Source organism: Myotis nattereri (assembly GCF_964212035.1).
Source record: "Myotis nattereri genome assembly, chromosome: 18".
Taxonomy (NCBI): Eukaryota; Metazoa; Chordata; class Mammalia; order Chiroptera; family Vespertilionidae; genus Myotis; species Myotis nattereri.
In genome coordinates, this window is record NC_138093.1 from 2,115,788 (window position 1) to 2,186,889 (window position 71,102).

At 53.4% G+C, this 71,102-nt stretch overlaps 1 protein-coding gene across 2 annotated transcripts; it reads right to left on the minus strand.

The window, feature by feature from the left end:
- Positions 1-3,575: 3,575 nt before the first annotated feature.
- Positions 3,576-41,530, minus strand: PLPPR5 (phospholipid phosphatase related 5). Of its 2 annotated transcripts, XM_081111992.1 has the most exons (7): positions 41,225-41,530; positions 24,050-24,182; positions 22,628-22,878; positions 16,950-17,126; positions 14,454-14,573; positions 9,824-9,957; positions 3,576-4,340 (listed from the first exon to the last, which is right to left on the minus strand). In XM_081111992.1, exons 1-6 carry the CDS (start codon positions 41,426-41,428, stop codon positions 9,826-9,828), a joined length of 1,017 nt encoding a protein of 338 aa, XP_080968118.1. In that variant the 5' UTR covers positions 41,429-41,530; the 3' UTR covers positions 3,576-4,340; positions 9,824-9,825. The 2 variants fall into 2 exon arrangements, with proteins under 2 accessions (XP_080968118.1, XP_080968119.1); XM_081111993.1 differs by lacking the exon at positions 9,824-9,957.
- Between the last annotated feature and the right edge of the window lie 29,572 nt (positions 41,531-71,102).

Here is a 71,102-nt window from a genome sequence, read left to right on the forward strand (position 1 = left end):
GCTCAGCTGCACGTTCCCCTCACCCCGGGGAGGTGTCGGGGGTGTGGAGACAGACGCCGGAAGGCGGGGCGAGGGCAGCCAGTCTCTCCCCGGCTATTTCCAGATGCCAGGTTTGTCCTGTCATTAAGAGCTCAGTTGGGCCCTAGCCGGTTTGGCTCAGTGAATAGAGCATCGGCCTGCGGACCGAAGGGTCCTGGGTTCGACTCTGGCCAAGGGCACATGCCTGGATTGCGGGCTCAGTCTGGGGGGGGGCATGCAGGAGGCAGCTGATCCATGATTCTCTCTCATCATTGATGTTTCTCTCTCTCCCTCCCCCTTCCTCTCTGAAATGAATAAAAATATATTTTTTAAAAAGAACTAAATGGAGCCCAGATTCCCTGGGGAGGACAGTCTTTTTGGGAGCCCCCTTTGGGGTGGCCATGGTCCCCGGCACGTTCCTGTTCAGCAAGGACCCCATTTCCTTCCGCCGCTCTGGACGCCCCTGGAGGAGGAGGTCTCTGTCCACGCTGCTGCTCTCCCGTCTTCTCTGAATTCCCTGGGCCCGGCTTTCCCCCACCACCCTCGCCTCCTCCGCCCCCTCCACCTCCTACAGGTCACCAGCGACTCACATGTTCTAAACCCAAGGTCAAGTCGCCGTTGGCCCGCAGGTGGAAGGTGACAGATGGGGAACCCTCTCCTCCTGAAACTCTCTCCTGGGGAGCGGCAGCTCTGGCCGCCCTGCTGCCTCGGTCCGCCCTCGGCCTCCTGGGCAGGTCCCTTCTCCCGCGTCTCCCTGGCCGCGTGGTGCTGGTTCCGCGGGATCCGTCTCCCTCGGTGAGGGAGGTCCGCAGGAAGGTGCACCGCATTGGGCTTATTTCAGGTCTACATTCTACATGTCAATATAGGGTGTCCCCCAAAAGGCACCCACACACTTTGAATAATTATAAAGGCCGTGTTCATTAAAACACATTTCAATTTCAAAACTGAGCTCTCGGCTGTTACAGTGCATGTACATTTTGGGGGGGACAGCCTGGGTATATAAAAATTGCATATATATTATATAATGTGTCTCCCAGCCCCAAGCTCTCCCCTGCATCGCAGACTCATGTCCTCGTGCGGGGCGGCTCCTACATGGACCATAGGCCTCTGTGACCAACACTCAGCGTATGCTATTCCTCTCCCCAAATCTGTTTCCCCCTCCACCTTCCTCATTTCAGCTCATCACAGCTCCATCTTTGTGCAAGCTCAGGCCCAAATCTCAAGGTAACCCTTGACCTTTCTCTTTCTCTCAAACGCATCGTTATCCTACTGCCTAGACCTCCAGTCCGTATTCAGAACCCGATCAGACCTCGCCCAGCTACCCCCTCACCCACGCCCTCGCCTCTCACCTGGGGAAGTGGGACACCACCTCGCTGGTCTCCGGCTCTGCCCTGGCCTCTCCCCCTTGTCTGCTCTTACCCAGAACTCGGAGGGCGTCAACCTGTTTTCTAATTCCCGCGCCAAGAATCCTGAGCCCGTCTGTAGCTAACGACCAGGGTCCAATGAGAGTGGAGGAATTCAGGGCCGGGCCCGGCAGTGGGTTAAGGCAGCCGAATCATTTTATCTGGAAAAGATCAGTGAGGTGGTGATATTTTGTTATGGCTTTCATTAGGATTCTGCAGGGAAACATGAAAACAATTTCCAATGTCAAAAGCAATTCCTCACGGCGATTTAGCACTCCCACCTCATTCTCCATCATCCGCTCGAAGAGGTGTTTCAGACCCATGGGCCGGCCACGTGTAGATGCCGCGTTTTGGAACATCAAGCCCAATCCTCCTATTTAACCTCAGGCCCATCCCAGAGGGGGAGCACCAGCATTTACCTTCTGTTTTACAAATAAGTAAATTGGGACCTAGGACGAAGTGGCTTGCTCAGAGCCCTGCTTTCAGCAGCGGAAATAAACTCCAAAGCTGGGTTTTTTCACCAGGTTTCTCGTCCTGGGCACGACTGGAGCGGGTATGTGTGCACGTCAGGTGTTTAGCCACATCCCTGGCCTCCGCCACGGCTGGCAGTCACACACTCTCCTCCCCCACGTTGTGACAATGTCTCCAGTCATCACCAATGTCCCTTGGGGGACCAAACCGAGCCCCTGTTACAGAACCACTGGCCCTCGCCCACAATCTGTTTTTAAGCAAGGAAGGCCCGGATCCGTCCCTCCCCTCCCCCCAAACTTCAGCAGTGCAGACACCACATCCTATATAATAAAAGGGTAATATGCAAACTGACCCCAACAGCAGAACGACTGGGAAGGACTGGTCACTATGACACACACTGACCACGAGGGGCAGATGCTCAATGCAGGAGCTGCCCCTGGTGGTCAGTGCACTCCCACAGGGGGAGCTCTGCTCAGCCACAAGCCAGGCTGATGGCTGCCAGTACAGCGGTGGTGGTGGGAGCCTCTCCCGCCTCCTCAGCAGCGCTAAGGATGTCCAACTGCAGCTTAGGCCTGCTCCCTGCTGGCAAGTAGACATTCCCCAAGGGCTGCCGGGCTGCCAGAGGGATGTCTGACTGCCAGCTTGGGCCCGATCCCCCAGGAGCAGGCCTAAGCCAGCAGGTGGTCATCTCCTGAGGGGTCCCAGACTGCAAGAGGGCACAGGCCGGGCTGAGGACCCCCGCCCCCCCAGTGCACAAATTTTTGTGCACCGGGCCTTAGTATCATATAATTTAAAATCCACATTTCATTGCAATGCATTAGAAGTAAGCGCCAGCTGATTACACGCCATTCACTAAATGTCAGGATTTATTTGTTCAAGATAAACTCAATAAAGAAAGAGCCATTTACTCAATCAGGAAAGTGTTAAGTTGGGGTTTATAAATTAGGACGGGCTAAGGTTCAGCCGGATTGCAGAACAAAGACAGCAGGATTTCGGTCAAGACCAAGCCCATGGAGGGGAAAGGCCTTGCCCTCCATGGTCTTTTGAATTATAAACATCTGCAAAGGGCCATGGCACCACTGAGCTATATCTTTCACGACTGCACATGCCCACGTTCTGGAAGCCACGTCTCCGCGCTGTCTTTGAACCGTGCGCGTTCACCTGTGGGGTGGTTGCATCCTAGCAATTACAGGGTGTCATTTGCACCCCTTTCAACTTGGAATCACAGCAGACACGTTTGCCTGTTGCTACACAATGTGCATAGCCATCATCTGAACGACCAAGTGCTAGTAATAAATATTCCGTGGGCTCGCACCGTGAGCCCAGCCCCTGCTGCCATGGCTTCTGAGGTCACACGGACCACGGCTGCCACCACCACCTTTGAGATATTCGGTCCCGTTGCTTTTGGAGGCAGCCGATCCATGATTCTCATCACTGATGTGTCTGTCTCTCTCTCTCCTCTCCTTTCCTCTCTGAAGTCAATGAAAATATATTTTTAAAAGTTATGTGGGAACTTGATTAGTAAAAAGCCTAAGAACGGAGCCTCTGACCTGTCTCGAAGTGCAGCCATCAACGGGAACGCGCTCAGGACGTCGGGCCATCGCCGGACTCAGCCCCCCAGCCGCCTGGCCCGCTGCCCCGGAGAAGCTACACGGCCACAGCCACACCACAGCTGTCAGGAACCAGAGTCCAAATAAATAGCTTTTAATTATGATACATTACTTATTACAGTACAAATTGGCATTTCCCCCTTCAAAAGCAGAAGCACCAGTCTTAGAAGGTACAGAATGAATGGTGTTTTCAGGGAAATAGAGCGGAATACTGTGTGCAAACAGGATTTTCGTAGAGAACAAGACTTTCTAAAAGTAAAGTCGTGTCGCACGCGGAGCTCCGCCAGGGTGGCCATCGTGTCGTGCGGACGAATAAAGTAAAAACCCCCGGGACGTTCGAAGTCCACTTCACAGGAAAGATGGCGAACTGCGGAAGGGGGGCCTCCTCTTCAGCTTTTTAGTTAAAAAGCGTAACTAGCCCCGAACGGAGGGATTTCTCAGACAGATCTGACTTGTGTGTGTAGCGGTTTCTTTTCCCTCAGCCCCAGGGATTCTGTGAGAACTCAGGTGGGTATTTTATTTCAGAATGAAGGGGCTCGCCCGGGCCTCCCGCGTTAACTGAACACCTACTGTGTGCGAGGCTGTGTTGTAGGTGCCGGGGACCCGGAGAAGAGAGACACGGCCCTGCCTTTGAGGAGCTCACAGTCTAGTGGGGGAAACGGACACGTTGACACTGACTTTAAACTTATAGAAATCATTAGACAACTTGAGAAACTCCTTCTGCAGTCGGACAAACTTTGGGTGTTAGGAATGGACGGTGAAAAGGGACGACGTCCAGTGCAGGGAAACCCCGGCGGCTTCTGTATCATGTAACTTCCGCGAAGGCGGTGATGTGGTTCTGCAACGAGAAAGGAACCACAAGGTCAAGGTCTGGGCAAGACTGGCTTCGTCCAGGCCTCAGTGCTTCTGCAAACCATCGCTAGCCTCGCAGACAGCCACAGCCCGCAGGGGTTTAGGTTGCAAAAACACAGCATTTTAAGTTCTATGGACGGTGGCATAAACTCAGCTGCTAATCAGATGTTGTAGTCAACATTCCTTTTGAAAATATATTTTTTTATTGATTTCAGAGAGGAAGGGAGAGGGAGAGATAGAAACATCAATGATGAGAGAGAGTCATGGATCGGCTGCCTCCTGCACGCCCTCTACTGGGCATGGAGCCCACAACCCGGGCCTGTGCCCTGACCAGAAACCGAACTGATGGCCTCCTGGTGCAAGGGGCGATGCTCAACCGCTGAGCCACACCGGCCAGGGCTGTCGTCAAGATTCTTAATTCACCAAATAAGTGGAAATGCTGTACTTGGTCTCTTCAACATGAACACTGACATGTGGAGAGAAATGGCGGAGCCGGACACATTACTATTCCGCTCGGTGCAGACGGGATGCGGGGTTCGGCGTTGCTGCTCCCGGGAGACAGACGGCGCAGACGAGGTGGGCACGTGCTGGCAGACAGAGACCTGCTTACACGCCTCGTTTCTGCTGTGGGAGGCCGGCCCCGGACGGCCCTGTCTGCCGTTTACCTCCACCGCCGAATCCTCCCCGCAGCCTTTTGGCTTGTCTGTATTTTTACTTTTTCCAAGCCCCAGAACTGGGTACAAGGAAACCCTGCGGAACGACTAATATTTAAATGGATTCAGACATGCAACAGGCCCTCGGTGGCTGCTGAAACATTGCAGCACAAAACAGCTCTGACGTAATAATCAGGCCACCTCCAGGGGGCGTCTAGATCCAAGGGGAGTGACAGCCTGGGCACCAGCAGCCGCAGGGAAACGGGTGTGACCCCCACATCGCCCGTTTGGAATGCTGGTCAGAGTGGCTACGTACTGACTGTAAGTCACAGGCACCCTACAAGGAATCCTGTGTGATGAACGCACGCCAGGAGGTGCCTCCTGTGGGTGGAGCTTTTTTCAAATTCAGGTGTAAACTGTTTACTCAGAACATTTTTTAAAAAGGTGTGTGAAGAGCCCGGCCAGCGTGGCTCCGTGGCTGAGTGTCGACCTAGGAACCAGGAGGTCAGGGTTCAATTCCCGGTCAGGGCACAGGCCCGGGTTGCGGGCTCGATCCCCAGTGTGGGTGTGCAGGAGGCAGCCGGTCCATGACTCTCTCTCACCATGGATGTTTCTCTCTCTCCCTCTCCCTTCCTCTCTCTCAAATTAAAAACAAAAAGCATAATAAAGAATGTTGGCCCGGCTGGCGTGCTCAGTGGCTGAACATCGACCTATGAACCAGGTCATGGTTAGTTCGATTCCCGGCAGGACACAGGCCCGGGTTGCGGGCTCCATCCCCAGTGGGGGCGTGCAGGAGGCAGCCGATCCGTGATTCTCTCTCATCATGGATGTTTCTGTCTCTCTCGCCCTCTCCCTTCCTCTCTGGAATCAATAAAAATATATTTTAAAGAGTGTGTGTGAAGAAGCGGAAACCCCTTTCCACTGGCTGTGGGCCTGTCAAGTCACGACAAGGAGGCTATGCTGACGGCTGCCCAGGGCATAATCCCCGGGTTGGACCCTGGAGAAAAACTGTCCGTGAAAACCAGCCGCCAGCCCGCATGTCGCTCCAGACAGAGCCGTGGGAACACGGTGTCCCGTGAGAAAGGCCCGATGGGAACGTGGGGACTCCGCGGCCTCTCTCTGCGTGTCCCCGCGTTTCCTCTACAAAAGCGTGGGCTGACGCGAGGACAGGAGACCTGGCCCCGGTGTCTACGGCATGAGGATGGAACGAAGCCCCGAGCAGGGCAGACAGTCCGTCACAGGCTCACTCCGCTGGCCTCAGAGGCCCCGACCCCCGTGGGCCGAGACCGGGCATCGGATACGGGGTTTCCGGACGAAGCTGGCCGGGGCATCACCATCTGGGCAGGACCCCGCAGACAAGACCTGCTGGAAAGAGGTTAAGGAATAAACTGGAGATCCATCCATCTGCGGCAAGGTGGGAGGTGAAGGGCGAGGCAGGGGCAGTTAAAAAGGAAGGAAAGGAGTTAGAAGCAGAAGATAAGAAAGGAAATGGGCAGCATTCGGAAGCCTGGGTGTCGTGTCCCCTGGGCCTCGGTATGAAGGGCCTGCGAGGCTCATTACATTTGCCGAAGGCGATTCTGAGCGCAGGGGACAGCCACGACCTGGGAAGGAGGAGCAGAATTAGCAAAGGAGCGGAATGAGGCAGGAAACGTATCAGAAACGCAGGGCAGGGCGGGTGCAGAGGCGAGGGCAAGGAAGAAGCAATGCGCTCTGGCTGGTGTGGCTCAGTGGAGAGAGCATCTGGCCGCGGAAGGCAGGGTCCCAGGTTCCATTCCGGTCGAGGGCCTGGACCTCGGATGCAGGCTCCATCCCTGACCCCGAGGCGTGTGCAGGAGGCAAACAGCGGATGTGTCTCTCTCACATTGATGTTTCTCTCTCTGTGTGTCTCCCTCTCCCTTCCACGCTCTCTAAAAATCAATGGGAAAGTATCCTCGGGTGAGAATGAACAACAACGACCAAGAAGAATGTGCACTGTGACCGTGTAAACGATCATCTGAACCCGGACCCGCTGAGGGCGGAAGCCGATGCTAATAACACAGAGACAACAGGCCTCAGGGAGACCGTCCCAGACAGGGACATGACGCCACCTGAGAAACAAGGCCTGGAACGTGTAGCTGAGCTCTGGAGTGCTGACCTCAGCCTGGCCTTTCAAACCATGTTTCAGACCCTAGTTGGTGTGGCTCAGTGGGTAGAGCGTTGGCCTGTGGACTGAAAGGTCCCGGGTTCGATTCCGGTCAAGGGTACATGCCGGGGTTGTGGGCTCGATCCCCAGTAGGGGGCGTGCAGGAGGCAGCTGATCAATGACTCACTCTCATCATTAATGTTTCTCTCTCCCTCTTTTTTCTTCTCCCTTCCTCTCTGAAACTGATAAAAAATATATTAACAAAATAATAAACTAAAACCATGTTTCGGTGACCGCTCGAGCTTCCTCTCACTGCCCCAAACCCTGTGCTTCTGCTGAGTCATTACCAGGTTAAACTGCAGGTCACTGACCACATTGTCAGGCCCAGCGCCCTGGGAAAACGCCTGCTTTTTTGCGAACAGCGCTATTTCCTTTTCACATCACACTTAGGTGCTTTAATTGTTGTTGTTTTTATTTTACTTTTTAGAGAGAGAGGAAAAGAGAGAGAGAAAAAAACAATGATGCGAGAGAGAAACATTGATCAGTTGCCTCCTGCACGCCCCCTACTGGGGATCAAGCCTGCAACCTGGGCAAGTGCCCTGACGGGAATGGAACTGGGGGCCTTTCGGTGCCTGGGACGATGTCCAACCCACTGAGCCACACCGGCCAGGGCCACACTGAAGCTTTAACCTCTGGGACGACACTTCCAAATTGTCCGGGACGGGAGGGATCCCGCTCCCCGGGCTTGTCTGTTAAAGGTGGTCGTTCGCAGAGAGATAAACAGATGAAAACACAATATGGAGGCGACAGTGCCCAGGGAAGAGCAATTACGGGGGAATTGAATCACGCGTCCTAAGTACATGGCAGGGATGTGCAGGTCGCACGGGGGCATCTGTCCATGAATCTCACCGTCCAGCGCCAACGCAGCCCCCACGGCATGCAGGGGGTGGGCTGTTTCTCTCAGTCGCCTTTACAGAACGAGATGGATTCCCCTCCGGCCGGGGGCAGCTCTCCCTGACCAGATCGGAGGAGGGACAAGCCACTGACTCCGGTCCTCCTGGTCCATGAGGCCATGACTGCCGCACGGCAGTCACATCGGCGAGGAGCGCAGGCGCCTGCCCTGACCGGCCCGGACAGAGGCCTCACTCCCGGGCAGGCAGGTGCGCCCGCTCGGTCCCCACCAGCATCTTCTCGGCAACGTAAGAGACAGGACTGCATGCGGCGCTCCCAGGTCACCCGTGTCGGGAGCGGACTCCCGGGCACACAGGGTGCCGAGGGGTCTTTCCTTCTAACCTGGCTGAACCCGTATTTTGCAACCATCGATCTTATTGGTAGAGAACAGTGCAAACACGCAGTGGGCCACGCAAACACTCATGCAGGGAAGCGTGTAGTTCAGAGCCACGAGAAGAAGTGGTCAGCGATGGGGTGTCCCCCCAAAATGCACGCCCACTTTACGGCGGATAGCTCCATCGATGTTTCTTTTCAGATCAAACGCATTGGAATGAGAAAGTATTCCAAGTGTGCAGACATTTTTGGGGGGACACCCTGCGTATCATTCATCAGTTCGATGACTGCTTCTGCTGTCACACAGTCAGAGGCTCGGGGTGCAGGTGGCAGGCGGGAGCCAGAGCTGAAGATGGGAAAGCACTGCCCCCTCAGAAAGCACCGCCCAAGTTCACAGCAAGTCCACGAGCCAAATACCGAACCCGGTCCCTGAGGGCAGAGCACAGGCAGGGCCACCACCTGCCTTGAAAGCAGCCCCCAGAGCCTTCCGTGTGGCAAGTGCCGAGGGCTAGACAGCACGCCAACTTCTGAAGCTCTACACTCTACGTGAAATCTGTATCTCAGCCCTGCTTGTGTGGCTCAGTGGATAGAGCATCGGCCTGCGGACCAAAGGGTCCCAGGTTCGATTCCAGTCAAAGGCACAGGCCCGGGTTGCCGACTCGATACCCAGTAGGGGGCGTGCAGGAGGCAGCCATTCAATGATTCTCTCTCATCATTGATGTTTCTCTCTCTCCCTTCCTCTCTGAAATCAATAAACATATATTTTAAAAAATAATCTGTATTTCACTCTTTGGTGATTTCAGACAACACTGCCATTTACTTATAACACACAACGTGGAGGGTGACTTGCCACCAGACAAGGCAAGCCACTGGCAGTTTATTTATTTGCCTTTGGAAAAATAGGGGGAAATGTGGGGGGAAAAAAAGAGCAATTCATGTAGGAAAACAAGTAAAGGCCATTCTAGCCCAGCCAGCGTTGCTCAGTGGTTGAGCATAGACCTATGAACCAGGAGGTCATGGTTCGATTCCCGGTCAGGGCCCAGGCCCAGGTTGCAGGCTCAATCCCCAGTGGGGGGCGTGCAGGAGGCAGCCGATCAATGATTCTCTCTCATCATGGATGTTTCTATCTCTCTCTCCCCTCCCTTCCTCTCTGAAATCAATAATATATATATCTCACACACAAAACAAGAAGAGCAATTCTAGCAAGGGCTGTTGGGTGGAGGGATGCTAAGCTCCGGTCATGCGTGCAAACGCAGTGGAAAAATGAAGCCTGTTTGGAAGATAAACGAGAACAGTGACCGAGGACCCAGACCCCTTTGGGAGCCGTGGCCCTGCCCAGAGGGACGCGTTTTCTGTATTTGTCGGAGGTTTGCAGCTCAGCTCCAACACCAGTGCGCTCGGCGCACCTACGTTTATTGCCTTAATTGGAGGTGTTCGCGGTGGCTCATCCCCAGCACCCAGCCGAAGAGCCGAGCGAGGCAGTCCTTCAGGGGCCGCCCCTGCGCGTGCTCTTCGCCGCCCTCGGCAGGTTGGTCTCGGGACACCTAGGAAAGGTACCACAGCCGTTACTTCAGTGCCCGTCGGTGTCGGCTCACTCAGCCGGGCAGAGGCCGCGTCTGCTGCTCCCGGCTGATCCCGTGTTAGGCCCAAGGCTGAGGTTAGATACGGCCCCAGGTTCCTTCCCTGCCAGAGGCCCAGGAGCAGCCTTTGCGTTGGAACGGGAGGCTGTCAGCCCGTCGGCGTAGGTTTGGGGCCTAAACAGAAGCCGGGATCTGTGTGTCAATGTCTTCCATTCAAGGACTCAGTCCTCAGCTGGGTGGCAGGTGGGCTTCAGCGTGTTTGCATGTGGGCCCCTAACCACAGAGTGTTCACAAGCAACGCAGCCCCTCAGAGACCTGGCTCTCACATCCGGGCAATGGGAAGACCATTTACACGGATTTTTAAAATTAAGAGCAAATGAGATTATATATATATATATATACACAACAAAGGTCCTGGTCTTCGCAAACATCTCATTATAGTTGTCAGTCAAAGCCACAGAAACAGCCTGACCACTGGGACTCAGGGGTTGAGCATTGATCTAGGAACCAAGAGGTCCCGGTTCCATTCCCTGTCAGGGCACATGCCCCGGTTGTGGTCTTGACTCCCCAGTGTGGGGCGTGCAGGAGGCAGCCGATCCATGATTCTCTCTCATCATTGATGTTTCTATCTCTCTCTTCCTCTCTGAAATCGAATATATATATGTATATGGCCAAAGAAACAAAATATTAGATAATAAACAGATAAAACCATGGAGATTTTTAAAAAAATAATTGGTTGGAATGTTACAATTCTGCAAGTTTACAGATCTAGTGGACACACTTTCACACCCAAGTATGTCTTATACGGTTGCTACAAACCCATCTGGGGGCAGAACGGAGCTGGGTGGATGGAAGGCCATGGGACTGCCTGCCTGTCTGTCTGCTCTGATGCCCAGCGCTGCTTCCCGTCCTGCTCCTCACAGAACACACAGCATTCGCCTCGAACTATAGAGCGTCTGAGTCCTGAGGAGTGTCTGGCCCCAGGGTTTGGGATGAGGAGTCGCGGTCCCGTCATTAAATGAATGAGTTACCGCTGGGCCTTGACCTCGGACCCCCGTTCCCTGGGGAAAGGAGCCCTGGGCCCCCAACCTGGCTGCTCGCCGACCCACCGGGAGCTTTACCAAGACACGGACGCTTCTCCTGGGACTTGGACTTAATTGGTGTGAAGGCGGCCGGGCCCTGGGATTCACAAAGACTCCCCAGGCGGCTGTAACGCGCAGCCGACGTTCAGACCCCCTGTCTCAGCTCTGCAGGCCCTGGGCCCTGGCGGCAGTTGGCTCTGAACCCAAATCACCAGTGCTGCCTGGTGCCAACCAGACCCCCAGGCCCACTGGGTCAGAACCGTTCAGGGCGCCGTGGCAGCCGGACCGACAGGGAAGCGTCCCTGGGACCGTCCGCCGGGAGCAGAGGGAGCGAGGAGGGCGGGGGGAGTCTCCACGTGTCCCTGGCGGGTGTGCACAGCCAGTGACTTCTTCCTCCCGCATCCTTTGGTCGCCTCGCTGACCGATGGCTGCAGGGGCCCGAGAACCCGAAGGTGCAGTCAGCAACCCGGTATTTATTCCCTCCAAGGAGATGAGAAAGATGGTTTGTGCTCAAAGGTAACGTACTGAAAAGACGCTTTCATAAAGGCCTGTTAGATAACGTTGGAAAAAGCCTGGCTTTTCGTGTTTTGCAGAGCGTATTGTAATGTATAGACAGGGCGGAGAAATACTGACCAGGGGCGAGCACACACAGGGAAAACGACACGGCGGACAACAGCCATGGGTGCGTCCTCCTAACCTGAGTGCTGACGCCCGTTGGGATGTTTAACTCCCCTTTTCAATGGACTCTTTAAAGCGCAATGAAATGAGACAAGTGAGAGCCGAGCCCAGCACGCGAGTGTTGATGGCCTGTGAACACCTTTCGTAAGTGCTCGAAGCTCAGGCTGAGGAAAGAGACTTAGCTCCACCAACTATTCCAACATCTGATCCCTAATAAAGTTGTTTTGACAAGCTCCTATGGAACGTTTACATACCATCGGCAGCTCTGTAAAACAAAGATTTGCATCCTAGAAAAGCAAACACATCTTAAGTGGATTCCCACACGTGTTCGTGCCAACATGCTGAAAGCTCAAAGGGACTTATCCCAGAGAGCAAAGTCATGGGTAATCATGTCTGTCTTGGCAAGAAACCACAGGGTTGTTTTGCTGTTGCTATGACACTAATCTAGGCGGCAATTTTTGCTATAAGATTTCCTGCCATATGCTCTATGTATGGCATAGACAATCTGCATAAACCTTCAAGTCCATGAAATAGCTCTATGGGGTATCCTAGTCCGAAATACAATGAAAATCCTATTAAGGGAATCATTAGTTTTACAGGAGGGAGCTACCTTGATTTAAGCACCAACTGTGTGCCAAGAAGTTTATTTATGATCAGTCATTTCAAACAATCTATATATATAAAAGGCTAATGTGCAAAGGAGTTCAACCGGGAGACCAGGAGTTTGATTTCTCGCTATGATGTGCGCTGACCACCAGGGGGTGGCGCGGAATGAAGGAAGGCCCTGACCGGCAGCTGGAAGGCCCCGATCAGCCCTGATCGCTGGTCAGGCCTAGGGACCCTACCCACACAAATTTCATGCACCGGGCCTCTAGTTACCCTATAAAGGAACCATAATTGTATCCATTTTTTCAGGTAAGGAGAAAAGAAGGAATTCGTCTGATTCTACTTAGTCATTATGTAGCCAAGCCAACCTTCCAACCCAGGACTGCTGGCACCTATGAAAGCCTGGCTCTCCACGCCCCACTCCCTCACTCTGCCTAACCTTCAGCTCAGGTTTCACCTTGACCCTTGTGATGTTCTAACCTTCAAAACAGTCCATGCGTTTGCTTCTCTGGGTCAGTGTGAGTCCCCTTAGAATGTTCCTAGCTCTGTCATTTCCCTCCACGGTGGCCGTGGGAACGAAACATGGTAATTTCCACCCGTGACTACACGCACTCATGGCATCTCCAGCTTTGGGGAGCCGTCCTCACTGCTCACCGCCTGCATTCAGGTGGCGCCGCTCTCAGTCACAGGGTGCTCTTACACGCACAGCATCTTGGGTAGTCAGGTTGGTACAGAGCCCCTGACCAGAACTACAAGGCTGCAATTTGCAAATCATTCCTAGCATTAGCTCCCCTGTCTTGTCATTGGCAAGGGGGACTTCCCTTTGTTTCAGGTTGATCACCTAAACCCAAGAAAAAAATTGTTTTCTCAAAAAGTGGTATTTCCTATACCACTAATTTACCTCTCAGCGTTATCCCAAAGTAGCCAGACGTGGCTACAGTAGCCTGTTCTAATTGCCCAATAAAACTCTGTAGATATTAATTCTCTTCATGGATTGGAACTATTTCATGTTCTATCAAATCCCATCCATGACTTATATTTATTTTTAAATATTTTTGGGACGAGAGAATGTCCCTTCCCGTAGATTTTCTGTGCGGCATCCATTGAAATCAATGAGGCACACGCCTGCGTTCTTGACAGGTGCTCGCCTGTGCAGAACTGAAAGCCACCTTAAAGGGAGGACGAGTGGGGGCCAGAGAGAAAGGCCACGCGTGCCCAGCGCTTTGCTGCTGCCGTGACCGCAGCCTGACCCACGAGGGTCCTGGGCGAATGTCAGGTACCCCTTGCCATTAGTTCTGGGCAAGAGCACCCTCTGAAGGGAAGACAGGAAAATGCAGTGGGTGGGAGGGCAGAGGGTGAAAGGGCAGTAGGTGAAAGGGCAGCATGATTCTTGGGGGGCGGTGGGGTAGTTTTCTCAGTGCCCCTGCCTCACAGCTGGTCCTTTTCCACGGCGAGCCACTGAGCTGGTTCAGGTGACCCTGCCGTGGCTGCCCCGAAACGCACCTCCCGCCCGCCTGCTGCTGCCCGCGGCCTTGCCGACCACCTAAGGGCGACGAACATGTTTCTATGTTGTGCAGCACACGCTGTCCTCTTACCGCACAGTGAGCTGGAGAAGAGGAAGTGCTACTGGGAAAACCCCAGAAAGAGAAAACACACTTCCTGCATTGACTGAGAAAACCGGCACGCGAGTGGAGGTCGAACCCGCCTTGTTCACGGGCCGCCTGCCCGCGGAGCGTGGGAGAGGGGACCATGCTTTAGGAGAAGAGCGCGCCTTCCCAGCACAGCCATCCCATCACTTGCCTTCGCGGAGGCCCAGCGCCCAGCGTCCCCCTCCCAGGAGCTCTGGCACAGCCCGAGCCCTCCGAGCTTCTCAGCTGGTGGCATGGGTCAGGGTCCAGGACATTTGAGGCGGGACCTCCCTCCCCACAGGGCGTCGCCAGGGACTGAATCTTGGCTAAATGCCACTGAGGCGCGGGGAGCCCCTTTCAGTAAACGGGAAGCGACCGCGGTGATGCTGGGGACTAGTCGCTCATTCGCTCCAGGTAATGATCACATCTCAGAATTTAAACTTCGCATCCCCAGAACAGCCCTTACCTTTTCCAGCGGACTCTCCACCCGCGGGATGCTGATCATCGGCGCGTGCGCCAGGTCGGCCGCGCGGGCGTGCTCGCTCTCGGGGTGTCTTCCCCTGAAGTTACTCACCACGCACACCACCTGGCATTTCAGAAAAAACTGCGGTTAAAGCCAAGCCAGACCCCTTGACAAGGACCCTTGAGTAGCTCCATAAACCTGATCCTAATAATAACGTATTAAAGTTACTTAAATATTAAGTGTATATGACTTCACACCAGACTTATCTTGTATAAATTTGAAATAGTTACTCTGGTGTGTGTGTGTTCAAGAAAATCCACCAATTAATATTAGCTTGGGCCTGGGGTACAGGTCAGTGGTTGAGCATCGACCTATGAACCAGGAGGTCACGGTTCGATTCCTGCTCAGGGCACAGGCCTGGGTTGCGGGCTCCATCCCCAGGGTGGGGCGTGCGGGAAGCAGCCGATCGATGATTCTCTCTCATCATGGATGTTTCTATCTCTCTCCCTCTCCCTTCCTCTCTGAAATCAATAAAAAGATATTTTTAAAAAATACGTAGCTCAGTTAATCATGACAATTTTCTGATTCCAAAATGTTCATTAAATTAGTTAACAGTCCATGAGCAAATGAATCCAAAAATAACATTGTAACCTAATAAAAATGCATAGCAAGCTGACCTTTCCCAGCGTGGCTAACCTACAACTTAATTTAAATGCTAATTACGTCCCCTTGCTTCAAGGTCACAGAGCGCTCCTCAGAAACCCCCTCCAATGGCCCGCGCGCTTCCGCAGCGGCCTCTCAGGGAGCCAGGCTGTTGTCTCTGATCCTGTCCCCTGTGTTCTCGGTGTTTCCGCAGCAGCTCCGGGGGCTGCTCCTGAGGGAGACCTTTATCCCCCGAGGGGAGCTGGTCCTGTGCTGGGGGGGTTGGGGTGTAGCCCAGAGACGACAGGGCCTCACGCTGAGGGTCAGGCTTCCGGCTCTGGCTGGCCTGGGTGATGTCCTGGGATCTCTGGGAGATGCCTCTTGTCTTATTTTGTTTTGTTCACTGTGAATCGGCTTCCACTGTGGAGAGTGAAGCCGGACCCCAGCTTCCATGAGGCTGCTGGGTCTCTCGGGGGGACACGAGGGATCCGTCTCCCCGGGACTTGGGGACCCCAGCTTCCATGAGGCTGCTGGGTCTCTCGGGAGGGGGGGGGGGGGCAGGAGGGACCCGTCTCTCCGGGGCTGGAAAGTCAGAGGGGTGACATGGGGAGGAACAGCAGCGCAGGGTGCAGGCCAGGGACGGGGACAGGGCCACCCCTTTACACAGGGCGCCCCAGAGGGCAGCCTCTTTAACGTGCCTGGCACGTCAGTCCGCTGGGCTCAGGCAGCCGGGCTGGCTGGCATGCGGGGTGCTCCCTGGCGAAGGCGGGAGGGAGCAGAGGTGACTGAGGGGCAAGTGAACGGAAACCGAACGGGAACGAAAGGGCGCCTTACAGTGCAGCGCCGCGGAAATAGGTTGTGATTGACAGTCGGCCCCGCTTTCCATCTGAGTGAAATGTCAGCTACTCCTACTTCCGATGACCAGTCAACCCCGAAGCCGGGCAAGTCCATTTCCCAACAGCTGGAAGCTACGAAGCGCTCCAGGGAGATTCCCAATGAGGAGCGATGCTCAGGCCATGGCCAGTCCCCGCGGGTGCTCTCCAGCTGCCCCCCCCCCCGAAAGCTGCTGGGGGGCACCTGGCCTTGGGAACATGGGGTTTTGGTTACCCCAGGCCCTGTCACCAGGGAGGGTCACCGGGTGGGGAGACTGTGGCTGTGACAGGTGCCCGTGGAGGCTGCTACGCTGAGGCACAGGGGCACCTACCCTAGTGGCAGCTCCATCCCCAGCCCTGGTCAGGGTACGTGAGGGAGGCAACATCGATGTTTCTCTCTGTCTCTCCCTCTCCCTCCACTCTCTCTAAAAAATCAATGGGCCCTAACTGGGTTGGCTCAGTGGATAGAGCATTGGCCTGCGGACTCAAGGGTCCCAGGTTCGATTCCTGTCAAGGGCATGTACCTTGGTTGTGGGCACATACCCAGTAGGGAGTGTGCAGGAGGCAGCTAATCGATATTTCTCTCTCATCAATGTTTCTAACTCTCTATCACTCTCCATTGCTCTCTGTAAAAAATCAATAAAATATATTTTTTTCCCTAACCAGTTTGGCTCAGTGGATAGAGCATCAGCCTGTGGACTGAAGGGTCCCAGGTTCCATTCCGGCCAAGGGCACATGACCAGGTTTCGGGCTGGATCCCCAGTAGGGGGCGTGCAGGAGGCAGCCAATCAATGATTCTCTCTCATCATTGATGTTTCTATCTCTCTCTCCCTCTTCCTTCCTCTCTGAAATCAATAAAGAAATATATATTTTTAAAAAATAATAAAAATAAAAAATCAATGGGAAAACATCCTCAAGGGAGGATTAACAACAATCAGACAAACCCCCGCGCTCTCTCGGTAACTCTGCACCTATCTGTACTCACCAGGAACACGGCTATCGACGTCCCCACCAGGAAGCCGGCTATGACGTCCGACCAGTGGTTCCGGTGCTCGGCTACTCTGTTGAGGCCGGTGAGGAAGGCCAAGCACAGGAGGCCCAGGCACAGGACGGGCTTCGCGAGGCGCGTGCCCTTGGCTTTGACGGTGCTGGTGATGTACATCTGAAACACAACGGAGACCGGTCCGTGAACACGCCTCACACGTGTGTGTGTGTGTGTCTACAGCCTACGGGGCTCAACACTTCACGACGCTTCAGTAATCTTTTGAAGGCTGTTTCTTAAAAAAGTAGAATTTAAGGGCAGTGGTTATTTAATTTTACTCGTCCGAAATCTACTAATAGCTAATTCTTATGTAATACATTCGTCATTTAGGAACCCCGAGCTCAGGTATTCCAGTGACCTGGTGTCTAAGCATTCAATGCTCTTGTTTTATCTGAATTTACTTTTTAGATCAATATTGTTAGCAGGGGGACACTGAGGAAGACGTGTTCTTTTTTATTTTTATTTTATTTGAGAGAGAGAGAGAGAGAGAGAGAGAGAGACATCGATGTGAGAGAAACAAAATCAAAACTTGTGAATATAGTCATAAAAAAGTAAAATGGAGCAAATTGTTACTACGTAGTTAGTACTTTAAAGAAGGAATTTAAGGTTCAACACAGTGCCAATATGTGTTTTATGTTGCTATCTGAAATTGTGAAATGACTTTAAATTTTATTGGCCACAATTAGGACAACATAGGAACTTAAATACAAACAGAAAATGTCAGCTAAAAACAGAACAAAACAGTGAGCAGATGCATACATCTTTGGTACGTTCACGTATGCTGAATAATGAGCAGATGTGTACATCTTTGGTGTGTTCACGTATGCAAAACAGTAAGCAGGCGTGTACATCTCTGGTGTGTTCACGTATGCAAAACAGTGAGCAGGCGTGTACATCTCTGGTGTGTTCACGTATGCAAAACAGTAAGCAGGCGTGTACATCTCTGGTGTGTTCACGTATGCAAAACAGTGAGCAGGCGTGTACATCTCTGGTGTGTTCACGTATGCAAAACAATGAGCAGGCGTGTACATCTCTGGTGTGTTCACGTATACAAAACAATGAGCAGGCGTGTACATCTCTGGTGTGTTCACGTATGCAAAACAGTGAGCAGGCGTGTACATCTCTGGTGTGTTCACGTATGCAAAACAGTGAGCAGGCGTGTACATCTCTGGTGTGTTCACATATGCAAAACAGTGAGCAGGCGTGTACATCTCTGGTGTGTTCACGTATGCAAAACAATGAGCAGGCGTGGACATCTCTAGTGTGTTCACGTATGCAAAACAGTGAGCAGGCGTGTACATCTCTGGTGTGTCACATGTGCAAGAAGAACGTGTCAGCTGATTGTAGTGAGTGGCATGTCCTCCAGTGGCCAACACGACGCTCAGGAAAAACTCGGTCCTTCCCCTAATCGGATGGATTCTGTAGCGCAAGTGCTCATCCTTTAATTCGTGTTACTATGGAAACCAATCCGCTGGCTGCAAGGGGAGGGGTCAGTTATTATTCAAGTCATGGTGAGGTGATTATAAAAGAGGTGCTCTGACATTTCAATATGTTTTTAGGGTGTTGATGTCAGTAGTGGCTGATACTGATCATACAGACTCAGAAACACACTTGCCTATGGTCCTGAGTTAAATGAAAAACATGTTTGCCGGCCCTGGCCGGTGGCTCAGTTGGTTAGAGCGTCATCCCGATATGTCAAGGTTGCGGGTTCGATCCCCGGTCAGGCCACATACAAGAATCAACCGATGAGTGCATAGATAAGTGAAACAACAAATCAGTATCCCTCTCTCTTTCCCTCTCTAAAAATAAAAACATTTGCCCAAGAGAGGAAACGAAAGTCAACGCTTAACTTTTCTGTTCCTAGCAGCCATTTTAGAAGGCTATGAAATCCAGCAATTATCTCCTCTCTTATTGTTGGTTGTTTTTGTTTTTTGTTTTTTCCTGGGCAACGTTCGCAGCCCTGTTGGCTGCCAGAAGAGGCTGTCTGAATATTAACCGCCCCTGTGACAGAAAGCTTCTATCTCGCCAATGTGCAGCCCATCGATCCCAGGTACCAATCCTCTAGGGAAAAACAAAGGCTGATGGTCTGCATCTGGGCCTGTGGCCTCTGGTGGCGGGTCCGCACTCTCAGCCAGCCCCGGGGAGAGCTGAGCCAGTCCTGGGGGCGAGGGCACGGGAGGGGGCACAGGAAGCCTTAGAGCTCTGCCCACGGGAATAGCGAGGCGAGGGCATTGCCACCTCGGTCTCAGTGACGCATCTGATGCGGCAGCTCCCTGCTCCGCTCGCGCACGTGAGCAGGAGGGAGATTGGGCTGCTTGTGGGAGTTTCTTTAACACAGTGGTGAGGCTGACCAGTGAAGTTTACAGAGAGAGGGAGGGGGAGGGAGAGAGAAACATGGATGATGAGAGAGAAACAACCACCGTCTGCCTCCTGCACACCCCCCACTGGGGGGCTGGAAGCCAGAGCATGTGCCCAGATGGGAATGGAACCGGGGACCTCCTGGTGCACAGGACCCGTTCAGCCAGCGGAGCCACAGAGCCAGGCTAACGAGTGCTTATTTTGCACTTCTTCACATCTGTCAGAACTCTAAACGCAAGAGGAAAATTCGGGATTTTTCCCTTACACTGGGCAGCTCTTTGGTGTTTATTGGGCGCCATTTAGCGGGTCTAATGCTGTTATCTTTAGAGAACGCCTGTTTAACCCTAACGAACAGAAGAGGAAATTACGGCATAGGAATGGAGTAAGTGAGTTGGACACGGGGCAGGAATTGATTATTTATGCTCTCTTGGCTTTTAATTCACTTACGAAACCATCTAGGTTAACCAGATGTCAGAATGTAGCTAAAACAAAACCCAAACAGAAGGGCCCAGAAATGCTGCACATTTAGAAAACTTTGTAAAGAAAAGGGATGCACAATGTCTCATTGATATTTTTATGCTGATGTATGTCGGCCAAGATGATAATCTTTTGGATATAATCTGTCAAAGTAAATTCTTAAAATTACTTTTGACTTTTCAAAGCATTTTTTAATGTGACTGCTAGGAAATTAAAAACCACAAATGCGGTCCGTTTTAGGTTTCTATTGGATCATGAACTTCCTAATTCTGTTGGACGATGCTGACCGAGCCAAGAGCCCTCTCACTTAAAGGAAATGAAAACTATATCTGCTGATATTCAAAAAGCATTGGGCCAGCTGGTCTACTTAATACTATATTATTATTGAAACAATTTTTAGGACACTGGTGTTTTGTCAAACAATGCTTTTCTGTATCTTTTTTTAAATATCTATCTGTTCTGTCTATTAAACATATTACTGATTCAACTAGCACAGAATGTTCATGGAGTGGTATCATGGCATTATTTCGAGTTTTCAGAGTTTATCACAGCCTGTTTTTTCATGTTCCGGTTATCGTAACAGCTGCCTTTTTCTATTTTACTTCATCGAAGGGAATCGATGGTTTGGGGGATTTTCTGTGGGCCCCCTGTAGGTGTTGAGAGAGTCCACGCCTGGTCAGGGCAGGCCAGGAGGGAAAGCCCGTTTCTCCCGATCTGGTTCCCATGTCCCCACCCCCACTGGTTAGTTCTGTGAGCTTAGACAAATCACTTCTCCGAGTCTGGGTTCATAGCATTTGCAAGTGAATATGACAAGAACTGTTTGCATGAGCTCAGGAATCACACAAGGAGTGTAACTTTTCTTACTGTCACGCGGCACCATGAAGATCTTTGCTTCATGACTACAGTAAACCTAAAGGTTTAAAATGACAGATTTGGGGCCTAGCAGGTTGCTCAGCGGTTAGAGGTTCGGCCTGAGGACTGAAGGGTCCCGGGTTTGATTCTGGTCAAGGGCATGGACCTCAGCTGCAGGCTTGATCCCAGCCCCACCAGTCTGGGGCGTGTACAGGGAATAAACTTTACCTATTTTATATGAAAAGAGACACCACGAAGCTAAACTTAAATAGTATTCTAATGCCACTCACACTGAATTACAAATTTAATGATGGAGGGTTCAATGACCTTCAGAATGTTTTCCCCTCCTGGGAAACCGACTGTATTTGCAGAAATAGGCATAGAGATTTTTTCCCCCCTAAAAGTCTCAGGAAAGTAAAAGAGAATAAACCTGCGATCAAATTATCCCCAAACCCTTCAGGAAAGCCAGGTGCTAAGGGAGAGACCCAGTTCCTTCATGTTATCCACTAAACCACAAGGAGAAACGCCAGGAGACCATCCCCCGGTCCTTACCCACACACGTCAGCACAGGGCTCATTTCTTCCTCCCGAGGCGTGTGTGTGTGTGTGTGTGTGTGTGTGCATGCGTGTGTGCCTGTGTGTGTGTGTGTACAGCGCCGCACCGCATGCAGCAGAGCCAGCGCTACCTAAACGCAGGGCACGCCTGTTCCCGCCGCCATCACGGAATCTACTAACTCCCCGCTATTTACCTACTTATCAAACTCCTGGCAAGCGTTTTCTGAGACCGTAAATGCTTGAAACACCCCAATGTGTCTATTATAAAGTTCCCCCAAGCTGTCGCTAGGGACGCTGGGAAGAAATAGATCTGCACGTAGGTTCAAATATAACAGCACAGCCGCCGGTAATGCCCACATTGGCAGCGGGAGTCGGACGGGTTGCCATGGCAGCCTCCCACACGCCCATGGCTCAGGGTGGCGGGACGAGCGAAGAGCCGTTAGCACGGAACAGGGAACAGCACCGATTGTTGAAAAGGCAGCGGTTCCCTTCAGTGTAATTACAGGCAGGAGCCCTGACATGTGGACTCCACGCTATTTAAGGTTCCTGGGTGTTGGGGCTCCTAAATGCTTCTTCTCTGAAGGTATCTGCCCTCTGAACCCTGGGCCTCCGCCTTCAGGGAGCCTGGGACCGGCGGGGGCAGGAGGAAGGTCACCTGACACCCACCCGGGGGGCTCAGGGAGGTAGTGCTCCCCTCTCTGGAACATTCTGAATCATCACTGACGTCGGGACAGTTTGTGGTTTATCCCCATCTGTAACATGGGCATGATCATAGGACACGCTTCAAGGCGCTGTTGTGAGAGCCCAGTGAGTTAGTACAGATTATTACGTAACTAATAATAATAAAGGAAGAATAGGTTGTAACAATGCCTACGTGAGAACCAGTAGCGCATAAATTAGCAACAGTGCAGCACATGGTGCCTGGCACATAGTAAAAGCTCAGTCAATGTCATGTTATCGGTACAAACACCCCCAAGAGAACGTTCTAGAAAAGGAGGGCCCCTTTCCCCGCCCCACCAGAGACCATGAGGGCGTGAGTAAGCAGCTAGGAGGCCGGCCACCTCTCTTCACGGCGCTACAGCAGGTTCCTGGGGACTGCCGCCCCCGGACACAGTGATGTCCACCCAGCCCTATGACCGCGGGACGAACACGGTCTCCAACAGCGATGCAAGCAGCTGTGTTTCCTAACACAGTCCGCTCCCCACGCACAACCTCACGGGGGTCCACCGACTATTAATTCTACTCCCGGAACCAACAGCTCTGTAAACACACAGGAAGTGGCCACGGGAGCTGCCCCTGGGGCTCCGTGCTGGCGGGGAGGCGCCCCTCCTGCCCGGCGGGGACCGGGGCGGGCCTGGCTGCGGTCAGGCCCACACTTACCGTCAGGTACACGGCCGCGTAGACGCTGAGCGCCGCCTCCTTGGACGGGAAGGTCTTCCTGGCCCGGAGGACGAGCTCGGGGTCGCCCGTGCAGGCCTCCTCCCCGCTGATGAACTGTGTGAGCTGCTGGCAGCCCAGCGCCGTGTAGTTGGGCCGGCACAGGGCCAGGAAGTGGGGCGCCAGGTTCCCCGTCACCACCTGCCCGGCGTTCACGAAGATGTCCGTGGCGAACAGGCCGAACGTGTAGATGCCTGGAAGCAAGCGCAGCCCGTGAGCGCCCCGGGGTCTGTGCCTCGGTTCCCAGGGAGCCGACAAGGGAAGATCCTGGGGACCAGCACACAGGCATCCACCCCTGCCCGCCCCCCGCTCCCTGGAGGTGGGGGTGCTGCACTGGCTCACAGCCCCGCTGGCCACCTCGGGCACATACGTGTGGCGAGCCTATCAGACAAGAAGACGCCGCCTAGGCCTGTGGCTGGGCACTGCGATTTCTATAAATGGAGCCAGGGCTCCCTTTGAGGCCTCAGTCTATCACCTCAGTGTTTGTTTGTCCCCATTTTGAAAATATTTTTTAAACATATTTTTATTGATTTCAGAGAGGAAGGGAGAGGGAGAGAGAGAGAAACATCCATGATGAGAGAGAATCATGGTTCGGCTGCCTCCTGCACACCCCCTACTGGGGATCGAGCCCGCAACCCGGGCCTGTGCCCTGACCGGTAATCGAACCATGACCTCCTGGTTCACAGGTCGACACTCAACCACTGAGCCACACTGGGCAAAAATATTTTTTATCTTTTCTGACAGAAAGCAAAGCAAGTGGTCTCCCTTGGATGGTGCCCCTGAAACCCACTCAGCCTGAGGTTAACGCTGGTGGAGGGGCCAGTTAGCGGTCGAACCCAGGCCATCCGTCTCCGGTTACATACCACGCAACACACTGCTTTCGGAAACACATTTTTAAAGCCGCATAACAGCTAGGAACTTAGTCCTACCTTCTCTTTTATGAATTACATTTTAATTATCACAATTGGGGCAATTTAGTAAACAATAAAGCGATCAAAATGATAAGTTTTTCAATTATCTTCACAGGATTAAACTTTACTTTCTCTGGTTACCTAAAGGTATAAAATAAGTACATGGATTTTATTTTCTCTCCCTTGTCAGTTTACTCAAATACCAAAAACATTTTCTAAATGCAGTAACATTGGCCATTGTTGTCAAAACTTATCTTTTGCCCTGGCTGGGTGGGTCAGTTGGTTGGAGAGAGAGAAAGAGCAACACTGATCCGTTGCTTCCCGTATGGACCCTCACCAGGATTGAACCAGCCAGTTTCTGGTGCGTGGGACACCGCTCCAACCCACCGAGCCGCCAGCCAGGGCACCAGGCTTATTTTTAAAACAGAATTAAAACAATTCAGTGAACACATACCGAGAAATCGCACAGTCCTCCGCACCAGTGGGTTTATGTAGCAACAGTCTCCGGTTAAAATCGTTTTCTCCTGGTTTTCAAAATCCCTTGTGGCTAGTTGTAGGCAAAACACCGCGGTCTCTCCAACTATTATCTTGCAACAAAACAAAAGGTTAAAGAACATTAGACTCTCACCAACATAAAGCAGAAAATTTTATTTAAAAAGCAACAGAGGCGCTTCCCCGAGTAGCAACAATCTCAGTATTACACTGAGCGTGGCGGCTCAACTCAGCCCTGATATGATAACAGCATCCCTGCATGGATAACCCACATTTCTCTCAATCCAAGGGAGTCTAAAATGGGTAAGTTACGAATACGAGTGGACTAGAACAGTTTTGTCACATAAAAGACCATTAAAAATGCTGGGCCTATCATAAGAACACCAGTCAGAAAGGACGCATGCACCCCTATGTCCATAGCAGTGTTATGTACAATAGCCAAGATCTGGAAACAGCCCAAGTGCCCATCAGCAGGTGAGTGGGTAAAAAAGCTGTGGTACGTTTACACCATGGAATACTATGCAGCAGGAAAAAAGAAGGATCTCTTACCCTTTGGGACAGCACGGAGGGACCTGGAGAGTGTGATGCTGAGCGAAATAAGCCAGTCAGAGAAAGACAAGTGTCACATGACCTCACTCATATGTGGAATCTAATGGACAATATACACTGATGAACAGAGTGGAACGGGAAGCATGGGTACCTGGCACTGACTGGCCGGTGCCCGAGGGGAGGGGCTGGGATGACTGGATAAAGAAAGCAAAGGGATTCGCTAAAGATCACACATGCACACCCCACGGACACGGACAATAGTGTGGTGAGGGCCAGGAGAGGGGGGAGCAGGTGGGCAAAGGAGGGGAGAAAGGGGGCACGTGCAATAGTATCAACATTAAAATCCTATATAATAAAAGCCTAATATGCAAATTGTCCCCTTGATAGGGGGGCGGGGCCAGCCAGCCAACCTCCTGCATTCCCTCCTCCCCTTCCCCCCTCAGCTAGATCCCACCTGTGTACGAATTCGTGCACCGAGCCTCTAGTTATTTAACAAAAATAAAATAAAATATACCCAGGACCTGGGCTCTCAGGAGGTGCTCACTCATGCTTGGTGTGTGACTGCATTCCATGTTTTTTACATTATGTGTCTTGTTAAGTTTGATTCTGCTGTAGAGATGAGAGTGAGTCTCCAGAACTGCAGAATCGGAATTCAAGTTCAGGCCTGTGTTGACCACAGCCTCTGCCCGAGCTGTGAACTTGTCCTCAACTCCCAGGGTTAGCCAGGTGAGCCCAGGTCCCCCCTGAGGCTTAGCACAGCCCCGGCACCCACAGTTCTAAGGGGGAGGGATGGGGCACAGAGCACTCACAGGGATCTTCCCGACTCCTGGGCCACCGGGTGTGAGAGAACCGAGGATGGAAAAGGGCCATGGTGACCCCTTTGTTAAAATTTTTTTTAAATTGATTTTGGAGAGGAGGGGAGAGGGAGAGGGAGAGAGAAACATCAATGATGAGAGAGAATCATGGATTGGCTGCCTCCTGTACACCCCCTACTGGGGATCGAGCCCGTAACCCATGCATGTGTCCTTGACCAGAATCAAACCTGGGACCCTTCAGTCCACAGGCTGACGCTCTATCCACTGAGCCAAACCGGCCAGGGCTGATTGTGATTTCAGGGAGAGAAGTGGGCAAAGAGAGAAACATCAATGAGAGAGAAACATCCATCAGCCACCTTCCGCACAAGCCCCTGTAGGGATCAAACCTGCGCCTTAGGTACATGCATTAACCAGGAATCAAACCTGCCACCTCCAGGTGCATGGGATGAGCTCCACCAGCTGAGCCCCCAGCCAGGGCTGTGGTGTATCCCTGCCACACCCCTGCAGAACGGGACCGGCTCCTGCAGCCCCATGCAGGCAGGTGGTCAGGAGTGACCCTCCAGGCCCAGGAGAGAGCGCGGGCAGAGCAGTGGCACCTGGCTGGGTGCTCAGCACACCTGTCCCTCCAGGCAGCGGGGGTGTGGGAAGTCCGGAGCCTGGAGTGGGGCTGCATCTTGGCTTTGCCTCAGACTCGCTGAATGACCTTTATCAAGGTCACACCTTCTCTTTGCCTCGGTGTCATCCCGTCAAAGAGCGATGACAGAAACAACGCCACCACGGCCCGCTGGAAGGGCCCACGGAGTTCACTGCCATCAGGTCCTCAGAAGAGGGCAGCAGAGAGCACGCCGCTTGCACATGGGCCATTCGATGACCTTGAAGGCCCCGCCCAACTCAGAGCTGCGGGGGTTGGTATTCACGGCGAGGGAACGGGCGCCGGGGATAGGATGTAGTTGAGAAGTTGGGTGCTGGGCACATGGTGCTCTATACAGATTTGTAACTTGGAAACCCACACATGCAACCTATATGTTCGTGTTGACCAACGTCACCCCAATAACATCCTATATAATAAAAGGCTAATATGCAAATTGTCCCCTCGACCTGTAGTTCGACCAGGAGTTCAACCAGGGGGTGGGGTCAGCCAGCCAACTGCCTGGGGCCACTCCCCCTGGGCCACCCCCCACCCCTGATCAGCCCCCCCCCCTCCCCGATTCAGGGGTGGGGCCGGCCCTCCAACCACCCACGGCCCCTCCCTGGCCGGCCCGGTCCAATTAGCCCCGATCAGGGCAGGCTGGCTGGACCCCACCCATGCACGAATTCGTGCAACCAGCCTCTAGTTAATAAATAAAAATAAAGGACATATCTTTGTAGAAAAAAAACAGAAGCTGAGATAGTGGGAAGTTCTGACACTAATCTTGTGTGTGTGTGTGTGGGGGGGGGGGCGGGGGTAGGTGAGAGTGGGGTGGGGCGACATGAGGATACAGAGAAAGGAAGCGTAGTCCGTTCCACAACAAAGCCCAGATTTAGAAGCAGGAGGCAATCTTTTTCCTTTCCTGTCACGATGAGAAGCTTGTGGAAACGATTTAAAAACTTCTCCCCTAATTAAGATAAGTGCCGCTCATTAAACTTTACATGATTCTTCTTCTTTTGCCCAACCATGCACATAAATGTCGTGACCATAAGCTACGGGAAAGAGGAGTTAAAGGGCCTGTAATACCGACTCATCGTGCATACGTGCAGCCTTTAATTTTAAGACATAAGGTCACCTTCTCCATGTTCATGAACCTACCGCAGGCCAGGGCCGCTCTCACAGACCCGCCCATCCCCCGAAGAGCCAGCTCGTCATTAATGAAAGCCCCGTCATTAACAAAAGTGCGCAGGCTGTTAGCTTGCGTTCCGGCTCCTCGACAACACTTGTTCGAATTAATTTCCCTAGGTCTTTATCAACAATAAAGAAGCAACGTGATCACATTTAAATGCTCCTTGGGACATTGAAATAATGGAGTTTTTAGAAATGAATCTTGAAGCACAAGCAATAATTAGATGCCCCAAAACTAGGTTCAGCAGGATAAGTGCTGTGGATTGGTTGGTTGTTTTTTTTTTTTGTGGGGGGGCGTTTTGTGGGTTTTTTGTTTGTTTGTTTTGCCGGGGGGTAGGGGAGAAGGGGGAGGGGGAGTTCATTCCTGGTCTGAAAAATCAGCTAAAAGTTACAAGTTTGAACCCTTCTCAGAGATTCACATGAGCACAAGACTCGTCATTTCCAGCTGCCCATGGAGGCATTATTCACCGCCTCTGTCTTATGGATGAGCCCTCAAGGGCGTGGAGAGACTGTATAACTTATCGAGGGTCCCTGGGCGAGTAAGGCCCAAGGCCAGCACTCAACTCCCCGCGGGCCGGTTCTGGCGTCCAGCTTGCCGTGACGCTGTTTTGTTCTTCTGCTTTATTTTAGGAAGAAGCGTCCGGCGGCTAAAAGCTCTCCTGTGTGCCCTGACTGGTTTGGCTCAGTGGATAGAGCGTTGGCCTGCGGACTCAAGGGTCCCAGGTTCGATTCTGGTCAAGGGCATGTACGTTGGTTGCAGGCACATCCCCAGTGGGGGGTGTGCAGGAGGCAGCTGATCGATGTTTCTCTCTCATGGATGTTTCTAACTCTCTATCCCTCTCCCTTCCTCTCTGTAAAAAATCAATAAAATATATTTAAAAAATAAATAAATAAAAATAAACGCTCTCCTGTGTGAACTTCCGCATGGAGGAGTGCCATTTCTTCCCAGTTAGCTTTCCTGTGACAACCTGTGAACTTGGCTGCCGACGTCACACTTGCTTGGTCTTAGGAGTCTATGTTCTGGGACGGTCCTGCGTATCTGGCCGGGCTTGTATCCCAGGAACGCTGGGGAGAGTGAAAAAGCCAAAGCCCTCCTCCTGAGCAGAGCGCGGCCTGAGGAAGGACCAGCCGGCAGCGCTATTTAAGGCAATGGGGGAAGCAGCAGGCTCTGCACAATGATGGAGTAACGCTGGGGAAGGCACTCCATGGAGGGACAGCTCCTCCCCGCCCCGGCCGGCCGTTAGGAAGAGGAGAGAGAACGTTTAAACTAAAAACAAAGGGGGCCCAGCTGGCGAGGCTCAGGGGTTGAGCATCAACTTGTGAACCAGGAGGTCACGGTTGGATTCCCGGTCAGGGCACAGGCCCGGGCTGCAGGCTCGGTCCCCAGTGTGGGGCATGCAGGAGGCAGCCAATGCATGATTCTCTCTCATCATTGATGTTTCTATCTCTCTCTCCCTCTCCCTTCCTCCCTGAAATCAATACTAAAAATATATTTTTAAAAAAGAAAACAAGGGTTCATTCACACAATGAGAGAGAAAGCTCTTATTCTGACAAGGGACACAGGTGGGAAGTCAAAGGGCATTGAGGTGGGGTTGCGAGATGTGACCTGTGCCGCCGGCCATGGCAGGGGAGGACATGGCCCGACCTTTCTGACGGGGGGCTAAGAAAGACTCACGTTCTCCCCTCTGGTACCGCAGGGCCCGACTTTCCCACCGACCTCCTGGGGTGTCCCTGGCCACGGCTTAAGAATTCCCCAGGGACCCCTGCCCAGTGTGGCAGCTCACCATGACCGTCGTGGAGCAGACGGTGATTTTATCTCCCCCCCCCCCGCGCCCCCTAGCTCCAAAGATCTGCGCTGCTGTGTGCCTGAGATTTCTTCTGCACAAAACATACGGCTCTGCTGGACACCAGGCCGGTGACGCCGGTCCCTCCCAGGGCCCGGCCCGCCCTCGGGGAACATGCACTCAACCGACTAGATCTGTGGTCTCGGCTCACACTCTGTTCCTGACAACAGGCTTGCCAGGGGACAGCGCGGCCCGGGAAAGCAGGAACAGTGTCCCTGCGAATTCAGACCCCCCCCCCCCCCCCCCGCATCCTGCCCTGGGCCAGCTCCTCCCGGTTTCTCTCTGCTTTAAAGGGACCGCGACTGTCGTCTACGGCCATTCATTTTTCCTGGAGGAAAAAGAGGCCTGGACACTGGAAGGACTTCATTTTTAAACGCGTTCCTGGGAGGAGTCCGTGCTGATGGTGGAGGACAGCCCTCTGCTTTGCCCAGCCACGACCCCTGCTGCCCCACGGAGCCCCGTCAGGAGCTGTCAGCGTATTGAGAGGTGTCCCCTCTCAGCCGGTCCCGGGCGCGTCGCTAGGACGGCCGTGGCAGCGCCAAGCCCAGCGGTGCCGGGTGGCCAGGAAGGCTCAGACGTGGTCTCCCTGGGCTCTGTCCTTCCTGTTTCCTCCAGAAACAAAGTGTGAGCAGAGCTGGCCCCAGGGTGCTGGGCCCTGGGGTCCCTCGCTGGGCCCACCTGGTACAGACCCAGGGCAGCACCTGGAGGCGGAGTCCAGCGCTACCTGCAGCTCCCAGTGCCCAGCTCCCACCTCTGACTCACCCACGGGGACCTGGCTGGGCCCGACCAGGCGCCAGGCAGGAGGGAGGCGAGTCCTCTCTCGGGCATGAGCGACCAGGGCCCCTGGGGAGCAGTCCCTCTTTGCAAGCTCCCCTGGATAATCACAACCGTCTCACCTCTGGTTCATTATATTTCACAATGGGCAGACATTTAAAAGATACTGACTTTAGAGAGGAAGGGGAGATAGAAACATCAATGATGAGAGAGAATCATGGATGGGCTGCCTCCTGCACACCCCCTACTGGGGATGGAGCCTGCAACGGGGGCATATGCCCTGACCGGGAATGGAACCCAGGACCTCTTCTTGGTCCACTGAGCCGCCACAGCCTGGCTGGGCAGGTACCTTGAGAATCCTGCCATTTGGTAGCAAAAGGCAAGTTTGTTATAGATCATTGAGACCCTGCGAGCACTTGAGTCCCGTGGGCGGATGACTCAGGGGTCCAGGCGTGGGTGCATCCAGGGCTGCACACTTGGAAAAAGACTTTCCTTCTGCAAGCAGCAGCCACAATCCCGCCTAACGAGCAGGTCTGAGCAGGGCGTGCTGGCCCAGCGTTTTGAGTCTGTTAAACCTCAATCACGCTTCCTTTCAATGTCTTCACCACAATCTCCCAGACGAACGTAAGCAAATAGCGTTGCCGGGGACCTGCCGCTGCGTGCGGCACTGAGCCTGGTAAAGGGCTCGTGAACACCAGCATCTGTAATTCACGATGAAGTCAGAATATTCAAGTGAACTGAAGAGCTTCCGTCCTGAAATGAGACGAAGACCCTACTTCGTAAACACCGACTCAACCCCACCGTACAGGCAGCAGGTTTGCCGACTCCATGTTGGCTGTGGCTCTTCCCCACCCACGGAGCCCTGGATTCCTTCAGCTACCAACCTTCTCTTCCACGTGACATTCACCGGGCACATCTTCCGTCCTTCGAGGCCAAGGCTGGCCCCGCCCGGTGAAGGTCACGGCGGAAGAGAAGGTTGGTAGCTGTGGGCCTGGGTGGTGTGTTTCCACCTGAGGAAGAAGGGGCGACTTCTCCAGGGGTGGGTGCTCTGACAAAGGGACTCAGAGCCCGGCCGGTGTGGCTCCGTGGTTGAGCATCGGCCTGTGAACCAGGAGGTCACGGCTGGACTCCCGTTCAGAGCACATGAAGAGTCACTGCCCGGCTGGCAGCGTGTCTCAGACCCATTCTCTCACTGGGCTGCAGGTTTTCCCAACACCCAGAGGCTCCCGGACCCCTGAGCTGTGTTCTGCCCAATCTCGGGCTCCGCCTCGCTGACCCAGACCTACCTCCCCCCGCAGAGCACCTGCCCGGGGGACCCGCCCGGCACAGCCCAGGTCCCACGGCTGGACCAGGCACCCCCCTCCGGCCAGGCTTCCCAACTGTGGCCACCGCTCCGTGCCTCCATGCCCAGCGCTGCCGTCCTCGCCCCTTGCCGGCGCCTTTGAATCTGCAGAAGCCAGCGCACACACAGCCTTGTCTGGAGAGGGCTGAGGGAATGTTTGTGTGTATTTTTTTTTAATGTTTTTTAAATTGATTTTAGGGAGAAAAGAAGGGAGAGGGAGCGAGAGGAACATCGATGAGCGATAACTATGGATCGGCTGCCTCCTGCACACCCCATCTTGGGGACTGAGCCCGCAACCCGGGCACATGCCGCCCGTGAATGGAACCAGCGGCCTCGCCGTGCGTGGGACGACGATCAGCCCGCAGAGTCCTGCCGACCGGCAGACGTTTTGTGATGAACCTGGAAGAGCGAACTCCCGAGCCCTCGCTCCCTGGGCCTCGTGAGCCTGTTCGCAGGCCACGGAGCCTGCACCCATTTGACTGGGCGGGGGCTAAGGTGCCCCGGTTTCATAGTTCACCCTAATTGGAAACCCTGGATTTCCACGAAACGCCTCCATGAACCATAAAATCCTGCTTTCGTTCCCCCAGTTCCTCCCGAGGTGAACTGAAGCCGAACGCGATGATCGCCCTGCCCAAGCAACACTGAATCTTGTCCCCACTCATCAACGTCCTTCTGCAGAGTCCCCCCACTTTTTATGGCTCCCCCCGACCCCCCCGGAAGGCAACTCTTGTCAAAGAGAGCTGCCTGCGCTGAGTCACGTGTTCCCCGCTTAGTCTATGATTACTAATGAAAAGGTACCGCGCTGAGTCACCGGCCCTGGGCGGCAGTAAAGCCTGACTCAGCTCGCTTAGCAACGCTGCCAGCGCCCCTCCCACAGCAGACGCCGGAAGCAGCGTCCCATGCACCCTGGACGCAGAGCCCGCTGTGAGCGGATGGGCCGCTCGATGTACAAAAGAGGAAGGAGATGGTGTGCCCTTTAAATCGACCCGGGTGTTGTTGGGGAAAAATAGTACTGGGATATAGAACATGTCTGGGGAAACGAGCTTAGTGGTTCCAGAGGGGAAATACGAAGGTTTTAATGATTTTCTAAACAGCATGGTAGCCCAGCCCGTGTGGCTCAGTGGTTGAGTGTCATCCCCTGCACCAGGAGGTCACAGTCTGATGTGGGTCAGGGCACAGGCCCGGGTTGGGGGCTCCATTCCCAGGAGGGGGCGTGCAGGAGGCAGCTGATCAATGTTTCCCTCTCACATCAATGCTTCTCTCTCTCTCCATTCCTCTCTCTAGGATCAATACATAAGTCCTTGGGTAAGGATTTATTTTCAAAAAATTTTAAAAAGAGGGAGAGCCTTCGTCGTGACTAAGAAGTTGCAGCGATGAAGAAGCAAGTTCTCGCTCACACTGAATTCACACATCCCTTCCCAAAGCGGGGAGTGTCCCGGCCTCCGGATCTGTATGCCAGACCTCACCCCGGAGAAGGGGAGGGGACCCCGAGGCGTCACGTGACGAGGAGCCGAGGGGAGGGGAACAAGGGAGCCTTTGTCCAAGACCAAGAGGTGGCCCAAGTCTCTTCACTCGCGTCGGGACTGAGCACCCCCGGCCGCAGCAGCGCGTGCGGAGGGGTCACCATCACCGTCACCGACCGGAGACCTGGGCTGTCCCTTAGCCGGAGAGGCCAGGAGTCCATGCCCACTCGGCGGGCTCTGGTGCCCGAGAACCGGCGTCTGCTTCCAGGAGGCCTCTGGGGTTAGAAGCTGCTTCTAGCATGAAACACACTACTGGGCGCCCAGAGTGAGAAACGCGGACCCATGAACCAGGAAGGCCGGCCTCGAGCCCCCGTGTGGGGCGCGCAGGAGGCAGCCGGTCCATGATTCTCTCTCATCATCGATGTTTCTCTCTCTCTCCCTCTCCATCTCCCTTCCTCTCTGAAATCAATAAAAATATATTTTAAAAAAGAAAAGTACAGTTTCTGCTGCACGACTGAAAGCACCCCCAAAAAGGGGGGATCGTCGCCCTAGAAGCACCATGCACGACACACCCAGCGTGGAGGGGTTGGTACGACACAGTCCCGCCCCCGTGGGGAGGGGACAGCGCTGGGGGCTGGTGTGGGGCCAGGCAGGTGCCAGGATGCATTCCCACTCGCTGCCCTTCGACCTCACAGCCTCCTACGTCCTGAGCCTGCTCCGGAAGGTTTGCAGAAGGGGAGATGGGCTCTGCTCCTAATGCGGGGCTGTGGAGCGAGTCAGGTAACCTCGGTCATCCTTACTTACAGGTCTGCTACCCATGGAAGGCATTCCACAAATACTGGCTCAAGGAAGGAAGGAGGGAGGGAGGGAGGAGGGGGAAGGGAGGGAGGGAAGAAGGGAGGGAGGAAGAAGGGGGAGAGGGAGGGAGGGAAGGAGGGAGGGAGGAAAGGGAGGGAGGACAGGGAGAGGGAGGGAGGGAGGGGAGGAGAGAGAAGGAGGAAGGGAGGGAGGGAGGGAGGGAGTGAGTCCTGGTCCTCACCAGCATTTCATCCCCAGGGTCCCACCCGAAGAGGCTGCTATAAGTCTTCGCTGTCTTGCTGTTAATTAACAACTGATTTAATGAACATTGTGGATATTTTAAAAATGATTTTTTTATTGATGAAAGTAGTGACTTTTAATTAGCCTGACGAATGCTAAAAATGGCCTCTTTATTGGTGCAATTACAGACTTTCAGGCTCTGGGGGTCGACGGGAATCGTTGGAGACACGTCCCGCCGTGGAGTGAACACGGCGTAAGGCTGTGTGAGGCTGGTCCCCTGTACCCCCGCGGCTGGATCCCCGGGGACGGGGCGCAGGGGACAGCCACTGGCTTAGGGGGGTTTCTGCCTGAAGCTTGTCAGCTTGAGGACACGGGACCCTGAGTTCCTGGCCGGACCTTCACTCATGGTTTCCGATGCTTCACACACTGCACTGACAGAGCAGGGAGGGCCTGGCCGCTCGGCCTGCCTTAATGATGCTCAGTAAGTAGCCGTGTGGCCATTGCAATCTCATCACCACGGACTTCAGGGGCGTCTGGAAAACGTCTCCACCACAAATAGCCAGAGAAGGGCATCGGGTGGCATGGGCTGGCGTCGGACGGCAACACCCCGGCTTGGCGAGGCTCACGTCTGGAGATGGGAGCATGCAGAGAAGTGAGAGCAAGATGAGCTTATCTCAAAGCCAGAAGCTGTGAGAGAGACGAAGGAGTCGGAGGGGAGAAGGCAGGGCTTCCACCGGGGGTGCCCGAGGGATCCGCCCAGAGGAGCTGATGCCGGGTCTGGAAGGGAAACGCAGAATGTGCCAGAAAGTTGGGGTTTTCTTTGGGGAGGGGAGACAGTCTATCAACCGTGGGCAAACTATGGCCCGCGGGCCGGATCCGGCCCGTTTGAAATGAATAAAACTAAAAAAAAAAAGAAAAAAAAAGACCGTACCCTTTTATGTAATGATGTTTACTTTGAATTGATATTAGTTCACACAAACACTCCATCCATGCTTTTGTTCCGGCCCTCCGGTCCGGTTTAAGAACCCATTGTGGCCCTCGAGTCAAAAAGTTTGCCCACCCCTGGTAGATGCTAGAAGCAAAGGAGATAAAAATGTATTCCTACAAAAAATAACAAATGTGTTACACACACACACATATTTATATCGATAATAATAAAAGTGTAATATGCTAATTAAGACCAGATGTCCTTCTGGACGAAGCCAGGGCTGCGAGGGAAGCCGGGGTCCGGGGTGTCAGAGGGAAGCTGGTGCGGCAGCCGAGGGGAAGGAAGGCCTACTCTTGCACGAATTTTGTGCATCAGGCCTCTAGGATATAGATAGATATAGATATAGATATAGATATAGATATAGATATAGATATAGATTAGATATATAGATAGATAGATCACACACACACACACACACACACACACACACACACACACACACAGATGCACGCACTGAGAGAAGTCCACCAAACGACCCTGCTGAGCATTGTAAACACGCCTGGCCTGCAACATCGCTCTCCGGGATTCCGCGTTTACAAAACAGCAGGTGACTGTCCTGATGGTGATTCTGCAGCCACACCTGCCACAGTGACTAAGAAAGTCACCGCCCGCCGAGCGCGCCCGCTCCCTCCGGAACCGCCTCCATAGGCCGAGGGCAGCCCGTCATCTCATGGAGTTAAACCACCTTCCCGCCGATGACATCCTCCCACCGTGCCCACAGGGTCCCCGCAGGCCGGTGGCCACCACGGCTCCCGTCAGAGCGCCTGCTCCCCCCGGGCGGGTGGGGACGCTGGGCCCCGGGGGGCTGAGGTCTGGGGCTACTCCCCTGCTCGTAGGAACCAAGGAAGCCCGGGCTTTAAACACAGATTTTAAATCCCCTTTTCCTGTCTGACTGTAACCACGTCTGCACCTGAGCAAGCGTGTGGAGGCCGCGAAGAGCACATTGGTGTGGCGTCCCTGGCTTTGGCCCGCCCCGTCTGGTAGGAGTCCCACCGTTGGTGCTAGGAACCAAACGAGTGGCAGCACTGGGCGCGAAGTCACAGGCCCAGGCCCTCGATGCGCCCTTACCCACCGCAGCAAACCGCCTCCGCTCCCCAGACGGACTACCCGAGGGGGGTGCGAACCGTAAATGGTGCGCCTCCCTCACCCACCGACGTCATGAGCACGCCGTGTCCTTCCACTGCGCACAATCAATCAACGTTATCGGCATCTATGTTAGAAGAGCCGCCACTTACTCAGTGCTGCACGCATGCTTACCGTGAATTCTTTTAAAAAAAATATTTTTTATTGATTTCAGAGAGGAAGGGAGAGGGAGAGAGAAATAGAAACATCAATGATGAGAGAGAATCATGGATCGGCTGCCTCCTGCATGCCCCACACGGGGGATCGAGCCCGCAACCCGGGCTGTGCCCTGACCAGGAATTTAACCGTGACCTCCTGGTTCACTGTAGCCAGCCGGGCGACAGTGAATTCTTATCAGGCACCAAGCTAACGACTTCTCTCTCCCCTCACAAGGGCACGGAGGCTGGGAGCTATAACTCCTTGCACCCCGAAGGGCAGTGAGCAGCCTACTCGTTAAAGGACCAGGGAATGCCACGTGTTATCATGGTGTTGTCTTCCTGGCACAGTGCCGACTGGAGAATTAATCTGAGGCCATCTGTGCTTACCAGGTGGCATTAACACTGGTCCTGGGCCCATTCTCTCTCTCCAACAAATGAGATGACTCTTTCTAATAATCTTGACAATCCTCTGAACATACTGAAATATACTGAAAGACAGCAGTGGGCATCGGAGTCATGTTCTGTCAGCATTAGTTAGGAGACCATTTCTTACTGGGGCCTTGTGTTTGCTATTCTTTCTACAGGAAATTCGGAAAAGGAAAAGCATGAAGCTCTCACTCCTTTCTCTCCACCACGGAGTGGGTGTGCCAGACTGGCTGAGCCGCCCCAGAGCGGGCGGCAGCATCGCCGGCCCAGGTGGCTACTTGACCCGGGAAATCGGCTCACGTGGTGTGTTTCTCGGATGTACCAAGAGATGGATGGTCTCCAAGGAGCGTTCTCACCCACCTGCTTCTCCCGGCAGCTCAGGAGGGTAGGAGGCAATAAGTCAACATTTTTCCAGAGGAGACAACTGGCTCAGAGAAGCCCCAGAGATGAGCAGTGGGGGTGGAGGTGGGGAGACAGAGAGAGGCACAGGGGTGGGGGGCGGGAAAGAAGCTGAGGGAGGGAGAGAGACAGGGAGAGGGAGGGGGAACACTAGCCATTTTCCGAGTCCTGGGCCACTGCTCTCTCCTCCCATCACCGTTTCCTTATCCATTTGCAAAGGGGAGGGGATGAATGGGGAAAGAGAGAGAGACAGAGAGAGAGAGAGAGAGAGAGAGAGAGAGAGAGACTGACTACGGGGAGGCAGGGAGGAAAGGAGGCCAGCGACGGCTACTATGAATGAGGGTGTCTAAGTAGAGAAGGTCCAGAGGCATGGAGGGACTCTAAACAGATCAGCTAGGAGGACCTCTGACCTCCGGGGCACCTTGGACGTCCTGCCAACCTGAGGAGCCCAGAGGCGCTGGCTAGAGAATGGCGCACGCGCACACACACACGCACGCACGCACGCACACACATACACACACGGGTGCAGCGTTGGACACACAGTTGCACAGTGTTGGCTGTGCCCCGCCCGGTGCGAGGTCCCATGGAAGACACGCCCCTCCAAATAACGATGATCTCATCGGCCCTGGCCAGTGCTCTCAGTGGTTAGAGCGCCAGCTCCAGCCCCAAAGGGTCTCGGGTTCGATTCCCGGTCAAGGGCATGTACCTGGGTCAAGGGCCTCAGTTGGGGTGCGTGTGGGAGGCAGCCAATCGATATGTCTTGCTCACATCAATGTTTCTCTCTCTCTCTTCCTCCCTCCTGCCCTGCCTCCCTCTCCCTTCTACTCTCTCTAAAAATCAATGGGAAAAATACCCTCGGGTGAGGATTAACAACAACAAAAAGGGTCTCATCACCACCCCAGCCACCAGAGGTCTTGTGTTACATACATGTGCACATACATATGTAAGTACCCATGAACGTCTTTATCAGGATGACTTACGTATGACCTTTGGCATGTTTACCTAACGAGGCCTTGGACTGCTTAGGGTCAGACAGCCCAGTTTGCTTCTGACGGACCCTTTATAGCCTCTTCTCTGCCTGCTGTGGTGCTTGCAGCCCAGATTCAATAAACAGCTACTGAATTATTATCTTATTAATAATGCGAACGAGAGAGTGAATCTTTTTTTAAAAAATATATATGTTTATCAATTTCAGAGGGAAAGGGAGAGGGAGAGAGAGAGATGGAAACATCAATGATGAGAGAGAATCGTTGATTGGCTACCCCCTGCAGGTCCCCCCCATACTAGGGATCGAGCCTGCAACCAGGCAGGTGACCTGGACCAGAATCAAACCAGGGACTCTTCAGTCCACAGGCTGACGCTCCATCCCCTGAGCCACACCAGCCAGGGCGGGAGAGAGTGATTCTTACGGAGTGTCCACTACGGGCCAAGGGTGGTATTTATATGTTAAATCTAATTTAATACTCAGAATCCTGTGACTTAGAAAACTGGGGCCCGAGGAGCTTAAGTAACTTGTCCAAGGATCCCTGCTGTCCAAGGTCATCCTGATGGTCAAGGTCACCCTGATGGTCAAGGTCACTCAGCAAGAGGGCTCCCCAACTGTTAACACAACAGCAGGACGGACTTTGAATCTAAAGCCAGATTTGTTAGACTCCAACCTGGTCCCCAAGTCACCACCATAGAAAAATGATAAAATTGAAAAAATACATTGCTTTCCAGGTTTAGATACATGCGTTTACCAAGCATGAAACCAAACCTCAGCTTGTGGCAGCGAGAGGAGTGACGTTCCAAACTCAATCTGAAGGATTAGAGACGAGTCTGGGAAGTGAGAAGCCGTGTGTTATGAGGAACCTTTATCACTGTGGCCAGGACTGTGAGAGGAGGAGGGAGAGATGGAGGCACGCGCTGTGTAAGGAAACCACGCCTGCATGTGCTGACAGGAAAGGCACAGGCTGGGGAGTCTGGCGGAGTTGGTTAAATTCCGGGCAGAGCATGTTTGGCTGTGGTCCTCAGGCAAATTACTTCCTCTGCCTAAGTCTCATTTTCCCCAGTGATCGGTGACAATAATAATAACTGCTTTCAGCCCGGCCGGTGTGGCTCAGTGGTGGAGCATCGACCTCTGCACCAGGAGGTCATGGTTTGATTCCCCATCAGGGCACATGGCTGGGATGCGGGTTCCATCCCCAGTGTGGGGCGTGCAGGAGGCAGCCGATCCATGATTCTCTCTCATCATGGATGTTTCTCCCTCTCTCTCTCTCTCTCTCTCTCTCTCTCTCCCTCTCCCTTCCTCTCTGCAATCAATAAAATATATTTAAAAATAATAATAATTGCTGTCAGAGAGAATGCAAACACTGGATGGGTAGAAGGCAGAGAACTCAACCCAGGGCAGCAGCGCTGCCATGACCATTCACAACAGCGTGTTCACGCTTGTGACTGCCATGCCCGTCCCTGGACGGGCGTGGAGCTGCCTCGCTGGCCCAGCTTTGCACACTCCCACCGTCCTCGCCACAGAGCCGAGGGCAGCCGAGGCCAGCGGAGGCCAGCGCCCAGTGAGCCTCCAAACCCAGGCCTGCCTCCGGGGCCTAAAGAAACACGGCCAACATGTGGGCCAAGCTGGCGCCTCCCTGGATGCCGCCCCTCAGCGCCTCTGTCCCCTTCCGCACACGGGTAGACCTGACGGGTCTCGTGGGCACCACCCCCCACACCTGCTCTCTGCTTGCGGGCACCCCCAGTTCATGCCTGACCCTCAGGGTCCCCAGGAGGGGGTTCTGGAAGTGCATGCGGCTCTGGGGACCTGGACACCCCCTAACCCCTCCCCCCGCACTGAGCAGGCACCAGTGATGCCGACGGACCCCCCTTTCCCCTCCTCAGTCCCCCCAAGGGGCCAACAGTCAGACATCTTTGGGCCAATACCTTGGCGTCTCGAACTGGCCCCCGCCACCAGGGCCGAGCGGTTAGGCACAGCCTAAAACCAGCATAGCTCCGACCGAGGCTGAGCGCGGACATGACCGATGACGGTGCAAGGGAACCGGTGTCGGGAAGGGCAGGCCTTTTCTCTAAAAAACGCACCAACCCCGAGCGGTGTCGCCTCAGAAAAACACGTGCTGGGACCCAGCGTCTGCAGGGACGGCCTCAAGGAAAACAGGGTTTTTCCTCGTCCAGCTTTTCCAATGGGGCCAGAGAACACCCGCATGGAGCTGGGCTGGGTTCCGGGTGCGGACACAGGTCAGCGATGACAACGGAAACCAAGCAGGACATTCCCGGGCCAGGCCACCCCTTCCCCCAGCGCCGGCTGGGGCTGCGGGCAAGCCAGGCCCAGACAGTCACCCCCAGGGCTCCCGTCTGGGCACTTTTCCCTATTCTGTAACTCACTAAATGATCCCCCCTAAAATCAAAGAAAACACGAATATCCAAACCGGATAGAACAGATGTTCTGAACATTCACGGCCGCGGTGGACAGACCCAGCCACTGACAACAGCACTGCCCGCCTCACTTTTAATTTCCTGTTTGTTATCTGTTATCTGTTAGGGAAGGGGGGGAGGGGGGACCGCAGGGAGGGAACCTTCAATTCTCTCACAACATCACAGGAGCCACAGTGTGTTCTGAAGAAACACCACCAGTGCTCCTGCCAGGACCTGTGACCCTCTCCACACGTGTAAATATGCTTATTAATAGAACATACTGATTCTATTGCATTTGCATATCCATATAATCATTGCATGTGCATGCACATGCGTGTCCGTATAGACACACACACACACACACACACACACACACACACTCAGAGTCCCTGAGCCCAAAAGGCCTTCTTGGCCAGCGAGGCTGTGGCCGGAAAGGGGCTGGCGGCCGGGGAGCAGAGCGGAGCAGCCTGGGTGGATGCTGGGGCTGACAGCGCTGCTCCAGGAGAGCTCCCCGCTCAGCCCCCGCATCTGGGAGGTCTCTGCTCCCTTAGGGAGGGCTGCGCCCAGGTCAGCGGGGCCCGCGGGCACCTTCTTGGATGGGGCAGGAGGTGGTGGAATGGGAGCAGGCGTCCCGACTGGGGAGACGGAGTCCCCTCCACACCCCAGCGGTGGATCCCCGGTCCCCGTCCAACCTGGGAGCCAGGCCACCGCGCGATGAAGTCAAGATGCACCCCAATGCCCCCACCCCACCCCGACCCCCACCCAGCCCCTCTGACAGCCCTCAGCGCCCCTCCCGCACTGGCTGCAGACGCCGCAGGGGTGCGGGGTGGCGCGCGGGGGGAGGTCGATGGGAGCTCCCTCCGCACCTACGGGGACGCCCTAGCGGTCCCCTGGGGGGTGGGGGTGCCCCTCGGACGCGCTGGGGAGGCCCAGGCTCGGCGGGGCCTCCTCCCGAAGGAAGGAAGGGAGGAAGGGCGCGGGGCGCGGGCGGGCGGGCTTACCACGAGCGCGGGGACCCCGGCGGCCAGCGAGTAGAGGAGCGCGGGCGGCACGGCGCTGCTGTCCTCCGGGCCCGGGTAGGGCTGGCGGTAGGCGCTGTCGTGACAGAAGAAGCCCTGCACGTTCACGGCGAACGTGTCCGTGTACTCCAAGTAGTACGCCAGCATCACGGTGCCCGCCATGATCACCGCCTGGAAGTAGAGCATGCTGCTGGCCGCGGCTCCGGCCGCCGCGGGCGGGCGGGCGGGCGGGCGCCGGGGAAGAGGCGCGCAGGCCGGGCTGCGGGGCGGCGGCGGAGGGCGGCGGGGGCGGCTCCCCCGGACGGGCGCTCCCCTCCCGCCCCCTGCCCTCGGCAAGCGCCGCCCGCTGGGGCGCGGGGTCGCGCGGGAGGGCGGGGAGCCAGGGGCGCGGGAGCCTCTTGGTGCCGCGGCGCGGGTCAAGCCCCCGGCCGGCGCGGAGGAGGCGGCGTCGGCGGGGCAGCGGCCGCGGCCGGGACAGCGGCACCTGCGCCCCTCGGAGGGCGCACGCGGAGGAGCAGGAGGAGCTCCTGGCGGGGGGCGAGGGGAACCCGGATGGGGGGCGGGGAGGCGGCTGCAAAGGAGCCTCTGGAAACTCCCTTCCGAGGCCGCCGCTGGGCGGTTCAGGCAGCCGCACGGCGCCGGGAGAGCGGGGCGCGCACGTGGCTGCGGAGCGCAAACGCCGCCAGAGCGCCCGGCCGCGCGGCGACTCCCAGCCCGCGCCCCCTCGGCCGGCTTCGCGGGGCGCAGGATGGAGCCGGCGCTGGTGAGCGGGCGCCGCGGGGAGCCTCCCGGGGCCTGGAGCTGCGGGTCGCCTCCCGCCGGCGCGGGGCTGGGCGGGCGGAAGCAGCGATCCCGCGCGCTGGCTCCCGCACAGCGGCCCCTGCCCGGCCCTGTCTTCCCCGCCTGCTCATCTTCCGTCTCCCATCATTAGCTGCCTGTGAGACAAGCCATTGCAGATTCCGGGGACCCATGGGGGGGCAGCTGCTAAGGGGGGAAGGGCTGCTCCTTGAGTCCCTGATTCCCCAGGGTCAGGAGACCAGGCGGGCACACCGCATGCACATGGAACATGCACATGGAACATGCACACAGAACATGCATATGGAACATGCACATGGAGCGTGCACATGGAACATGCACACGGAGCATGCATAGGGAATATGCACACAGAACGCACGTGCGCGGACACGCATGTGCATGGGCAGGGAAGTCATTGTGGAGCCCCACAGGTGTACAGACCTGCGTCCTGAGGCCATGTGGGGTGCCTGTCTTGCATGATAAGTTTAAGCAGCGCATTTGGGGGGAGGGGTCCCCAGAGCCTGACACTGCTCACAGGCCCCACTCCAGAGAGCAGGTAAGGAAGCGTGTGTAGGAAACAAAGAGATGAAACAGTTCTTGTCCTTCTGAAAACGTGGCATTGCCTTCCGGGTTTCTGGAATGTTCCTTTTAATAGGTTGTAGCTCGATGATATTCGGAGGTGGGCCTTTGTCACGAGGGAAAAGCAACACTTCGCTTTAAGAGGCCATTGGCGTTTGGCAGGGGATGGGTGGTTTGGGGATGCTGTTCTGATGGCGTGTGCACTCCTCCACATGGTTACAAACACCCTTTAGTAACGCATGACTGAGCGTTTACCAGGCAGGCGACACCAGGCAACATGGGTAGTAATAAGCGATCTGGGGCGGTGGCCCCTGCATGGACCGTGTTCTGGTAACATTGGGCTACACAGATGGTATGACTACCACAAAGGTACCTGGGTCACTGCTCCATTCAGAGAACCACGGAGACTGTGAACGGCTCCTGTCCTACACAGAACTCCCCCAAAGCTTCCCACCTGATGGAACTTCTGGAAGAGCGGTGCTCAGTTTTAAGTTCGCACTTTTACCTCTGGGTTAGGGAGAGCCTCCTGCAGGCGATGTATTCTCCCATAACTTCCTAAATGAAAACGCATTGCAAGACACTTAATGAGTGTTGAGTGCCCAGCACAGTCCCCATACCATAGCAGAGCCCCTGTCTGTCATGGCCCTGCTCTGCCCCCAGGGGGAGCACCCTTTGCACGCTGTAGGTATTCAAGAAGGATCCCTTGAATAAATCAATGAACTTACTCCTCTAAGAACAGCAGGGAGGTGTTCTCACATAGAAAATTTATGTCCAGGGTTAGGGGATCCCGATCTTTCTGTCCCCAGGTAAGCTCAGCTCGCACACTCACACGGCACACTAACGCTGAAGGCACAGGGTCGGTGTGAGAGCAACGCTGGGACTGCCTGTTCCCACCCAGCCCTGCCAGCCATGCAAACCTGGGCAAGACACTCGACCTCGTTCTGCTTGAGTTCATCCCTTTGCAAAGGCGATGTGAGGATTAATCACACTCAATTAATTATGTCTGGCACATGTGAACGCCTTTACTGCGTTTCAGTTAAAGGAGATGTAACTTCCAGACATAAACGTACCTGTCCCACCTTAACCCAGGGCATTCTAGCATCCCTCCCCAGACACTTCCTTCTCGTTTGATTGCTTACAAAGTGATGCTGGGAGTACCCATGCTTTTGTAGGCGGGTACATTGTCCTATAGATTTGTGTACATTCTGTCTTCTCTTTCGAATGCTACCCAACACAGGAATAAGATATTATTTTCCTTCAGAATTCTCAATTTCCCCATCATTAGTTCATATTAGGTGGCCAAATAGTGTTGTTGGGAGATTCATGGTAGACTAGCAATCCATTGCTGAAATGGAAGTTAATACTGAAACATCGCTGTGAGAGAGAAACATGGGTCATTGGTCTCCCATACACAACCCAACTGGAAATTGAACCTACGGCCCAGATAGGTGCCTGGCCAGGAATTGAACCTGCAACCTTTTGGTGCCCAGGACGATGCTCCAAGCCACCGAGTCGCCAGCCAGGGCTGACCTCTCGCTATGACACCTGGCACACGCTCCCTCACAGAATGGTCTGCGGAGGGTGGTGTGGGAGGTAGCTGTTTTCTCGAGAACACGGGGAGAAACACAGGGAGCGGAGGAATCTGTCCGTCTGTCTTGGGGTGCTGCTGTGAGGGGACGTTTCCCTCCAGGGCCAGCGGCTTCGGACCTGGACAAGTGGCACTCTGCTTCAGCCAGAGCACCCATCGGAACAGTTATCACAAAGCACACGTTCTATCAGAGGCCCTCCTTACTGGTACACGCAGTTCCCTGAAGGTCTAGGCATGGCATGGCTGGACTAAGCAAAATGCCCACATTTATGAAAATATTAAGCCTGGGCCCAGCCCGTGTGGATCAGTGGTCGAGAATCAACCCATAAACCAGGAGGTCACAGTTCGATTCCCAGTCAGGGCTGGATCTCCAGTAGGAGGTGCGCAGGGGGGCAGCTGATCCATGATGCTCTCCCATCATTGATGTTTCTCTCTCTCTCCCTCTTCCTGCTTCTCTGAAATCCATAAAAATATATTTTAAAAAATATTAAGCCTGGGAAAGAATAGAACAGTTTAACTAGTATGCCTTCAGTTGAATGCTCCTATATTAAAATTAAAAAATTTAAATGACTAATAACTGCAACATGCTGATGATTATTGATCGGAACTGCTCTGTGGAGTTCCAATCACTTAGGCCCTCTGACTCTCCATTTGCTCATCTGTGAAATTGGATCAGTAAACCTTTACCAAGACATGGAAAGGCTTACATTTATAAAATGCTGCGCAAACCTTAAAGCACCCTCGGGCAAGTCTTCATTGCACACATGTTAGCATCGGGAGGAGGGGCACTAATATACTGGGTCCTGGGTGTCCTCCCCAGCACAGAGCGCCACCCCAGCAACTCCGCGTGCTCGCTGCCCGGTCTGTACCCACCTCGGGGCATGCTGGATTGCTTGCCGTATGTTTCCATCACAGACACACATTGTTTTTTAAGTTTAAACCCCGTGGATCCACAACATCAGGGGAGGTTTCCACAGGTGCCCGTTCCCTGAGAGCAACTTGAAACAACGATTAGGGAAAAGGACGCAGGACTGTGAGGATGATGGGAACCCAAAGGACTGAAACTCAACAGAACTGAGCTCCTATCGCTGCTCTGTGGATGCATAACCGTGGGGTGTTGGCCAACTCGCTGTCCTTTCCCAGAGAGTACAGTGCCCTCAAAGGAGGAGGACGTTGCCTCCGTCACCACGACGTAGTACGGAGCCCAGGCCATCGCGACAACAAGCGTGGCTGTGGTGACAGTTGCTCTCGAGCGCCCTCGTCTATTCACCTGCCACTGCTGGGGCAGCCACACCTCCTATTTTTTTTCTTTGAAATTTTTTAAACATTCTATTTTTATTGATTTCAGAGAGGAATGGAGAGGGAGAGAGACATAGAAACAAAAATAATGATAGAGAGAATCATCGATCGGCTGCCTCCTACACGCTCCCTCCTGGGGATCCAGCCTGCAACCTGGGCCTGTGCCCTAACGGGGAATCGAACGGTGACCTCCTGGTTCATCGGTCGACGCTCAACCACAGAGCCACGCCGGCCAGGCAGCAACCACTTCCTTGATCCCTTTGGAAATTGCCGGCCTACATCCCGCTGCCCTGGCTTCGTAGCTTCTTGGTCCCCGGGCGACCTGGAAGTCATCCCGTCATGCTGTGATAGACGAGGACCAGCCCAACCAGAACCATGGACCTTGCAAACGCATCACCAGTGGCGGGAACTCACGGGGCGAACCTGCTGATGGCGGCTGAGGGCCTTCGTCAACGGTGCAGATGGTGACTGCCGCTGGGCTGCCCTTCACTGACCGAGGTCATGACGGGGACAGAGCTACTAGTATAGAGGGAGCCAGACACTCGGAACGGCTCCTCCTGGCCACCGATGGGCCATTTTCAACTTCAGGCTGGAGTCAGGCGACGTTTAAAGGGCTCATTTTTAGTGAGGGCTTGAATGCCCTGCCCCGGATGTCATCATCCTTAAATGGATTATTAGGTTACTGAGCACTTTTCTCCCAAAGAGTTCACAACAATAAGCAAGAAAAGTGATTTCTGGTCAAGGAGAGGAAATAACGCCCCCCTGGCTGAGTTGGAAGAGGCTCAGTAGAGGAACAGGTTCCCCTGAAATACAATTCTTTGCGTATGGTGCCACTTGGGAAGGAATTCGGGGCAGGGAAACAAGACATTGCTGATGGTTTTTTTGACTCTTCTGATTGTCCCTGCTTGTTACTAGACAAGGTTCAACAAATCACATCTCACTGTGTTCATCCTGTCCTTATAATGAATGCATCCATGTGTGATGATGCCCTCAGTGTACTGTAATGGGTAAGAATAAAATACTTCAGTTTGCTTTCTCTGCACCCAATGACTTGCTGTGATATTTTTTTGCCGCTTACATAGATAGATAGGTCTCCCATAAAAATAGAACACGGGGAGTAAAACCTTAATGAACTGCACAGAAGTCTCATAAACGAAAAGGGTGTCCTGGGAAGCGCAGCTCTTATTCATAGAAACCCTCCACGTGTTCTGCCAGGACGCTCCCCTTAGTCACCGCGTGCTGAGGCGGCTCCATTTGTCTTCTGTGATCTGACAGGAGTCATGTGGAAGCTCAGCTCTTACTGCTCACTCCTGCAGTGACATGATGCAGGAGGCCGAGTTTTGTGGTTATGGGAGGATACACTCTGGACGTTTTGTGGGGGGAAATGCCTAAAATAGGTGTTTGTTTTCTTGAAACAACGGTATTTATTGAGTGACTACTATACACCAGAAACAGGCGTGTGTCTCACTCAAGTATCTCTGACCCTCACAACTACCCCAGTGTCTGAGAGAGGTGTCACACCCTCAGACCTGGTTTGAGTGTCTGCCACCAGGCAGCTTGTGGGAGCCCCCACTACTCTCGTCCACTTACTCCAGGCTTTTGGGGTGTGGAGTCCAGGGTGAATGACGCGGGTTTTAATTGGATGCCTGCTTAGAAAGAACATATACAACTCAACCCAACAAAATAATCGATTCAACGAAAGCTGGGCAGAAGACCTGTGTATACACTTCTCCAAAAAGGACACACAGGTGGCCAACGGACACATGAAAAGATGCTCAGCGTCACTGATCATCAGAGAGACGCAAATCAGAACCACAAGGAGGTACCACCTCACGCCGGTCAGAACGGCTCCCGTCAATAATCCACAGACAGGTGCGGACGAGGGTGTGGAGAAAGGGACCCTCGTGCGCTGCTGGTGGGGATGCAGACTGTGCAGCTGCTGAGGGAGACAGTATGGAGTTTCCTCAGACTCTATTATCCTTCCCTGTTCTCTATTTCTAAAACTTTCTATAGAAAAAAATATCATATTCCTAATGGAAAAACAAAACAGAACAAAAGTGATACCACTGAGAAGGCCATAATCCAGGTTTGCACTGACACATAAACCAAGATGATTGTACCCGAAATGGCAATAAACCGTGTTCCACAGAGGAACCCGTCTACGCAAGGCCCATTCCTGGGAGCCCGGTCGCAGCTACACAACCGGCTGAGTGAGCGGAACCTGGAATACGTGTGGATTTTCCCAAGGGGAAGCATTTTGGCAGGAATTTCCAAATCTCAAAGTTTTGGGCGGAAATGGAGGCAGGTGCGAGGCAGGTGCGGTTGGGAAGATGGCTTTGGCCAGGACAGGGGATCACTGGGAGGAGTGGAGATTTTTTTGGACTGGAAGACCGAATCCAGATGGTAGCAAGCCTTTGCAAAACAGGCCCACTTGTGTGAGTGTGAGTTTTATCCTAAAAATAATGGGGAGTCATCTAAACTGTTTCACTAGGAAACAGACGCCGTTCAAGCAGCGCCTGGTGAGGGCTCTTCGGACGCTGGTTTGAGGGAGATTCACAGGCGGAGGCGAGACGGGAGACCACGGATCCACTGGGAAGCAAAGGCGAGAATCCAAAAATGCAAGAGTGCTCCTTTCCAAGGCCCATGCCAATCACGTGGCCCCGAGGTTTAAACACTTCAGGGACTTTCTTTATTCTCAAAATAAAGAAAACACTTCTTAACACGGTGTGCCGGGCCCCACAGGGCCTGACTCGCTTCCTCCCTCCAGCTCCCTAAGAAGGTGTCCTGGCACCTGGGTGTCCCTAGTCAATCGCTGGGGGAGGCAGCGGTGGCGGGGAAGGAGCAGAGCGCGTGGCAGAGTGCAAACCCGAGAGAGAGAGAGAGAGAGAGAGAGAGAGAGAGAGAGAGAGAGAGAGAGAGAGAGAGAGAGAGAGAGAGAGAGAGAGAGAGAGAGAGAGAGCCGGTCGGAGAGCCATTCTGGAAGAAGGGCCAACAGGCACAGGAGGGGGAGAGATGCAGGAGGCACGTGGGTGATTGGCAGGGGCGGTGCCAGGGACCACAATGGGGAGGATGGGGAGGTGTCAAACTGCAGCGTTTAGAAATGCACCAGGCGCAGAGACACCACCTGGGACTGATCTACATGAAGATGGCGATTAATACAAGAACGAGGACTAGGCCATACTGCCTGGCTGGCGTGGCTCAGTGGTTGGGCATTGACCTATGAACCAGGAGGTCACGGTTCAATTCCCAGTCAGGGCACATGCCCGGGTTGCAGGCTCCATCCCCAGTAGGGGGTGTGCAGGAGGCAGCCAATCACTGATTCCCTCTCATCATTGATGTTTCTCTCTCCCTCTCCTTCCTCTCTGAAATCAATAAAAATATATTTTAAAAAAAGGAAGGACCCACAGAGGTCAGAGAGGATGAAGCAGCCGGGGGCGGGGGAGAGGATGAAACTGGCTGAGGGGGAAGGGGTGGGGGGGAGGGGGGCTTGGAAAACGGCAGGGGGGTGAGGGGGGAGTGGGCAGTGGGGAAGGCCGGGGAGTCACTCTCTCTCTGCGAACAAGCCCTGGCTCCTCTCCAGCTTCCCTCAGCATCGAGGTCTGCCCTCCATCAGGGCACGTGAGCAGCGCCCTGAAATCGACGCGCAGCCCAGGGGGAGAGCTGAGTGTAGAATGACGCACACACACACGGGAGGCAGCTGGGCGTCCCCATTTGGAAACCCCACCCCCAGGGGAAAGGAGCTGGTCCTGAGGTTGGAAGGCAGACTCCAGACACCTGCCCGGCCTCTCCTGTGGCCCCAGCCCCTCCTGCCTCTCTGCTCTTAGCCTATGGCCTATGGCGGGTGGGAGCCGGGGGGGGGGGGGAGCAGCAGGGCTCCACACCCTATTATTTTCCCCTTTGAGCAGCTAGGGAACATCTGGTGAATACCCTCCTTTCTAACAAAGCCTCTATCCGGGCCACTCGAGTCCTGCCAAGCCCACCGACTGATCCCGTGCCCTGGCGTGGCTGAACTCAGCCACGTGCCACCTCAGTCAGCTCAGCCTGAGACAAAGGCCACGCGGAGAGCGAACCCCACGGGCTGTGCGCAGGGTCCAGCCTTGTCGGTGAAAACCAGCCACGCCCCCTCCCTTTTGTTGAGAAAGACGAACGCGTCAGAAAATGTGAAGTAAAAGCGGTTTCGTATGAAACGCAAGAGGCCCAAGCAATGCAGCTGACGGCAAGATGGGCGACATGGAAAAGCCCGGCATTTCCAGGATGGCTTTCTTCCGGCAGCTTGCAGCGCAGAAGAATCGGGTTTATTAATTATCCACGTGCATTTGTCCCCATTTGAAAGTAGGGAAATGAAGGACTGGGAGGAATAAGACAATTCAGTGATTTCCCTCGACTCAGCAAGTTAGGGTCAATGCAAAATGGACTTCTTCACGTACAAGCATGAACAACAGGAGTCTGGGGCGCTGGCAGCTTCCGGGTGTGGTGACAGAAATAAGCGCTCCAGCTTGTCTTTTATGGGGTGGGCATTGCTCCCATCTAAATAATGCCCTATTTTCTGGCATTCCTGTGAAACATGCAGGAAAGAATAAGTAATGGAAACGTATGGACGTAAAGGTACTGGATGTGCTCATATCCATGAGGCTGTTACTCTCATTCGCACTGCGATTCTTCCCGTTTCAGCCAGTAGGGGCGTCCTCTCCGTGGCTTGCTGGGGCCTTCGATGGCGTTCTAATGAGCGTGGCTAGTTCCCCTGCTCCTGGTGAGAGAAGGTCCAGGGTCGTCTCAGCCGTGGGGGCCGGCCCACCACACGGGCCTGCTGTGGGGCTTCAGGGAGGCGGTGCCTGCAGCACGTTGGGTGTGACTCCCAGCTCAGAAGAGCTTTCACTAACTAGGAGCTGTTCCTACTGCCATCAACCTTGACAGACGGTCAGTGAGGCAAAATGAGGTCAAGGTCAGCCTCCGAGGGAGGCCGTCTTAGTACGGAGGCGGGACTGACAGGAGAAGCAGGATGGGGGCCCCCTGGGCACGGAAGCGCAGGTCCGTGAGTGGCGCCCCTAATTAGACCAGGAGTGACAGCTAACCCAGACCCAAGGGACAGCTCTCAAATGAGGCCGGCAGGGGATGGCCGCGCAGCGAGGTGGAGAAAGTAGGACACGCAGGGACGCTTCTCCCAGAAGGGCTTGGAGCTCAGCCTTTCTGGGCTGAGGGCGGGTTAGACGTTCGCTGGCTCCTTTAAGAAGCAGCAAATGCCTGTGCTGTAGGGAGAGTATGTCCCCCCGCCCTCCACCCCGTAAAGATAGGTAACCGCCTGGCCTCAGGACATGACCTTATTTGGAAACAGGATCCTTGAGAGATCGTTGATTTAAGAGGAAGTCATTAGGGTGGACTCCAACCTATAGGACTGGTGTCCTTATAAAAAGGGGAAATTTGGCCCTAACTGGTTTGGCTCAATGGATAGAGCATCAGCCTGCAGACTGAAGGGCCCCAGGTTCAATTCCAGTTAAAGGCACATGCCCGGGTGGCAGGCTTGATCCCTGTAGGGGGGCGTGCAGTAGGCAGCCAATCAATGGTTCTCTCTCATCATGGATGTTTCTATCTCCCTCTCCCTTCCTCTCTGAAATCAATAAAAATATATTTAAAATAAAAGGGGGGCGGGGATTTGGACAAAGAGATTGACACACACGCAAGGAGGAGGATGTGAAGACAGGGAGCCGGCTGGAGCAATGCACCTACAAGCCCAGGGTTGCCCCAAACCCCGGAAGCGGGAAGAGGCGGGGCCACCAGAGAGGCCCGCCTGGCCAGCGCCTGCACTTCAGACTCGCCACCTCCTGGCCTGGGAGACCACACATCTCTGTTGTTTCCCCGTCACCGACCCTTGGGCGCTTCGTCATGCAGCCCTAGGACACCAGCCCACCTGGTGACACAGATGACAGCCGGTTCTCCGAGGCCGCGGACGCATCTGGCACATTTCGGGAGCATCACAAGTACTCACTGGTGAACAGATTAATGAAACGCCATGGCCTCTGGCTGATCTATACACACGCCACTAGGCTTTCCCCTTCACTGTGTGAAAAGAAAATGGTCAACAACCCAAAGAACATTCCTCAACCCAGAGGCTGGGTTTCAGACCAAGCGAGCCTATCAGTGCCCTCAATCACGTGTCCTCCTTTCACGATATTTAAGTGAACATGCTTGCATGCCACTCTTTGAGGTTTCATGCAAAAGAAATTTATTGAGAAAAAACAAATACACGCGGTCTGAATGGGAAACTTGGCCAGCCGCTCGCAGCCCTGCCCCGTGAGCACGCAACCTAATTAGACAGACCAGCCTAATGCGTCCGGGAGCTCACAGGGCATCAGCCAGCCGCTAACCACATTTCACACCCGCTGACAGCGTTAGGGCCTCCTGGCGCTCGTTACGCCTTCACGCCAACCAGGCATCTCTGCAACTGCAAACCCGAGGAAGCAGCGCTGGCAACGCCTCTCCTGCCACTCAGCTGACGGAGACCCACGCCTGCCGAAGGGCATGGCTCTCTGCTGCGCGTCTGCCACTCTCCCCGTCACCCTCCTCAAATGTCCCCACTGCCACCGAGCAGGGCAGGTCCGCTGCATGGGCTGTGACTTCAGGCCATCTATCCTATGGACCTCACTAACACAGATCCATTCTTAAGTGGGAAAATCACCCAAAAAGCAGACGTTTTTGGCCCCAGGTGGAAATACAGGGTTTGTATTATCCCTGACACACACGCATGTGTGTCTGCCCCACCGAACAGGGACATGGTGAGCCCGGTGTGCGTGGCTCAGTGGTTGAGCATCGACCTATGAACCAGGAGGTCACAGTGCGTTTCCAGGTCAAGGGCACATGCCCAGGTTTCAGGCTCGATCCCCAGGAGGCAGCCGATCAATGATTCTCTCTCACCATTGATGTTTCTATCTCTCTTCCTCTCCCTTCCTCTCTCTGACATCAATAACAATATATATATATTAAAAAATAGTAAGATGTGAGACAGACCAGCTGGGGCTGGGTCCAGGCTCCAGTCACCTGGGAGAGGCCGGCTGCATGGCCTCCTCTCAGCCTTCCTTTCCCTAAGTATGGAACAGAGGAGATGTAATGACGTGTTTATATTTCTACTGAAAAACAAGCCAGTGTTTTAGGAAAACATCCCTAAGGCCTACAGGTAACACTGTGAATACACGATTGAGCACCATTATCGCTGGAAGGGCCAGGATCTCCTCGGGACACTAACCTGCCCCTCCGTCCTCGCTGTCGGCAGAGAAAGGGCGGAAAGAGCCCAGTTCTCCTCCCTCGGCCTGAGAGCGCTCACCCTCGGCTCTGGCTGGGTCTCAGGTCTTTCAGCATCAGCTCCCTCCCCCCTGTCACATCCTGGGTCAGCGTTAAAGCACTTTACATGTTTAAAAATATATTTATATTGATTTCAGAGAGGAAGGGAGAAGGAGAGAGAAATAGAAACCTCAATGATGAGAGAGAATCATGGATCGGCTGCCTCCTGCACACCCCACACTGGGGATCGAGCAGACAACCTAAGCATGTGCCCTTGACCGGGAATCGAACCCTGACCTCCTGGTTCATAGGTCGACACTCAACCACTGAGCCAGGCCGGCTGAGCATAGCACTTTAGATTTAAGAAATAAAATCCTACAAACTGAAGCAAAAATGGAAAATTGATTCTTAATGTGACCGACAGGCAGCAAGTACAGCCTGCTCTCACGAAGCACTGAACCCGGGGATTGGAAAACTTCCAGGGAGCCAGGCCAGGAGTCGGCCAGTCTCCCTCTCTCCTGGCACAGATTCCTCTGATCCCTGCTGGAACTCCTCGGCCACGGCTTCCGTAATTCCTGGGTGTGCTTGTCCTCGATCCAGGCAATTTCCAGAGATGGATATCTACTTCTTCATGTCAATTCCAAATTCCCCAGAGTCATACACTGGCGGATGAGTCACCTCGAATCGGATATCCAGTCCAGGTCCAGTCACTGGGGCAGAAGGGCGAGGTGACAGGGACATGTGTGGCTTCCTGGGCTGGGCCCCGCAGGTCCCTTGGGTGTCGGTGACCTGCTTATGGGACCTGGACGCAGGACCGTGTGAGGTTCTCAAAAAGGACGAGGACGTGGACGCGGCACAAGGGACATGTGCACTTATTTACAGATAAAAAAGAAAATAAACTGAAAGGAAAATGTAGGGTAAGGTATGTATTCAATGGGTAGCGGGTGTCACCTACAAACGGCAGCACACGGGAAGGCGGGAAGACCGCCCCGCGCTCTCCCCGCCTTCTTTCCCCACGGTCCTCGCCCGCAGTGGAAACTCCACGTATTCCGTTCACGTAAGTGCTGTGGTTCCCCAGCTCCCAGGCATGTAACCCCCATGAGGAACGAGACATGATCTGTTCTCATCCCCTGGGTACGCCGGGGCCTGAGGCAGTGCCCACACCAGAGGCACATTCCCTAACAGAAATTTCAAACTCCTGGCTTAATATCTCTTTCTTACACTTAATGAACCCGTCTTTTAAAGTCAGAAAAACAAAATGAAAGCATTTCCATTTCTAAGAACAATGGGCAATGCTGTCTGCGAAGAAAATCGGGGAGTGGGGTGGCCGGCCACGCAGGTCTCTGCTTTGAGAGACGTCCCAGGAGTTGGCCCCTGTGCACGGAGCAGGGTCACCCCACGTGGGCCTCGCCTCTTCAGGGGGTGGAGCCAGCCAGGGGGTGTCCCGGAACAGACCAGAGCGTCCTTCACATTCCGGCCCATCCAGTTGAGGATGAGGATGAGGCGGGGAGTGGGGAGGGAGCGCCGGCCTGGCTCCTCTCCCTCGGCTGTGCAACGCGAAGCAGACGAATGGATGCTCCCCGAAGTTTTCTTTCCAGTTTCCAGTTCCTGGAGGCACATGTTCACATCACCGAACGTGACCTGACAGACTAGCCGAATCTGCTCACACGTTAACAGCAGCCTGTTTAAGGTTAATTTTTAAAAGTATGTTTTTACTGATTTCAGAGGGGGAGAGAGAGAGAAACATCAGTGATGAGAGAGGATCATGGATCAGCTGCCTCCTGCATGCCCCACACTGGGGACCGAGCCCACAACCCGGGCCTGTGCCCTGACCGGGAATGGAACCACAACCTCCTGGTTCCTAGGTTGACGCTCAAGCCCTGAGCCACGCCGGCCGGGCCATTTAAGGTTAATTTAAAACGCCTTCGTCACTGCTCATGCTGTCCCCATCCAGCCTCTGCTATTGTCTCTCTGCCTCATTGTTTCCCTGGATTTATGCCGCAGAGAATTTGGTAAGTGTCCCCAGCTCACCCCCGGCACTGCTTCGGTTGTTAGCATCCCTCTGTGGAGCGTCTGCGATCCCCAGACGCCAGAATCATTTCAGTTTAAAGAGCCACGAGATACGGCATCAGGGGTTGCCGCTCACTCTGCCCTGGTCCGGCTCCCTCGCTCTGTCCCATCATAAAAAGTGACCAGCTCACACCCGTGCCCCGTGCCCGGCCCTACTTGGCCGCCTCAGAGCTTCCTCTTGTCTTGCTCATAGTCCGACTGAGTTTTCAGATCCTTCCTGCGGCCTCGGTGCTATCCTGTCCCAGGTCACGAAAGAAAACTCGGCGGGAACTGCCCGTTGTCCATCTCTCTCCCAGCGATAAAGAAAGTGCCATCTCCAGCTCATCATCTGTCAGTGTATCACCTTCACATAAATATTTCCTACTCGCCCTAACCCGTTTGGCTCAGTGAATAGCGCGTCGGCCTGCAGACTGAAGGGTCCCAGGTTCGATTCCGGTCAAGGACATGTATCTTAGTTGCCGGCACATCCCCAGTAGGGAGGTGTGCAGGAGGCAGCTGATCGATGTTTCTCTCTCATCGATGTTTCTAACTCTCTATCCCTCTCCCTTCCTCTCTGTAAAAAAATCAATAAAATATATTTAAAAACATATTTCCTATGCTAAGGCCCAAGTTCTTTGCTGTAAACACAGAACGTAGTTCATTCTACCTTACTTTTGTGTTTCGTACTGAATTTTTTTTCTTTAAAACCTAATTTCTGTAGTTCTAATGCTTTAAAGCATTTTTAAATTGATTTGAGAGAGAGAGGATGGAAGAGGGAGAGAGAGAGACACATGGATCGGTTGCCTCCTGCATGCCCCCTACTGGGGATGGAGCCTGAAACCCGGGCGTGTGCCCTGACTGGTCATCAAACCAGCAACCTCTTGGTGCAAAAGATGATGCTCAACCAACTGAGCCACACCGGCCGAGCTGACACATATTTTTAGAGGAGAAAAGTTTGGAAGGTTGAAAACCCGTTTGCCTGGTTATTTCACCATCTCCCCTCCCCCAATAGCTTGATACAAGTACATTCACAGCAGCACACAGGGATGGCCACGTGTTTCGACTGGGTAGCCTTTACCACCGTGGCTGTGGCATGGGGGTGTTATTTACACACACAGTCCAGAGGCCAACACGAGTGATGGTCCGTCCAGGTGCTCATGAAATCTCCCACACAGATTCTAAAGAAGAACTTCTGGGATTTTCTTACCTCCACAAAGATGAAGCAGGGGAAAATCGTGTAGCTCCTGGTCTCTTGTCTTTGAGGATTCGGAAACATGTTTTCCTGTTGGGATAGGGGGAAACAGGATGGTTCTGAAATCAGCTTGCACGTGGCCCTGTGCTCTAGGGAAACGCCATCAATTCTCGTTCCAAAGCTAGCTTAGGTTTTACCAGGAACGGACACCTCGCCCCCCGAGTTATTAATGTCAGAATCATCCACATCTTCTACTCGCGTCGCACTCAGCGGCCACAGGGACCCTTCTTTGGGAAACGCTACCCCTGGCTTGAGAGGTCCTTGAACATGGCCATGCCCACCCGGGGCAGGTGCGATCAGAGAGCCCCCGCCTGCCCGTCTGTGGGAGGGACCGCTTCTGACCCTGGACATAGTGTGTTGAGTTCACGGGCCCCATAGCCACACCTCCCCGGGCAGCTCTGGGTCTCTACCACCCCCACTTCTGTCACAACATGAAACATGGCCTCTTGTCGATGAACTCGTATCAACAACCTGACAAGGTGCCCCTGGCCCCAGAGTAGGATGACAAAGGAAGAGGCTCTGAACTCAGATCGCAGCCCAAACTCAAATTCCTAGGACACCCACGTGTCCCCCACCACCTCGTAGGCAAAGTTTATGAGATAAAATGCCAGGCGAGAACCCCGGCACTTTAAGAGAAGGTTATTACGGATAGGGACTCGTCAATGGAATAGACGTTGTTTCACAATTATCAAAGGTTTTCTTACCCAGGACACTCTGTTTGCCCAAGATGGCTTCCCACTGCACACTTAGTTCAAAAGGTTTCCATGGCATGGACTATCTACTGGCGATTCATCACATGTAGCAATCTCATGAAATTTCAGTCATAAAGTTCATTTCAAATGTTCATTTTACTTTCATCTATTGTAGGTTTATCTGTCTCAATAAGTACAGTGAATGGTGATGAAAAAGCAAATGTGGCCGTTATTAGAGTAGAAGAAGAATAAATGAGCTGGGACTAGCTGGTATCTGAATAGCAGTTCTATGATAAGAAAAAATGACCTAGTCCTGGCTGGTGTTGCTCAATGGTTAGAGTGTTGGCCCTCTAACCCAAGGGTCTTGGGTTCAGTTCCGGTCAAGGGCAGGTACCTGGGTTACAGGTTCCCCACTCTGGTTGGGGTGCGTGTGGGAGGCAACCAATTGGCGTGGCTCTCTCACATCGATATTTCTCTCTCCTTTCTCCCCATTCCCCCTCCCTTCCACTCTCCCTAAAATCAATGGGGAAAAATATCCTCCAGCGAGGTTTAACCAAAGAAAGGAAGAAAGAAAGAAAGAAAGAAAGAAAGAAAGAAAGAAAGAAAGGAAAAGAAAGAAAGGAAAGAAAAGATGAACTAGTTGTCTTAACTAGTCACATAATCTTAGAAAAATGTCCACGCTGCTATAAATACATTGAAACGTTAAAAAAATTATTCAAATGTAAGTTATGTTGAAAGTCTTTTTTTTCTCATTCAGGGGAAATTAGAAATTGTTTCACATGGAAAGTAATATAACAGAAGAAAATCCACTGAATTTGAATACGGCGTCACTGAGGCACATTTAAATTCCGGAGCGCTTTTCCTTAGAGCGCACGTGGAATGCTAACTAGCGTTAATATTCATCTCAGGAGAACACGCCTAGCAGTGAGTCTGCTGCATCCCCTGCCCTCACACCAGGCGACCCGCTCCATCCAGCAGAAGTCACTTGAGGGCGGCCAGGAGCCCCGCTTCACTTCATGCATCTAGTCCTCTTAGTACAAAGTGTTGCAATGGACTGGACAATGGACTGGACATTATCGCAACTTTTGTAACATTGCCATATGTTATTGAGTATGTGGACATCAGCAGGTAATGTTACATACTTTTTCAAGGCAAAATGAATAGAACTGTGTTGCACCGATGCTATTCTATTATTGCCGGAGATCCCCATAACGCCATTCTGCATTTTATTGCATTTATGGATTGTTTTCATACCCTGTCTCTATTCACTGATTCACATGCATCGCCCCCTGGGGCCTCAAGCGATGCATAAATACCAGCTCGTCCCCCAACAAGAAAATAACTGCATCGGCTACTGACTGCAGCCTCTGCTGGAGAATCTCACAGGAAGAGATGCAAGCCGTCCACAGCACGATAACCTCGCGTGCCCGTGGGCGCCATCGCCTGGGCTGCGTCTCATTTCAGGGAGTACGTGGCTGGATTCCCTTTTCATCCCGCACAGCAAGCTCACTGGTAGCTCAGACGCCCGTGTTCTTGGAGAAAGAGGGAGAGGAAGAATAGCTTCCGAATACACAGGGTTTAATATTGCCAAGCTGTAACCTTCGAGATTTTACAAGGAGTGGATGTGCTGGCCTCCAGCAGCGGGGGCCGCGAGCCTGGCCCAGTTCTAGAGTCACCAGGAGATGCCTCGGGGGCACGTGTCCCAGAGATGTGAAGAGGGAGGAGGGACAGGAAACCCATCAGGAATGAAGCGCCCCCGGGTACATACAGTCTCCGGCCTGAGTGTACAGCTTGAGGTTCATTAGACTTTTTTTTTAATTTTTATTTTCTAATCAAATGCTCCCGATTGCACAGGAAACTGTCGAGAGGATGCGAGCCAGGCCTGTGCCTCCTGGGAGCAGTGGCGAGTGGCCGTGGCCGCCGCTGGGACACCTCCCGCGGGAGCCTGCCGGTCGGACTGAGCAATGAGCGTGCATTCGGTCCCACGCCCACAGGGTCTCCATTCACGGAGGTTCTGGTTGGTCACTGACCCCAATGAAAGGCACGGCGACTCTCCTGATCGCCGCCTCTGCTTCTATAACCCGCCACCCTTTGTTCCTCCGAATCACGCATTCACAGTGGAATCGGATGCTGGGAAAAGGCACACGCCCCCACATACGATCGTTCTGTTCCATAGCAATCGCCTAACACACCGAGGAGCGAGAAATGTGCATTTTAAATGAAATGTTTGCTGAAAGGTTAGTATGCGGCTCTACGCCAGGAGTTACATATACATGTGTAATGTATATGATCATGTATCAAGTATATGATGTCTATGTCAGCCACAGCGACTTACTGATGGCTCCTGGCTGGGCCATTGTTCAATAATGCTGTACATATCTTTCCTATCAGATTCATGGAGAGTCTGTAACTTCTGTATTTTCATAATTATTCTCTTTTCAAAACTGTTGCTCTGAGTACATTCCCTTGGAATGTCATTTTAAAAATTCTGGATCATCTTGTGAACCTTCTTTATTTAAAAAAAAAAAAGCTGTGAATATTTAAGAAGGAAGCAATTAAATGCAAGGATGTCATGGTTTCTTCTGGAAGTGACCATCTAAATGAAAATCAGGCAGAATTATGGCTCATTTTACATGTTACTTTACCGACTGGCCATGTTACTAAATGGCTGTTGACAGGGTAAACCAGTTGGCCGCTGTTTCTATTGCTAACAGCCTATTTATATGCATCGTATAAATGTTTCATGGGTCGAGCTCCCATCATATTTTGACTTACAGCAAAATAAAGATATTACTTTGCTGCAGGACATCTTCTCCTGTGGCCACAGTCTCCTGATGACTTTTAAAATGAGGAATTTATGTAAATCCTCAAAACATCATGAAACGATACTGTTTCTTCTCCTGAAATATCTACTAATCATTTACATAACAATTTCTCACTGCAAACTTTTAATATGAATATGTGCTATGGTTTCACATGATAGTAATAATATTTTTAATTTATAATAAATAATAGTAATGTATGCAATAAATACGTATTCATGAGCTTTTCTGTGCCAGACCCTGAGAATACAGTGGTAAACAAGACTGACATGGTCCCTGACTGTGAAGTATGGGGAGTAACTAATGGGGAGGACATTCATTAAAAATAATAATAATAATAGCACAGAGATGTTTTGACTTTCAATTGTAATAACTATTACAAAGCAAAAGCAATTGCATTTTTGCATTTATTCCTTATCGAGCACATTCTAAAAACCAATGTTATATATCAGGAAATATGTAGGGTAAAAGCCACATGAATATCGCGGTATCACAGTCCCTCCATCAAAGGGGCCTCAGGCGGGAGGTCTAGGAAGAGAGACAAACACCCGCACAGTGACAGCTGGTTAGGGACGCGATGGAGGCAGAGAGGGAGGCCGAGACTCGGTGAAGCCGCCGCAGAGGAGGCCACGCTGTGGGCGGATATGGAAGAGTCAGCGACTCCGGTGAACAGAGAGGTGGGGAAAGAGAACACAAGTCGAGGTACTTTTGGGGGAAAAACGTCAGTGATGTAAAGAGAATGATACATTCGGAAAAGCTCTGTGCTCCCATCACTGAGCATCTGCAGGAACGATGGTACGAAATGCCGAGGTGAGAATAAGGGCGCCCTCTGGGGGCTCCAAACCAGAAGCCACAGGGAGAAGTAGCAGCAGGCAGGAAGTGACATAAAATGTTTGCTGACTGTGCTAGAATTCTATGCCAAATCCACAACGTGATCTCCAACACAGACCCCGGGCCCCCGGGGCTGTAGGAGAGAAATAACATCATTGGACGGTGTTCTGAGGATTTCACTAACTCTGTGCCCGGCGCGGACTTGGTGCCCCTGGTGGCAGGGGACGAGGAGACTCTGGCATGTGCCATAGTCAACAAGGAGCCCAAGGAAGGAGTCTAGATGGAGAACGATGGGGGGGTGGGGGGGCGGGGCGGGCAGGATGGTTCTGGGGTGCAGTGTGAGAGAAGAGGCACACATCCCTCAGCGAATTAATGAGATCCTGTTATGCACCACAGGGTTTGTCAATGAAGCAGATCGGATTCCGACTTGGTGGGCGGCCAGTCGATCACACACACACACACACACACACACACACACACACACACACACACGTGCACGGTGGGCAGGGCGGTGGAGACTGTGGGCGTGCCCCAGCAGCAGACGGGAGGCACCAGGGACAAGGCAGCCTGCTGCTCTGCCCAGAACCCCGCGCCTCCGCCCACCAGACAGTCTCGATGAGAAACTGCAACTGGTTCCACCGCGGCTGCCCCCGCCGTCCAGGCTTCTCCAGTCTCTCACTCCCGCCCATCCCTTAGGAGCATCCCGTAACTGAGGATTGCTCAGCAGCATTTGCATTTTTTAAAAGAATATATTTTATTGATTTTTTTTTTTTTTTTTTACAGAGAGGAAGGGAGAGGGATAGAGAGCTAGAAACATCTATCAGCCGCACATGCCCCTGACCGGAATCAAACCCAGGACCCTTCAGTCCGCAGGCCAGCACTCTATCCACTGAGCCAAACCGGTGAGGGCAGCATTTGCATTTTTAAACTAAGTGGCCAATGGTGCGTTTTGATGGACGTCCAGTGGAGATGAGGGAAAAGGCAGGTTCTGTGACAGTACCGCCCCTCTCCAGTAGGGGGTGCTCAGCCCTCTTATCTTGATATGCCTGCAGGGGATTGGCTCGCACTGCTTAACAAAACACCAGCAACACAGAAACCCTTGCACGCCTTGTTCGACTGGAGAGTGTTAATGTTCTCCATTTATCATCGCAAAGACAGGACAACTGTCGCACGTCCCTGCTACCCAGGCCGATCTGCCTCAGGCAGGGTAAATTACTCTAAAACAGAGGTTCTCAACCTGTGGGTCACGGCCCCTTTGGGGGTCGAATGACCCTTTCACAGGGGTCGCCTAAGACCATCGGAAAGCACATATATAATTACACATTGTTTTGTGATTAATCACCATGCTTTAATTATGTTCAATTTGTAACAATGAAATTGGGGGTCACCACCACATGAGGAACTGTATGAAAGGGTCGCGGCATTAAGAAGGTTGAGAACCACTGCAAAAGAAAGGAATCCTGGGTAGATCTCCCTTCAAGTCAAGCATCTTGTTGTTTAAACAAACTCTTTGTTTAAAACGAAAATACACATACACACAAACCCAAAATACTACAAAATGATTCTCTTAATCTGGGAAAGTTAACATATTAGCATTCATTAAAGCAACGTGCGGAAAAGAGCAAGTGAGAATAACCTGCTTAAATAAAGTAAGGATTTGCATGGGGTATTTTGATCACACACACACACACACACACACACACACACACACACTAAATTTATGTTTAAAAATCAAGGAAAACTGCCCCAGCCGGTGTGGCTCAGGGGTAGAGCATTGGCCTATGGTAGAAGGGTCTGGGGTTCGATTCCCTGTCAAGGGCATGTACCTGGGTTGCAAGTTCGTTCTCAGGCCCCAGTCGGGGTGCCTGCTAGTGGTGTCTTTCTCACATTGATGTTTCTCTCTCTCTCTCTCTCTCTCTCTCTCTCATCTCTCCTTCCCCCCACCCTCCCTCCCTTTCTCCCTTCCACTCTTTCTGAGAAAAAAAAAATCAATGGGAAAAAAATACCCTCAGGTGAGGATTAGCAAAAAAAATAAAATAAAATAAAAAGGAAAACTAAGAAGCAAGGAAAATTTAAATGTCTAACCAAAACCATGCAACTAGGCTTAAACGCCTATCTTTGGGCCATGATTCTATCCACGTTTTCTACCCGGAAATCTTGTGGACAAGTAAGTAGATCCAACAATATGCACAGGCTGTACCCAGGAAGATAATTCACTGTAATGCTGGGTTTTGTTGCTCCTAAAGCCACGCAAAGACCTGAAAATATACCCTGCATGTCCAGCTGTGGTTTTCATCGAGTTTTGGGTTCTTTGTTCGTTGGGAAGCGGGTTCGTGCTCATGGTAATTTTTCTATGGGAGCATAGGAATAGACGTTCCCGTACCTACATGGACTCTTCTGCTCACCTCTCCTCTATCGGGGCTCCTATTGCTGTGGCCTCCTCCGCCTCCCACCACACGTGCATCTGCATCACCTACGACTTTGTTATGAAAAAGGCTGGGCACCCGGAGAGCTCACTGCCTGTCCAAGAAGTGACCAGGCAAGACACGGGGCAGAGGCGGGGGCCTGCAGCCGTGTCCTTGAAGGGGAGACCGTGGAGAGAGGCGAGCGCTTTGGACGGAGTCAGAAAGCCCAGGCAGTCGCGGGGCCCCCGGAGCGGCACTGGGGAAAGGGCGGGTGGGGGAGCATGGCTTCCTGTGACGCGCTCTGTGCGATGAGGGGCGGCTGGGTGCCAGGAGCGGAGAGTGGCAGCGGAAACACACCTCCAATCTCCAGCAGCCGCCTCTCTCGGGAAGGGCAGGGCGGGTGAGGCGGCTCTTTGTCTTGTGGCAACAGAACCGTGTGCAGTTTCAGAGCGGTGCCCACGGTCCTGGGCCTTCAGAGGCCACAGGTCTGGGTACAGGAGGCATTCAAGCCAGTCCTGGATCAAAGCTTTCTTTTTTCTTTTTCAAATATTTTAAAATTTGATTTTTAGAGAGAGAGGAAGTGAGAGGGATAAAGATAGAAAGACGGATGAGAGAGAAACATCATGGATCGGCTGCCTCCTGCACGCCCGCTACTGGGGATCCAGCCCGCAACCCGGGCCTGTGCCCTGACTGGTTCATGAGTGGATGCTCAGCCACCGAGCCACGCCAGCGGGTGGATGAAAGCTTCTATACTAACCCAGGTCTCTCGGAGGAAGAGAGAGCAGCAACCAAAGGGTCCCCTCACGTTCTCGTGTGCAGAACATCGAGCTGTGAGGTAAGTATTCAGGGACAAGACGGGGTGACCATTCACGAAGGTGGTCACATGTAGAAACCTGAACAACTGCCTGAGCCCTGTCAGTGCAGTCCCGTTCGGCGCCCATGAATTTAGGATGTGTCAACTACACGTTCAGAGCAGGTAGTGCGAGCACTCAGATGCTTTTAAAAATTTATCGGCTCATGCCCGGCTGGCGTGGCTCAGTGGTTGAACATCGACCCATGAACCAGGAGATCACGGTTTGATTCCCAGTCAGGGCACATGCCCCCAGTTGCTGGCCCCAACCCCAGTAGGGGGTGTGTAGGAGCCAGACGATCAATGATTCTCATCATTGATGTTTCTCTCTCTCTTTCCCTCTCCCTTCCTCTCTGAAATCAATAAAAAGATATTTAATAAATAAATAAAATAAAATAAAAATTTATTGGCTCAGTGTTTTTCCTAACCAGGTCATGTTTTGATGAAGTTTATAATAAAAGATTCTTTTTAAAAAATTTTTAAAATTTTTATTGATTTCAGAGAAGAAGGAGGAGGGAGAGATAGAAACATCAGTGATGAAAGAGAATCATTGATCGGCTGCCTCCTGCACGCCCCACACTGGGGATCGAGCCTGCAACCCAGGCATGTGCTCTTGACCAGAATTGAACCTGGGACCCTTCAGTCCACAGGCCGACGCTCTACCCACTGAGCACACCAGCCAGGGCTAATACCGATTCTTGAAGCCAGTTGTCTCAGGCAAGCCCTCCCAGGCGAGATGCTTTCATTCCAGACGCTCCCGACAGGCTCGGCCGGGGCATGAGGCTTCCTCCCGCTGCCATCCAAAGGGAAAGTTTGCATTCTCCCCAGAAATGACCGAGTGGTTGTTTGCAACCAAAAGGAATTCTCTCTTTCTGTCCACGTTGACCTACCCCTCGGCGCTTGCGAGGAGTTTGCACGGTGTCCCCTGGGAGTCGCTCTCCCTGGCAGTGCCGGACAGCAGTGGATTATTGCCTGAGCGAGAGGAGCCCCGTCCGGGCTGAAGGGAGGGTTGACTGGGAGTGTCCCCGTTACAATGCCTCACGGGAGCCCGGGAAGGGGTGTTTGGAAGGGATGAAGGGGGAGAATCGCAAACACAGCCTGAAAGGGGTCCTTTCTGGACGTGGATGGGGGCGTGTTGTGTTTGCTTTACTGGGGTGCACAGAGGACACCCCAGGGCTGTTTTCGGAAGCTGTGGTCCATTTCCAGAGGCTGCACAGCATAAGGAAAACATTGGGGTTCCGAACACAACAGGTGGGAGCATGGACGTCCCCTCGGGCATGTGTGAGCTCTGGGCTGTGGGGGACTCGGCCTGCCTGAGTCTTAATGTTCTCATCTCATCTCCTATCAAAGGAGACCATAGCAATGAACTGACACGTTGCTGTGAAGATCAAAACTACCGCCTAAAGGGCTGAGCCCCGGTAGACGTTCGATGCTGAGAGCGATAGGAGTATTCGCTCTGTGTCCTCAAAGCTTCCCGTGGGCGGCCCCAACAGGGAGGGGTCATGAGCCTTTCGATGTGCTCGTCAAAACTGAGCTTCCTCTTCCATCCCTTCTTTCTCTCTTCCGCCCTCTCTTCCTCCCCTCTCACCCCTCAGTCTCTCCTGTTCATTAAGCCGCCTGGCCACATGCTTGGGGTGTATGTAGTCCCACTGCTAGTAGCAGATGACACGGAATGGTGACATGTCCAAGCTACCCTGCCCTGCCCTGCCCGGGTCATCTTCCTGCTTACTCCTCTGGCTTCATCTCTCTCGGAAAGGACTCTGGGTTCTTCCTCTCATCTCTGCATTCACAGGGGAGACGGTAACGAGGAAAGAACAGAAAACCACACAGGGTTGGGACCACTCATTGTGACTCAGAAGCACGAGTTAGCAGTGCAGCTGTCTGCCTCCTCCGAGAGCAGCCAACGGCATCGTTTTTGTAAATAACAGTGTAGATAGCATCGCGGTGATAACACATTTCCACGAAGACAGACCAGAGAACCCGGGAGACAAACAGATGAATACTCGTCGCCAGGGGAATATTCCCTCCAACGGGGGCACGAGCGCCGACTCTCCCCACACCCACCTAACAGACGGCTCCTCCAGACACGCATTTCATCAGTGCAGACCTTGAATGGCGCTAAGAACCTTTTAAACACTGTGGCATATTTAACATATTCAGGATTAATCATTGTTTCTTATTCAAACTTATTTTAAAATGAATAAATGACACTCAAGAAAAAGCACACGATCCCTTCATCCTACTGAATGCCAAGGGGGCCTCCATTTACTCTGGCGAAGGCGGTTTTCTTGCGATGTTTCACCTAAGGTTGGTCTGATGATGGAAAAGGTTCAGAGAAACCTGACATCGTGGAAATTTGCTCCATCGCGATGCATGAGCAACGTATGGACTAAATGGATTGCGGTTTTTCTAGGAAGTTGCTTTTTCATTTCCTAGAACGCTGCAGCGTTTTCCCTAGTTACTTTCCCCATTGAGCCATCAGTCATGAAAGGGACCTGCTGCATTCAGTGACATGAGCAGTAATGCCAAATGTGGCAACAGTGAGGCGTTTTCTGTGGATTTAGGACTTCTGCCCCGTAGCCGACCATCCCTAGATAATGAAAACCACTGCCTTTCCCACAAAAGGGCCCTCAAAATGCCCGTCATTGGTGAGCTGCCCATGTGTATCGGTAAACACTAGAGAGGCAACATCCTATATAATAAAAGGCTAATATGCAAATCAACCGAATGGTGGAACAACCGGTTGCTATGACACTCACTGACCACCAGGGGCAGATGCTCCATGCAGGAGCTGCCCCCTGGTGGTTAGTATGCTTCCCCCAGGGGGAGCTCCGCTCAGCCAGAAGCTGGGCTCACAGCTGGCAAGTGCAACAGCAATGGCTGGAGCCTCTTCTGCCTCCGCAGCAGCACTAAGGATGTCTGACTGACTGCTTAGGCCCGCTCCCCTGGAGGTCCACAGTGAGTCGGACATCCCCCGAGGGCTCCTGGACTGTGAGAGGGCACAGGCCAGGCTGAGGGACCTCCCTCCCCCCGAGTGCATGAATTTCATGCACCAGGCCTCTAGTTTTTAAATATTTCCCTGAGATTTTACTAATTTTTTTAAAAATTGCCGAGACCGGTTTGGCTCAGTGGATAGAGCATCGGCCTGCGGACTGAGGGGTCCCGGGTTCGATTCCGGTCAAGGGCATGAACCTGGGTTGCGGGCATATCCCCAGTGGGGGATGTGCAGGAGGCAGCTGGTCGATGTTTCTCTCTCATCGATGTTTCTAACTCTCTATCTCTCTCCCTTCCTCTCTGTAAAAAATCAATAAAATATATTTTAAAAAAAAATTACTTTGAACTAAAACTGGTATTTCCACCAACTGGTGTGAGCTAGTAGTGATGGAAGCTAACCTTTATCTCAGGCTTCCTGTCTCCAACTGAATTTCTCGCTTCTCTGTGACAATTATTTTGGGAGAACATTTCAAACAATGTAATCTTGGGGTAAACCTTGAAGGCAGTATGCTCTGTGTGATAAGCCAGAGAGAGACAAGCACTGCATCATATCACTTACATGTGGAATTTTTAAAAAGCCAAATCCAGAAAAACAGAGTAGAATCCTGGTTGCCAGGGGTTGGAGGTGGGAGAGATGGTTTTAAGGGAACCAACTTGCAACCAGTGGATAAATAAGTCCTAGTGATCTATCACACAGCTTCGTGATTATAGACAACGGCACTGTATTGTACAGTTCGGAGTTGCTAAGAGACTAGATCTTAATTATTTCCACCACAAAAAGAAATGAATACCATGTGACCTGAGAGAGGAGTTAGCTAACTCTATAGTGGTAATAAGATTGCAAAATATAAACATAAAATCGACACACTGTACACCCTAAACATACACAATGCTACATGTCAATTAAAATAAATATAAGCCCAGGCGGTGTGGCTCAGTGGTTGAGCATTGACCTATGAACCAGGAGGTCATAATTCAACTCTGGTCAGGGCTGCAGGCTCGTTTCCCCAGTAGGGGGCGTGCAGGAGGCAGCTGACCAGTGAGTCTCTCTCATCATTGGTGATTCTCTCTCTCTCTCCCTCTCCCTTCCTCTCTGAAATCAATAAAAATATATATTTTAAAAATAAATAAAAAAGTCACTATGAGCAAATCTTGAACTTGATTATAGTTAATAATTAAGCCAGACATTTTTCCAGCCCTAGAGGTTACCCACTGAGCAAAGCAGGTGTGGCCGCCGCCTGGGAAGGCCTCCCACTCCGGGTGGGCGGGCGGAGGCAGGGATGAGTGGCAGTGGCCCGAGCACATGAACTCTCTCAGAGCAAAGCGCGGGCGACGGGCGTGTTACCCGTCGGGGCAGCAGGAGGGTCACCGGGACTTCAGAGCCAGAGCCCCGTGGCGCCTCCCTGTCCACAGGCGGAAAGGGGAGGGCGGGCCCTGGCTCCGGGCGCGGGGACCACGTGTGCCCGGCTGTGCGGGGGCAGCTGGGGATGCGCCCAAGAGCAGGTGGAGGGATTAAAGCGAGGAAAGAGGCGCAGGGCCCCGGGGATGCGGAAGGTCGGGGCCGCCAGTTCCCTCACTGAGCGAACCTGCACCGGGAGCTGCGTACCCCTCCCTGCTGCTGCCATCGGTGCAGGCCCCCCCGCCCCCCCCAGCGGGAAGGCGGGTTCCATGAGGAACCACTTAACCGGGCAGAAGAGGGGCGCGCGCTCCGACCCGCAGACAGGGTATCGGGTCATCGGTGCTGTCCCCGCGGTGAGAACCGACGCCCTGGGAGCTCGAGGAGTCCTTCTCCCCATGCGGAGGGTCCGCGAGGCTCGCACGGGCGCGGGCGTTTGCGCTGCGCCTTCAGCCCGTTCCAGGCAGCGGCGCGGAGAGGCGCGGATGTCCCTGGAGCCAGAACCGGTGCAGCCTCAGGCCCGGGAAGGACGGGTTCGGGGCGTAGGTGCTCCCCTCCGCCGCCAGGGGGCGGGCGCTTCCTCCCGCAGCCAGAGCCTGTGCGGACCCTGCGCCCGCGGGACCCCTTCCTGGCCCCGCAGCACCCCACAAACACTCTTCAGTTTAATGGAGGGCGACACGGGCCGGGAACAACCCGCATTTCAACATGCGCACGGGCTTGGGCGGCGGAAGGAAATACCAGCTCCCGGAACCATGGAACCTCCCACTCGAGGCGCAGAACCAGGCCAGAGAAGTGGAGCAGCCCCGCACAGATCTCATCTCCATGACAACCTCCCAGTTCCACGCACAATTAAAGCTGCAGTATCGTCTTGTCAGGAAGGAGAAAAAAGAAAAATCCGAGTCCTAGCAGGTAGTCATCTCCTAGAAGGGGTAGAGAAATTAAGCTGATTCTAATCAGAGAGCCTGATTGGGGTGAGAGGGGGGGCGCATAGATCTGAAAAACGCTGTACATAAGCAGCCCTGGCGCTCCCCTCCGTCAGCAAACGGAAATAGGCAATTATTTTTTCTTGCCATTGGAGGCCTTGCCATTACCTCTTTCTTCGACAACCGCTCTTCCGCGCCAGGCTTTCTCAAAACCCTTGGCTTCGGGGCCCCGTGGGCTCTGTTTGCGGAAGGGAAGGAACCCGTTCCTCCCATTAGCAACTACCTTCCGGGCAGATGCATGGCCTCTCTCCAGGCCTCACGCTCCCTCTCCTCTGCGGGAGATGCGCCCGGGATTTCTCGTTGGTGAGACCACCTGTGGGTTCAGGTTCCCTCTGCCCCCAAGGGTCCCAAGGACGTGCTTAAAGGATTAAAAGTGACATTTGCCCAGAAAGGTTAGCAGAACACGGAGTCTGGTACATGGAGAGCGAATGATGGCTGAGGGATTTTACGACAATGACTTTCCAAGCATCCACAATGGCATTTGAATAAGAGTAGAGACCACCAGCTCCTTTAAAAACATGAATATAGACACCAAAGGGACCCACGCCTTCACGTTATTGCCGTCCTGTGGAAGCCATCACAGGAAAGGCTTGTTGTTGAAGTTAAGGCATTGCTGAAACTCCTGAGAATGCTAACACATTGCCAAGGGTTATAACAGACTGTTATTCCATAAAAATGCTAAGCATGTATTTTTTTTTCTTTCCTTCAGAAAGGTACATCCCTGGCCGGATAGCTCAGTTGGTTAGAGCATCATCCCTGTACGCCATGGTTGTGGGTTCGATCTCCAGTCAGGGCACCTACAAGAAGCAACCAGTGAAGGCACCATAAGTGGAACAACAAACAAATCGATGCTCCTCTCTCACTCTCTCCCTTCCTCTCTCTCTCTCTGTCTCTCAAATCAATCAATAAAAATATTTTTTAAAGGAAGTAGCCTGGAGGGGCAAACGTGGAGGTCAGCTGAAATAATCCAGAAGATGCTTAATCCGGGGCGGCTGTCAGTGCCGGGATTCCGGGCACGTTCCAGAGGAAGTGCAGGTCCCACAGGAGGTGGGAGAGGACGCGACGTCAGGGTGACGCCAATGTCACCGGCCAAATGGTGCCTCCTTGTAATGTCCCTTCATAATCACCCAACATTCACAACTTGGACTTTGGTAGCAATGCACCTTGTTGAAAGTGCTTAGAAAAGCTTCCCCACCGCAGAATGGTGACATGTCACCCTCAGCTGGCGTGTGTGGGATTCAGCCAGCGGACAGGCAGCTGCCCAGAAAGCTGTGTGCTCACGTCCGCGCCTCCGAGAGCCCAGCACAGCAGCGGGCGCATCTCAATGTGAAGCGAAGCCGCGCTGGGCGGCCTGTGCGAGGCCGGCTGCTGTGAGCGTCTCTCCGTGGCTGCATTTGGACGCGTCTGATTAAAACAAGTCCTGGGCACTTAGAACACCTCCCGGGTCCTGTCACTAGTCCTACCCCAGTGACATTCTTGTACATTTCATCCCCTCCTGGCACCGACCTGCTTCTCGGAGGACCCAGGACCACCCACTCTGCCTGCCCCAATGCCTCACCCGTGTTCAGAGCAGTCGGCGAGGGGAGGGCTCTGGGGCAGGGCCAGTCCACCCTCTGTGCCCCATCTTTCCTAGCAGATTGTTCAGGAAGAGGAAATCCCATTTATTACAAGTGTTCATTCAAATTTCTTTTTCTTAAAATATATATTTTTATTGGTTTCAGAGAAGAAGGGAGAGGGAGAGAGAGAGAGAGAGAGAGAGAGAGAGAGAGAGAGAGAGAGAGAAACATCAATGATGAGAGAGAATCACTCATCGGCTGCCTCCTGCACGCCCTCTGCTGGGGATCAAGCCTGTAACCCGGGCACGTGCCCTGACCAGGAATCAAACCGCGACCTCCTGGTTCACAGGTCGACGCTCAACCACTGAGCCCCGCTGGCCGGGCTTGTTCAAATTTTTCACAAACACCATGAAGGTCACACATGATGGTGAAGGGCTGGCTGAGACTCCGGGGTAACAGGGACTCAAAAGAAAGGGGGAGCTGGAATCCAGGCGGGG

Bases quoted from the DNA above. Each gene is read 5' to 3' on its own strand.
- PLPPR5 (XM_081111992.1), bottom strand. From the start codon at position 41,428: ATGCTCTACTTCCAGGCGGTGATCATGGCGGGCACCGTGATGCTGGCG. The intron at 24,183-41,224 runs GTAAGCCCGCCC...TTTTGTTGCAAG, and splicing joins CCGGGGTCCCCGCGCTCGTG to ATAATAGTTGGAGAGACCGC. The intron at 22,879-24,049 runs GTATGTGTTCAC...GCTTGCTTCCAG, and splicing joins GAGGACTGTGCGATTTCTCG to GCATCTACACGTTCGGCCTG.